Source organism: Bufo gargarizans, unplaced genomic scaffold, assembly GCF_014858855.1.
Source record: "Bufo gargarizans isolate SCDJY-AF-19 unplaced genomic scaffold, ASM1485885v1 fragScaff_scaffold_695_pilon, whole genome shotgun sequence".
NCBI classification, from domain to species: Eukaryota; Metazoa; Chordata; class Amphibia; order Anura; family Bufonidae; genus Bufo; species Bufo gargarizans.
Genome location: NW_025334168.1, coordinates 50,649 through 122,737, shown reverse-complemented (window position 1 = coordinate 122,737; position 72,089 = coordinate 50,649). Strand labels below are relative to the sequence as shown.

Here is a 72,089-nt window from a genome sequence, read left to right as displayed (position 1 = left end):
CTCGGATGCGGACAGAAACAACGGTCGTGTGCATGTAGCCTTATGGTGGATACTGTTGATATCTTTTAACTACATGCAGAAACATTCAAATAAATAAATGAAATATACCCATGCGAAGCCAGGTACTACTGCTAGTCTATGATATATATAAAAATGTATTTCTGTATGTTGTCTAAGTGTCTGTTCTTTATGTGCCGCCAACTGACTGGACCGATCTGAACCAAATTTGGCATTTAGGTACATAGGGTGTCTGGGAAGGTTTTAGACAGGTCTCAGCTGTCTAGGATATACCGTTCTTGAGATATTCCCAGAAAATGGTGTTGTGGAGGTCTTATAATAAGGGGGTGTGGCACTGTGGGAGGTCACTGTTAAGGGGACGGGCCACTGTGGAGGTCACTGTTAATTGGGCATACAGCTGTGGGGGGTCACTGCTAAGGGGGTGGGCTGCTGTGTAGGTCAATGTTTAGGGGCCGGGGCCCTGTTGAAGTCACTGTTAAGGGGTAGATTGCTGTGTAGGGTTACTGTAAAGAGTGTGGCCACTGTGGAGATCAGTGTTATGAGGGCAGGATACTTTGAAGCTTAATGTTAATGGGGGTGGGGTGCTGTGGAAGTCACTGTTAAGACATACCGGTCACAATTAAGGTGGCAAGGTACTGTGGAGGTCATTGTTAAGGGGACAAGGTGCTATAGAGGTCACTGTTAAGGGGGCGGAGTTCTGTGGTGTTGGAGCGGGGTGCTGTAGAGTTACTTTTAAGGAGGTGGGGAATTGTGCAGTGACTGTTTTGAGTGGTGGACCGCTGTGTAGGTCAGTGTAAAGGGAGCAGGGCACTGTGGAAGTCACACTTAATGGGGTTGGGTTCTGTGGAGGACACTGTTAAGCTGACAGGCCACTGTGGAGGTCACTGTTAAGGGGGTGTCATACTTTGGAGGTCACTATTAAAGGGGTGAGGCGCTGTGGATGTCATTGTTAAGGGAACGGGCCTCTGTGGAGGTTACTGTTAAATGGACGAGCTTCTGTGGAGGTCAAAGTTAAGGGGGTGGGCTGCTGTGGTGGGCACTATTAAGGGGGAAGGGTGCTGTAGAGATCACTGTTATGGGGAACACTGTGGATATCTTTCAACCTTACACACAAACATTAAATGAAATCTACCTGGAACAATTGCAGATATTCCCAGGCCTGGGGTACTGCACTTTGGCATTAAAAAGTTGTGTGTATGAACTTGCCATTACTAACTAACTGATTTATGCAAAGATGATTGTATTTATTTTATTTTTTTCATTTAAGATAAAAATACAATATTGTTTGTTTCTTACAACTCTAAAGCCATATCTTGCTATCACATGCCTTTGGAAACAAGATACTAAGACTGCTTGCACTTCTCAGGGAAACATGACACACTGACCTACTTTCCATGGCCTACTGAAATTCATTCTCCTGTCTGGCAGCTTGATCTGCTCCAGTGGATTAACTGCACCGCGTCACTGTCTGTGGGTGTGCCTGCTCCTGAAAACAACAGATTTCATTGGCAGCTTAGGAAGATATTAAATACTATACTCCAGACTTGGGAAACAGGGAATTTTGCTTTAAATAATATGTTCTAAAAACACTTTGGTTATCAGTTACATGTGAGGGGGTAGTACCTTGCAAAGATGTCACCGCTTTTTGAATAAATATATTTTTTTCTCATGTAGAGGTACAACAGACATAAACGTTACTGTCACTTTAAGTGGTACGATATGATTGGCTGTTGCCACATCCCTAGACCCCCAGAAGGTCAGGTTCCAAACAATATGACTGCTGGCTTTTGACCAAACATTCTGTGCTACTGTGGGTCGCTAAGAGTCTACCCCTTGCACAGCATACCCTGCCTAGGCATTTCTGCAAGGTCTGCACCAGCCACTTTGTTGCTACCCTTCCAGGCTTGAAATTACCTGTTGACCACCCATGGCTGCGTACATACGAACATGTATGTCTCCCTACACTTTGCACTAATAGAATATGGACCCTGATCTCTGAAACCAAGCCTTTACAGAACAGCTTTGTTTATTAATTGACTTCTGAAGGCAATTGGTCACACTGGATTTTATTTAGGGGTATCAAGGTACAGTGGGCTGAATACAAATGCACATCACACTTTCCAGATTTTTATTCTCACTTCACACATACTTGCTACTTTGTTTTGGTCTATCACATACAATCCCTATAGCATTCCCTAGTACATTTAAATTTGTGGGTGTTAAAGATGTGTGAATTTTACTGTTAAAGATGTGTGAATTTTATTCTATCTAGGACTGTAATGAGTTAAACTTTTTCTTCTCCAAGTGCCTCCCTCCCACCCCTCTCTTTGTCTCAAGCAGGAGAGGAAGGGGGGCAAAGTGCTGCGGGCAGTATCTGATTTCCCACCTTTCTGCAGGTGTCCCATGGAGTGTGGTGGAATGTGTAAACCAATCACATGACTTGATGATATATGTTGTTCACTGCCTATAGACAAGCACCTCTTTGAAGTGTCACATATGACGTATGCAGTAGTAGTGTTAGACTGTCCACCATTACAAAATGGAGAACCTTAGATGTTTACAATTAGCTTAACATTCCAAGGTGGTACCCACTGCGCAGATGTTGAGTGTTATCTCTGTTTCTCTTATCTCTTTTTCCCTTTGACCAATTAAACAATGGTTTGTGTCTCAGTGAGGACTGCCCTCTTCTGAAGATATATATATGTCTACCTCATGTAATAAAGTCAGAGAGAGTAAGATTGCTTTGACCAACTTCTGTGTCAGTGTTCAATCTTTCTACCATGCGTGGATATTAACCCCCTGAGGGTACATTGATTCGGAACACCAGAGTGTATCTTAAATGCCCTAATTTAAGTGTGGCTGTAACATGGGTGTAACATGAGAAAATGTGGAAACGTTCAAGGGATATGAATACTTTTTCAAGGCACTGTACGTGATTACTACACCAGTATGTTTTTTTTTTTTTTAATGCAGGCATTTATTCAAACCATCATATAGGTGATGTACCCCAAGGTTCAGTGCTGAACCCTCTATTATTTAATTTATATATTAACGATATCGAGGACGAGATTAATAGCACCATTTCTATTTTTGCAGATAATACTAAGCTATGTAGAACTGTACAATCTATGGAAGATGTCCATATACTACACGCTGACTTGAACACTCTGAGTGATTGGGCATCAACTTGGCAAATGAGGTTCAATGTGGTCAAATGTAAAGTTATGCATCTTGTTAGTAATAAGATCTGTGCTTCATATGTCCTAGGTGATGTAGCACTGGGAGAGTCACTTCTAGAGAAGGATTTGGGTGTCCTTGTGGATGGTAGATTAAATTATAGCATGCAATGTCAATCAGCTGCATCTAAGGCCACCAGGATATTGTCATGCATTAAACGAGGCATGGACTCGCAGGGCAGGGATGAAATATTAACACTTTACAAAGCGTTGGTGTGGCCTCATCTGGAATATACAGTTCAGTTCTGGGCACCAGTCCATAGAAAGGATGCACAATAGCTGGAAAAAGTACAGAGGAGAGCAACTAAACTGATAAGGGGCATGGAGGGTTTTAGTTATGAAGAAAGATTAAAATAATTGAATTGATTTAGTCTTGAGAAGAGACGTCTAAGGGGGACATGATTAACCTACACAAATATATAAATGGGCAATAAAAAAAATACGGTGAAAAACTGTTCCATGTAAAATGCGCCCAAAAGACAAGGGGGCACTGCCTCCGACTGGAGAAGAAAAAGTTCAGTCTCTGGAAGCGTCAAAGCTTCTTTACTGTAAGAACTGTGAATCTGTGGCATAGACTTCCTCAGGACGTGATCACAGCGGGAACAGTGGACATTTTTAAAAAGGGTTTAGATGAATTCTTAAACGTAAACAACATTAATGCTTATGAAAACGTGTAGAAATCTGAGTCTCACTTCCTTCTGGGATTTGAATCCCCACCTATCACTATCCCTTGTTTGAACTTGATGGACTTATGTCTTTTTTCAAACATATTAACTATGTAACTATGTAACTTCTTAGGAAAAAGGAAAGCACCCCTTCACTGATAGCCTTTTCTTGGGCTGCAAGGAGGAGGAGCAAGAGGAATGCTGTGATCCTTGGCTCCACGGCACGGTGTCAGAATCCAGAGCCACCCTCATGTCATCCTGCTCTGAGAGGAGGAGTGAGCCATCCAATCCACAGTCTGATTCTTTTTCTCTGATAATGTTGTGCCTTTCTGATGCAAGACAACTGCAGCATACTACTACTACTACTACTTCTGGCCGGATAGCTGGTGCTTCTACTTTCCACATTCTGGCTCTGGGTCTTTCGTTTGGAACACCTCTGTAGCCTGATATTTTTGGGCTGAAATGTACACAGTCTCACAAAGTATGGAACGGTTTGCAAATCTTCTTTCTGGAAATTAAAGACAGGGAGGTGCAATACGATGCCCTTCACTTTCCACAAACACACTACTACCGACAGCTGACGTTAGATACTGCAGTATATGATCCACTGACAGATTTGTGCCCAATGTCTTTTGCTCGTTAAAATATTCATATAAAAAAAAATTCTCCCAGTGTAAAACACTAGTTGAAAAAACTACTATGCAATAGTTTCTCCCCCCCCCCCCCCCCCACTACACCAACAATTGATTTAGGCCTAATACCACATTATCACTCACAGATAATGGTATGCACTACCCTGCGCGTTGTAAGACATGTAATCACCTTTGTAGCACTGTGACATCTGCTTGATACAATTGATCTCAGGACATTATATCTGTTGGACACTTGCTGGATACAATTGATCTCAGCATATCATATCTGCTGGACACTTGCTGGATACTATTGATTGTGGACAGCGTCATTGATTGTGGACAATAATATAGGATTGGAACCAGTAGCCACCAGGCGGTTCTATTGCGGTTTTACTGTGACTGAGTGTGTATTATATTGGTTTGTACCTATTCATAGATGAACTATATTTTATTTATGTTTTAGGGGTATGTTCTTAAACATTTTAATATATTAAAGTGTATCATCACTATACTGCCTAGTGTTTCCTTTTGGAGTGTGCCCCCCCCCCCCCCCATACCTGTTGTTTGGACGCAAAATCCAGAAACACTACATCCACAGCCACCCCTCTGTCCAGGGTACTACTCACCTCCTCATAAAAACAAATTAGGTTAGTCTGACAACTTCTGTCCTTGGTAAACCCATGTTGGTTATCACTTAAAATATTATTTACAGTCACATACTCCTGTATATAGTCCCTTATGAGTCCTTCAAACATTTTCCCCACAACAGAAGTTAAACTAACTGGTCTATAATTACCTGTGAAGTACCTTGATCCTTTTTTGAATATGGGCACCACGTTTGCCTTGCGCCAATCACTTGCCACGCTACCAGTACCTAGAGAATCTTTAAAATTATAAACAAGGGCACAGCAGTGACTGAACTAAGCTCTTTAAGCACTCTAGGGTGTAATCCATCTGGACCCGGAGCCTTGTTCACATTTACCCTATTTAACTTGTCTTGGATCATATCTACAGTTAGCCAAGTGAGTATATCACTGGATGTACTAACAGCCCCGGCACCACAGATATCAGCTTCTTTCTCTTCTTTTGTATATACAGGGCTAAAAAAAGAAACATTTAGTAACTCTGCCTTTTCCTTATCTTCAGTGACTACCCCCCCCCCCCCCACCCTTTACCATTATTTAGTGGACCTACCTGCTCAGACCTAGGTATTTTAGCATTTATATATTTAAATAATTTTTAGGGATTTGTCTTGCTCTCTTTTGCTACCTGCTATTTGTTTTGTATTTTTGCTAATTTTATCTCCTTTTTACTGATTTTATTAAGTCCTTTATTAAGCCCTTTGTAAGTTGATGGAGAAGTGGATATCATTCTTGATCAGCTAAGATGGCCCCCATATCCTCCAGCTCTCAGGCACCGCCTTATTCACTTAAGCTGGGACACAAGCACAAAGACTTCACCTTATCCAAGAGGACCCTCCTCCCTGATGTGTCCCATATGACATCTGCTGTACTGATGCTGATGTGAAGCCATTACAGGATGGCGCTTGCAACTAGATGTTTACATAGTTTGCATACCAAAGTTAGTAAAACAATGCACAATGCTCAAATGCCAAGTGTTATCTTTTTTCTTATTTTTGTATTCTAGCCAATGGAACAATACCACGAGCCTCAGGGGGATGCCCCCTCTGATGTACTTATAAACTGCTTGAGTTCCTATAATAGAGAAATGCTTTAACCCTTGCCTGGTGTCAGTGTTATTTCTTCCATGCATGTAAAATTCTAGGATTACTACTAATTTCGAGTAGTAGAGCAAACGTAATTGAGGGCATCTTTAACAAAGTGGCAAGAAAATCCCAACACGCCCTACGGCAGACAGTCAAGAGAGTCTCCCTAATAATGACTTCTGTAAGAGAAGTTATCATTTGGGCTGCCTGAGGAGGAGGTTCAGGAGGACACAGGAGAACACATACATAGCTGTGTTGATGGTGATGGTAATAGTGGTGGTACCCTTAGCCATGGCATTGATGTTGGGGGCAGCAACAACGGCATTTTGAGCAAATACAGAGCAGAGAAGGGGGCCCAGGAGCCCACCATGATACCTCACAGTCTGATAAAAGTGTGAAGTAAAGGACCTGCACTCGCAATGATAACATGTTCTTCAATCTTTCTTTATTTTCGCCGTACAGAGGACTAGATAAACGACCCGTTTCGACTCACATACTGAGTCTTTGTCAAGTCAAGGATAAAAGTGTCAGGGAGGGTGACTCCAATGATGATTGTGTGCTGGACAGGACCTAGGAGCCGGATCGGGGTGCTGAGGAGGAGGCAACATCAGTGGAAAAAGGTGGTGGCAGCAGCAAGAACACAGGCCACGTACCTCACAAAAAACAGCCAGGGCCATGTTTGCCTGGGGAACTGGCGATGCTGCTTACACTGTGGGTGGGTTAGGCCCAAAAGCTGCCAGCGCTAAGCCCAGCTTAACTGCCTGTTGCCTGTGCAAGCAACTACCATATGCCATTTTTTCTCCACAAGGCGGGCACAAAAATCCACAGCTATGTGCAAGATGTGCAGGATTAAAATAAGCCATGGCCGTTCAAACACAATTATAGGTACCAGTGGTTTATGGCAGCACATGAGGTGGCATCACCAGATCCTTTGGGAAAATACAACTGGCCAGCATTTCCAATCTGTCTGTCCTCCTTCTCCTGGTCCTCTTTGTGGAACCCAATCCACATCTCCAAGCAATACGGTATCTTTGTCATCTCCTTCTCCTCCTTGTCCTCGGCTCCATTGTGAGAAATCTATTATGGAAAGTTTGGCCATGAAAAACTTTTCTCCACCAGCAATTAGCTTGTCCGCTGCCATTGTATTAGTGCCTTGTACTCTCAAGTGGTGGAGAACGCAGCCACTCTTTACGATTCTCACTGTGTGGCAAACTGCACTCCATGGAGGACACCTGGAGCAGCTTTTAAGGGCAGCAACAGTACATGTCTTTCATGGCCCACTGGGTCAATGTTTTTTGTGGTAGTGGAGAGGCAGCCCCTCAGCAACATGGCCAGGTCCCTTTGACCTCCCCCCGTGATATCATTGAGCTGGCTCCCATAGCAAGCACTTATCCGCTTTCTCTTCCATGGAAGTGCTCCCATCCCCAACAGCAGCAGGGTACACCATTGCTCCTACTCACCCTCCTTCCTATCACCTATGTAAAGTCATGTGTTACCATGCAGTGTTGGAGCTGATCGGCCTGGGTGAGAGCAGCTACACAGGTGAGTAGTTGCTAAAGTACTGTACATCATGCAGCAAACATTTCCCCAACTGGGCAAGGAGGTCAGTGACAATGGCCGTAACATACTGACCTCCCTGAACCTGGGGAAAAAACACATGCTCCTTACATGGCCTTTTAAAAAGCTGCACTGGCCTGCACAAGTTGCTGGCACTGTTCAGGAGACTGTCCCTCTTTTCAGTCATTTTCTATCGTCAATCGCATGCATTATCCCCGGATGCCTGCTGTTTAAAACAGTAGGCACCTGGTGGCTGTGGCTCCCACTCCATTCTCAAGAGGGCACCATCTTTAAAGTATATATGCTAAGGCAGTCGGGAATGGGTTAAAAGGGAGAATTTTTCTAGGCTTCTTTGAATCTCAAGTGGCATGCTCATCTCTAATCAAATGCTGTTATTATTCTCAGTTGCACTGGCACTCAACAACAGATAATTTTCATGATTTAACTTTTTCTGATACTATATTTAACTTTAGAAAACACCTCATTTTTAGAAGGAAAACTAAAACAGGGGACAAATTTTGAGTCGACAAAAAGTATGACTATGCCATGAGTAGGACATTTCAAATGAACTATAATTGGAATACACGCAATATATATATTTTTTTAAAGCCTTAGTGAACAGCCTGTTTTGTGCCTTACTGACCAAGTGTTTTTCTTCCTTTTTGTATCGTCGCCTTTAGGGATGAGCGAACACTTAGAAGTTCGGGTTTGCCGGGTTCGGCCAAACTTTGGCTTAAAGTTTGGGTTCGGGACCCGAACTTGACCACGAACCCCATTGAAGTCAATAGGAACCCTAACTTTGGGGACTAAAATGCCTGTAAAATAGTCATAGTAAGGACTAGAGGGCTACAAAAGAAAGCAAAATGGGGTAAGAGCAGGACAATTGCCCTGCAAAGAAATTTGGATAGGGAAATGACATAAAATAACATAGAATAGAAAAAAATATTAAAATAATAATCTTGAACTAGGAGGCGGAAATCAAAGTGGAGAAGGAGGTTGAGGAGGAGGAGGAGGTGGCGGTGTAAGTAGAAGCGGTGGTTGAGGAGGAGATAGCCAACAATAAATTTGAGAAGACCCCAAAACATTTGGAAATAGAAAAGAGAATGCAAATAGAAAGTGCGCTGGAGTATATCAATGGCTGGGTGCGGCCGAGATAAGTATCTATTCAGCACAAGGTACAGACAAGTTCTGTGGGATCCATGCCTGGTTCATTTTAATGAACATGGGCTTGTCCACATTGGCTGTGGACAGGCGTCTGCGCTTGTCTGTGATTCCCCCGCCTGCCGTGCTAAACACACGTTCAGACAATACAATGGCCACACGGCAGGCCAGCACCTCCAAGGCGTACAGGGCAAGCTCAGGCCATGTGTCCAATTTGGAGACCCAGAAGTTGAATGGGGCAGACCCTTCAGTCAGTACGTGTAGGCGTGTGCACACGTACTTTTCCAACATGTTGCTGAAATGCTGCCTCCTGCTAATACGTTCTGTATCAGCTGGTGGTACTGGTTGTTGTGGCGTGCTGACAAAGCTTTTCCACATTTTGGCCATGCTAACTCTCCCTTCTGAGGTGCTGGCGGTGCCCCAGCTGCGTTGGCAACTTCTTCCTCCTCCTCTGCCTTTGCCTTGTGTTTTCACTAAGACCCCGCTGTCAGGTGGGAATGCCAGTGAAAGAAGTGGAATGTTATGCAATGGCCAAGTCAATAACCTGACCTGAATCCGATTGAGCATGCATTTCACTTGCTGAAGACAAAACTACATGAAGACTTCCGGTTCCGGCGCTCGCATGTGAGGCAGCAGGAGAGGAGAGCTCCGTGCCAGTGAACCGACCACAGGATCGCTAGCCTTGACAAAGGGGTGTAATCCCCGCTCACCTGCTGTATACCTCCTCCGGAGTGGATGGAGAAATATCTGACCAGGAGCGGCACAAGTGTTGGAAGCCCGGCACTCCGTAAACACGCAAAGGCCGCAGCGGAGGACGACAAGATGGCGGGCGCTGCAGACCGTTTCATGCGCTCCGCCAGGTCCTCGTCCCAACCCCCTCCCGCCACCTTGAAGGTCACCGAGCAAGAGTCCGATCCGGAGACACTCGACCAGGAGCCTGAGGTATTAAGAGGTTTGGGGGTTGGATGTAAAGCCCTGGCAGTCGAGGTCGCTAAACTTTTGGCCCCGGACATCAAAGCGGCGCTGGAGGCTGCGGTGGAGACCACGCTAACTCAGCTTCAGGCGGATGTCTCTAAGAATTCGTCCCAGATTTTGGAGATGGCGGACAAAATTAACTCGCTAGAGACTGATTTAAGCCAGGCTCAGATAGAGCTACAGGCGGTGCTAAGATCTACGGCTGGTATGCGGGACAAACTGGAAGATTTAGAAAATCGATCTCGGCGCAGTAATGTGCGGATTATTGGACTACCGGAGTCTGTACCTGCTAGTCAGCTGGTCTCGATCTGCTCGGTGGACATTCCTAAAGCCCTAGGGATCCGCAGCCCTTGCGTAGTGGAGCGGGCGCATCGGGTGGGCCCAATGCGGCTGGAGCAAAATGGCGACCGCAGTAACGATCAACCTGTGAGGCCCCGTCCCGTTATTGTCAAATACCTGAATTACGCAGAGAAAGCGGATATCTTGGGACATTTCAAGAAAAGAGGAAAGCCGATCGATGTTAGAGGCTATAAAGTTCTGCTGTTTGGTGATTACAGTGCGGAAGTTTCGAGAAGAAGGAGGGCTTTCTCGGTGATATGCTCAAGTCTTGTAAGAAAGAAACGAAAGTTTGCTCTAATATACCCGGCGTTATTGAAAGTTTTTAAAGAGGATGGTTCGTCTGAGACTTTTGAGACACCAGAGGAGGCCGAGAAGTGCATGGACATGTTACCTTTACAAGACAATGCAGACAGATCTCCGGCACGGATCGCATCATCAGGAAGAACCACGTCGCCACAGAGGGACAGACCCGCCTCACAAAGGCCGCGATCACCGCGCCGGCGAGGGAATGGGAATAGAGGTTATGAGGATCGACGTGCCAGAAGGGACTAAAGTGATAACTATCGGGTCTGAGGGGCTTTTTGATTCTACGCGAGATGGTAGCTATGTTCAGTAGCTGTAGCATGTGCTGCGGTTGGTCTATTTGAAGTTTAACTAATGGATTATGTCATATTGGATTTCCGTGACCCTCATGGACGCGTTTTAGTTGGCTTTGGAGTTGACTCGTCTTCGTGGGTGTCTCGGAAATACAAACGGAGTGTATACATAAGGGCTGAGTAGAGGACCTATATTATGTTTGCTCAGCAAAGGTTCTAAAGGGGGACGGAGGAAGTTATTATATATTCTGGTAAATAGGAATATATGAGATAAAGAGATAGCGAAGTCTCTAAATAGGCGAGAAAAAAGTGAAGTCAGAAATTCATAAGTTCGCGTTCACCTTTGGTGATACAGTAGTTATTGGGTTTTCTGTTCAGTAGGGAAGGGAGGGAGTTGGGATCTTATAGCACTACAGATAATCTGAATATAAGTGGCAAGAGTACTAGGGAGGTGTCAATATGGTCAATATAGTTACATGGAATGTTAAAGGTCTACGCTCTCCACATAAGAGAATGATGGTTCTGCGGCATCTGAAAAAATTGCATGCTGATATTGCCCTGCTGCAAGAGACGCATCTGGAGGCGACAGATTTCCAGAGAATGCAGAAACTATGGGTGGGAGAAGTGGTAGGATCCCCATCGGAGGGAAAGAAGGCAGGAGTACTTATACTGCTGCATAAAAAATTGCAGTATAAAATTCTGGCACAGGAGGCAGATGGTAGTGGACGACTAGTCAACCTGACTGTTGAAACCCCTGCAGGGATACTGTCAATCTATAATGTCTATGCCCCCAATGCACACGCAGGTCCTTTTATTGGGAATTTAGAAAGACAGATCTTGCAAGACCCCAATAGCTTAGTGCTGGTAGGTGGGGACTTGAACATGGTACATTCGGTCCTGGAGGATAGAAAGCGGACAAAGGTTGGCACAAAAGATAAACAGAATGTGCTTTCCATACTGCCAAATATGATGGAAGTCACTAAATTAACGGATATCTGGAGGCACTGCAACCCCTCGGAGCGGGCATATACTCACTTCTCTCACTCTCAATGTGCTTGGTCGAGGATTGATTACTTCTTAGGCTCCAGTCTACTGACTTCCAAAGTATGTGAGGTGAAGATTGAAGAAATGGTGATTTCTGATCACTCGCCGGTATCATTGAGACTGAGAGAGGTTAGTGCAAAGGGGCAGGATATTCTGTGGAGGTTGTCGGGATATTTAGCCATGGATGAAACCTTTAAGGCCAAACTATTAGGGTGGTGGTGGGAATATAAAGACACGAATGGGCAACACCAGGACAATCCCCCCCTTTTTTGGGACACGGCTAAGGCTGTATTACGGGGAAAGATCATTTCCTACACTTTAGCCCAAAAGAGGGATTTGCGCTCCAAATTGTTAGAAGCCACAAACAATTTAAGGTCGCTATACACGGAGTTTCAACAAAATCCCACAGAGACCAATAAAACTAAGTGGGTCACGGCCAAACATAATTACGACCATTATGCAGAAAAAGTGGAAAGGGTCCATGCTGACCACTCTTCGGCTTATTTTTTTAAATTTGGTAATAAGTCGGGTAGATTACTGGCTAGGCTTGCACAAGGGAGAAGAACACAGATACCGCCTCCCAAATTACGAACAGAGAAGGGGGACATATCTAGTGACCCTAAGGTCACACTGGAGATTTTTAAACGATATTATGAGCAGTTATATGCCCAAGACCCTTGCAATATTCCGGAAGGTCGCGCCTTCCTAGACTCAGTCTCTTTGCCGTCTGTTGAGGAGTCGGATTTGTTGATGTTGAATGGTCCGATTACGGAACAAGAAATTAGCCTAGTGATAAAATCCCTACATAATGGGAAGGCCCCGGGACCCGATGGTTTCCCAGCGGAATTTTATAAATCTATGGGCCCGGAGATAGTCCCCAGCCTGCTGAAACTATTTGACTCTATTATTCAAACTCGCACGGTGATGCCCTCAGGAAATTTGGCACATATTAAATTGATACCCAAACCAGATAAGGACCCCACTCTTCCGGGTTCCTATAGACCCATATCTTTGATAAATCAGGATTTGAAAATCCTAGCAAAACTAATGGCGAACAGACTGGCTAACATTTTGCCAAAAATAATTGGATCACATCAAGTAGGGTTTGTTAAAGGTCGGTCAGCCACAATTAACATACGAACTGTTCTGGCAGTGCAGGACGGGCTCCTCAGGAGGCGGCAGACAGGTGAGATGGGAAGAGAAGCTCTCTTGGCTTTAGATGCCGAAAAAGCCTTCGACAATGTGAATTGGCAATGGCTAGATTTAGTATTGGATAAAATAGGAATTCAGGGGCCTTTCCGGGCCTTTGTTCATGCGATTTATACCTCACCGCAGGCAAGGATTTGTGTTCCTGGCTGGTTGTCGGCTCAATTCCAGTTGCAGAAGGGCACGAGACAGGGATGCCCGCTTTCCCCACTTTTGTTCAACATTGCTCTGGAACCACTGGCCAGATACTTGTTGAGTTCCGGGGTGTATGCAGGAATAAAGGTGGGGAATAAGGAGATTAAACTGACATGCTTCGCGGATGATATGCTTTTGTTTTTGCATGATCCCACTACAGACCTGCCTAAGGTCCTAGAGGCCCTTGATAGAGTGCAAACTTTTATGGGGTATAAAATCAATGTGGCTAAGTGTCAGTTGTTGCACATTGGGAGAGGAATAGGAGTGAGGTTTGATGATGGTCTGATTACTATAGCGCGAGACCATATAAAGTATCTGGGTATTAAAATAGGCAAGTCCCCAACTAAACTGTACAAGTTGAATTACGACCCCTTGATAACTAAGATTATTCAAGAATTAAAGAAATGGCAAGAACTCCCACTCACATTATTAGGGAGAGCGAGCCTTATTAAAATGACGAGTTTTGCCAGGCTCTTATACCCGTTGCAGACGGTGCCGCTTTTATTGAAACACACGGATGTGCACAAATTGCAATCCGCGTTTGTAACTTTCCTCTGGAAGGGGAAAAGACCCCGTATTGCGTACAGAAAACTTTGCCTTTTAAAATGGGAAGGGGGTTTGCAACTGCCTGATATCTGGGGTTATAACTTGGCGGCACTATGGCGGTATGTACAGGATTGGGTGGGGGGAACCTCACATTACGCTGATAGGGCTTTGGAACAGGAGCTGGTGTCGCCACTTGACCTACGTGCTCTACTACACACAAAACTTCCATTACTCCCACAGGAAGTCAAACAGGCTTTGATAGTGAGGGATACTATAATGGCGTGGAAGCATGTCAGAAAATTATATAAACTACCAATCTACAGCTCATCCTACATGCCACTGTGGTCTCTCCCATCTTTTCCGCAGGGAAGCTCTAATAGATTATTCCAGGGGTGGCGTAGGAAAAATGTGAGGACCCTGGGCGATCTTTTGACGGCCAATGGACTAAAGTTATTGTCTTGGGAGGAAGTGCGAGCCAAACATTCCATATTACCAAATCAGTATTTACAATATTTGCAGATACAGACATTTTGCGCAGCCCAGTCGAGAACTCTTGGTACTGAAACCTCTGTTATTAGGTTTGCTAGTTTGATGAACCAAGGGGACACTATGGATAATATCTCCACGCTATATCGGAGATTGATGAATGTCAAACTCGAAGGGGTTGCGCAGACAGTTTTTAAGGAATGGGAGAAACAGATATCGGATGATAAACTTACCTTTAAGATACGGGAGGGGATGGACAAGGTTAGAGGTGCTATTAGTAGCGAGCACTGGAGAGAATCCCAATTCAGGATAATCCATAGGGCTACATATGCCTATAACTTATCTTATGAGAGTGCACCAGCACATTACTTGAGAAACTGCCCCAAATGTGACCTGTACAAGGCTGATCTTCTACACGGGATTTGGGGGTGCTCTAAACTTAGAGCGTATTGGGAGCAAATCTGCGGATATGTCCATGACGTCTGGAAGGTCGAAGTCAAAGATACACCTCAACAATGTGTCTTTCAATTCATTCCCAGGGTCCAAGAGGAAGTGGACTCACCCATAGTGGGCACCAAGGGGCCTCATGTAATATTACTTGCAGCAAAGAAGTGCATTCTGAGGAAGTGGCTTCAACCCCAGGTGCCCACTTTGGAGGAAGTCATAGGCACAGTGAAAGTGCTCCTGTATATGGATAGATTGGATGCGGAGCGCAACAAGGAAGTTTCCATCAAATCCTTTGTCCATAAATGGAGGCCGTTTATTGAGAAGTCGTCAATGTACGAAAAGAAGGAAGTTATTAAGCCATTTGTGGACACGACCTGGTACATGAAAGCGAGATTGGCAGGTAGTTTGGGTGATCTATTGATATGACTCAGGATAGATACCTTAGATTATCGGTAGTGCTATTCTACATTTTGGTTGGTTAATTGAGAGGAGGGGATATAGTTGTCGAGACCACATAAGTCTGAATCTGATGGTGAAATCTATGTCAACAGGTCGCTCGGGTCTCGGTTGGTTTTTGTTTTCTTGGGGGGGAGGGGAGGGGGGTTGGGAGGGTTGAAAATTGAAAATGAGATCTAGGCCGATCCCTCTTTGGTATGCTGTGATCAATGTACACCTTGCATTTTGTGACATATATATTTGTCATTTCTTTTGTATGATGTATACCATGGAATGTATTGTGATTTTTCTTCTGTACATTTCTGCCAAATGCCAGATCTGAATAAAAATTTTATTACAAAAAAAAAAAACTACATGAAGAACGTCCAAAGAAGGATAAATACTCAATACCTAAAAATACTAAGGAAGAAAAAAAAGTATCGGTATTCTTTTGCAGAGTGAGGGATGAAGAAAGCAGAGGTGGCTCTTCCATTAGGCCACTTAGGCCGCCGCAGTGGGGGTAGCGGCAGGGCACAGGGAGATGAGCGCTTCCATTGTCGAAGCGCTCATCTCTATAGTCATCTGTATCGCCGTTCTCAGGACAGCGATGACTGTGTTGCGGCGGGGCAGGGGAGGGAGAGGCGTCTCCTTTCCCTGTTCCTCTGATAGGCTGCGGGCCTTGTGCCGGCAGCATATCAGAGGCAGGTTCAGGCGGAGCAATGACATCATCGCACTGCCTGAGCCGTACAGCGCGGGGCATAGGCCGGAAGAGACCTGCACCGCATCGCTGCCATAAGGAGGTAAGTATAGAGAAGGGGAAGAGGCACTTGTTACTGGCACATGATTTGGGGGGCATAGGCACTTGTTACTGCCACATGATTTGGGGTGGAGAGGTACTTGTTACTGGCACATGATTTGGGGGGGAGAGGCACTTGTTACTGGCACATGATTTGGGGGGAAGGCACTTGTTATTGGCACATGATTTTGGGCGGGAGAGGCACTTGTTACTGGCACATGATTGGGGGTAAAGGCACTTGTTACTGGAACATGATTGGGGGGCATCTATGGGGGCACTTTTTACTGGCACATTATCAGGGGGCATTATGGGAACACTTACTAGCACATTATATAGGGGCACTTCTTACTGGCACATTATTGGGGGTCATTTTTTACTGGCACATTATTGGGGGGCACTATGGGGGCACTTTTTACTGGCTTATTATGGCGTGGCACTATGGAGAAGGGGTGAAGGATCACAATAGGGGCATCTACTAGGGGCCCTAAATACTGTCAAATCTTATGGGGGCTTCTACTGGGGGCCCTATATACTAGCACACATTATGGGTCACTATGGAGAAGTGTGGGGGAAAGGAGCACTATGGGGGCATCTACTGGAGGCCCTATATACTGGCATTGATTATGAGGGGGCACTATGGGGAAGTGGGGGAGAAGAGCACTATGGGGGCATTATATAGAGGCATTTAATACTGGCACCCATTTTGGTGCCACTATTGGGAAGGGGGGAGAGAAGCATTATGGGGGCATCTATGTGGAGCAGTCTATAGGGGCATTTTATACTGGCACATTATGAAGGGCACTATGGGGGCTGGGGAGGAGCACTTGGGGGGCATCTTTTCTGGGGGCACTATATAGGAGGGGTAAGAGCAATATCGGGGCATCTTCTGGGGGCACTATATAGGAATATTTTTTTACTGGCACAAATGATAGGGTCACTACGGGCACCTTAGCACAAATGGGGGCACTAAGAATGTTACGACACTCACCGCCAGGTAGATGACGCCGCTGGTTAGTGAATAAGCCCCTTTCTCCAGGAATGCAGTTTTTAATCCAGCCGATCATCAAACCCCCGAATGGAGCATATGACCGTGGCAACTCCCGATCAGCAATTCAGTCGAACTCCTTCCACAGCTAGCAATATACGAAAGCGCTGTCCCAATAATAAATCCCTCCATAAACGAGACCAAGCTCTGTCTTGAAAGTCAAACAGGGAATGTTTTATTGAGGGCTACCCGCCCATTTTTATGCAGGTCCCCATCTGGTGGACACGCCCCTAGGGGAGCAGAATGGAGACTGTGACACAGGACAGACATGCAGCACTACAGAGACAATACATCCCCACAATGCATTATGGTTTTCTCCTCTCTGCCCCGGCGACACCCGAGGAATAATCCAATTATCTCTCAAGACAGAGGGAAATCACCAATACACATGTAGGGACAACAGAACAGACATCACCATTTAAACATACAATGTCACAACCCTTTTCAATACACAGACATTTAGCATCCCACAATGGCATGAATTAGACCAGGAGTTCAAGTTGGTTCAAGTCCTTTGGGAACAATGAGGCCATTTAGGTTAACTAGCAGCACACTTTTCTCCTGGGTGGCCTTCCGTTCAGTAGTTCCAATCGGTATGTGGGGAAACACACGAACAGGGGCATACGGACAGGAAATCCAGCGAAATGAAGGCAAACAGACGACCAGCAATATAGGTCTATACAGATGGATCTGTCACACGGCTCCTCCCTTGTGGGACACTCCGGCAGACCCGGCTTGACCCTTTAGAGGGTCAACTTGGGGATGACCGGACTAGGAGGTAGCAAGAACGTCGGTTTGCCGGGACAATCCATCTGCATTCCCATTCTGCTTACCGGGTCGGTAGCTGATGGTGAAGTTATACGGTTGTAAAGCTAAACTCCACCGCAGCAGTCTCCCATTGTCTCCTGAGACCCGGTTAAGCCAGACAAGGGGATTGTGGTCCGTCACAAGGGAAAATTCCTGTCCATACAAATAAGGGCTTAACTTTTTCAATGCCCAGACCAGGGCCAAGCATTCCTTCTCCACTGCCGCATAACTCACTTCTCGGGGTAACAGCTTTCTACTGAGATATGCGACAGGGTGCTCTCCTCCATCTTCCCCGACCTGGCTCAGCACAGCCCCCAGTCCATACATGGAAGCATCTGTATGGACGAGAAAACGTTTGTTAGGGACTGGGGCAGCCAGGACAGGGGCATTTACAAGAGCCTGTTTGAGTGCTTGAAATGCAGCTTCACAAGCCGGAGACCACAGGACCTGCTTAGGGAAATTTTTCTTGGTCAGGTCAGTCAGGGGCTTAGCAATAGTGCTGTAGTCTGGGACAAAGCGTCTGTAATACCCTGCTGTCCCTAGGAAGGCTAACACCTGGGTCTTAGTGATAGGTGTGGGCCAGTTAGCTACTGCCTCTATCTTAGCCGGCTCTGGTCTCTGGCTCCCACACCCCACTCTGTGACCCAGGTATTGCACTTCAGCCATGCCTAGATGGCACTTCTCTGGCTTCAATGTCAGGCCAGCAGCCCGAATTTTGTCCAAAACTACCCCTACATGTACTAGGTGTTCCTCCCAGGACCCACTGTAGATCGCAATGTCATCCAGGTATGCACAAGCAAATTCCTGGAATCCATCGAGAAGTCTATCCATCATACGCTGAAAGGTAGCCGGGGCATTTTTCATCCCAAATGGCATGACCTTAAATTGGTACAAGCCAAATGGGGTGACGAAGGCCGACTTGGGGATAGCATCCTCGGCCAGGGGGATCTGCCAATAACCTTTACACAGGTCTATGGTGGTCAGATAGCGTCCCCTGGCAATACGATCTAATAATTCGTCTACCCGGGGCATCGGGTAGGCGTCAGTGGTGGTCCGCTCGTTGAGCCGCCTGTGGTCTACACAGAACCGGGTGGTCCCATCTTTATTAGGCACCAGGACTACAGGCGAAGCCCAAGGGCTATCGGAGTGTTCGATGACCCCAAGCTGGGTCATCTCCTGTATCTCCTTCCGCATTCCTTCTCGGACTGCTTCAGGGATACGGTACGGGGGCTGTCGTAGAGGGTTCTGTCCAGGGGTCTCTACCTTATGTACAGCTAGGGTAGTGTAGCCAGGCTCTTGGGAGAACGTCGCCTGCTTCTCCCACAGAAGCTGTCTTGCCTGTCCCTTCTCTGTGGGGCTTAATCTATCCCATAACTGTACAATACTAGTAAGGTCAGTCTGGGAGTCCCTCTCTAACAAATCGGGTAAGGGTAAACTCTCTGTATCGTCTGCAGCAGGGGCACATACTGCAGCGACATCCTCCGGTCTCTCCTGATACTCCTTTAGCATATTCACATGAAAGAATCGCTGGATCCTTTCATCTGAACAGCTGGCTATAAGGTAGGTAGTATCACACACCTGAGCTACCACCTTATACGGGCCCTGCCAAGATGCTTGCATCTTGTTCGCCTTCACAGGTTTGAGCACTAGCACTTTCTGCCCAACCTGGAAGACTCGCTGCCGGGCACCCCGATTGTACCCCTCCCCTGGGCCACCTGGAGATTCTCTCTTACCATCAGGGACAGTTTCTCCATGCGGTCCCGGAGTTCCAGGACATACGGTACTATGGGGGTCCCTTCCTGCTCTGTCTCTCCCTCCCAGTGGCTTCTAATGAGATCTAGGGGTCCGCGGACCCTCCTCCCATAGAGCAACTCAAAGGGGGAGAACCCAGTAGATTCCTGGGGCACCTCTCTGTAAGAAAACAACAGATGAGGCAGGAATCACTCCCAGTCTCTGCAAGTGTCAGAAAAGGTCCTCAACATCTGTTTGAGGGTGCCATTAAATCGCTCGCAGAGGCCGTTAGTCTGTGGATGGTACGGGGAACTAAGTATCGGTTTAATGCCGCACACCCTCCACAGTTGCTGGGTGAGCACAGCGGTAAATTGGGTTCCCTGGTCAGAGAGAATCTCCTTAGGGAACCCGACCCTAGTAAAAATCCTAACCAGGGCATCAGCAACTGTCTCTGCCACTATATTAGACAGCGCTACTGCCTCTGGATAGCGAGTGGCATAGTCCACCACGGTGAGAATATACTTCTTACCGGATGGACTAGCCCTGGCCAGTGGACCCACAATGTCAACGGCTATGCGGGCAAAGGGCTCCCCAATGATAGGCATAGACATAAGCCTAGCTCTTGGGTGGTCCCCCCGCTTTCCTACCCGTTGACAAGTGTCACACGTACTACAATGCATCCGCACAGCCTGATTAAAATTTGGCCAAAAGAAGTTCTGCATGATCCTATAGGCTGTGCGGCGGGACCCTAGATGTCCGGCTAATGGAACGTCATGCCCTATCCGCAGAATCTCCTGCCGGTATTTTGCGGGCACCACCAGCTGTCGATTCGGCGGATGGGCAACACTTTTCTGGGACGGTTTAGGGATCCTATATAACCTGTCCCCCACCCATTCATACCGCTCCCCATCTACTCCTTCCTCTCCAGTATCTGCTCTGTCTCTATACTTCTGGAGAGTCGGATCTGCCTGAGTTTCCCTCCCAAACTCCTCTGGGGAATCCCAGCTAGCAAAGGTCTGTCCTAGGGTAACAGTCGGGGAATCGGGTCTTACCTGGGTCTCGGCGGCAGGTGGGCTGGTTCCAGCAACACGGGTCTGGGCCCGGGTAGTCACTGGGTGGACATCAGCAGGTCCCATTGGAGCATAAGCAGAAACCAAAGGGGCCAGGTCATTCCCGAGCAAGACATCAGCAGGCAAGTCTTTCATAACCCCCACATTCACATGTCCAGAGCCCACTCCCCAATCCAAATGAACCCGGGCAACAGGTAGACGGAACACGGCGCCTCCTGCTACCCTCACTGCCACAGTATTTCCAGTGTGTTGGTGTTCCGAAACAAGGTTCTTTTGGAGCAGGGTCATAGTGGCCCCAGTGTCTCTCAGACCAGTGACCACTTTGCCATTTAGTCTAACGGTCTGCCTGTGCTGCTGCCGGTTATCCTGCTGGGCTGCTTGTACTGGATCCGCCTCATGTAGTATACCCCAAAATTCCTCCTGCGCAAGACAGTGAGCGGAAGGCTGGGGTGGCTGCTGATTTCCGCCGGCTGGTTTTCTCCACGACTGCGCTGGGTTGGTATTGTTCAATGGGCACTCCGGTCTCTTGTGCCCCAACTGTTTGCACCCATAGCACCGGATAGGCTGAGAGTAATCCCGGGCGTTGAACCGAGCTGGCTGAACATAATTGTTCGCTGGTGGTATTGTGGGGGTGCGTTGCGCTGGGGGGTGATACACAGTAGTGGTTGGAGGTGCTGCCGGTTTGTACTCCACTCGGGTAGGGACCTTGGCTGCTGTCTGGTCTAGCCTTCGTGCATCTGTGTATTCATCGACCAGACGAGCAGCTTCAGGTAAGGTAGCAGGTTTGCGGTCCCTAACCCACTCTCTGACTCCTGCAGGTAACCGATCAAAGCAGTGCTCCAACAAAAATACTTGCAGCACCTCTTCCCCAGTTACCGCTTGGCACCCTGCCATCCAGTGGGCTGTGGTGCGGTGTACCCTGCATGCCCACTCCACATAAGAATCGTCAGCCTGCTTGTTAGTGTCCCGGAATCGCCGCCGATACGCCTCAGGGGTGACAGCATATCTGGCCAAAAGGGCATCTTTTACTGCCCGGTAACGTGTAAGTTCCTCCTCTGGGATGGCCCGAAAAGCCTCACTGGCCCGGCCGGATAATTTCCCAGAGAGGATAGTGACCCATTCCTCTGCGGGTACCTGGTGTAAGGCACACTGCCTTTCAAAATCGTCCAGGAACCCGTCAATCTCTCCCTCCGCTTCCACAAAATGTCTAAATGCAGCAAAAGGTACCTTTCTCTTTCCATTGTTATTATGGGGTACCTCTGCTGCTGCAGCTCCTCTTCCCTGGAGCGTCTGTTGTGCTGCTACTGCTGCTTGCACCTGGACCACAATATCTGCTGCAGGGTTGGAGCCAAAGTGTGCCAGCCTTATCTGGACTGCCCGGTTAAATTGTACCTCCTCGGGTGTTAAATCCAGTATGCCAGGGACATTAGCTCTCTCCGTTCCCTGTGCTGCATCCATCTCCAATAATATAGAAATAATCTCTCTCTTCTTGAGATTACTCGCTGATCGTCCTCTGCGTTCCAATATATCTTTAAGGGTAGCACGCCTTAATTCCTCATACTGCATTTCCACCCTGGGATTTGTAGCTGGCCTTCTGGGCGGTAGGATTCATCCCGTTGCTTGCCACCAATTGTTACGACACTCACCGCCAGGTAGATGACGCCGCTGGTTAGTGAATAAGCCCCTTTCTCCAGGAATGCAGTTTTTAATCCAGCCGATCATCAAACCCCCGAATGGAGCATTTTAGGGGGACACTATGGTTACACTATTAGTGTCAGGAGCACTATTTGCTGGGTGCATTGTGTTCCAATAATTATTGAAGGGGGTGCTATCTGTGTGTAACTAGTATTTTCAGGGGGTTTATCTGTTTCTACAGTATAGTTTTGGGGGCACAGTGTTTCAGTATTGGGGGTGAATGATGGGATGTTGAGAAGGTGGGAGGAAAAGTAGGAAACTAAGATGTCTGTCAAACTCTGCAGAGATGAGAGATGGTTGAAAGAAATCATCATGAATGGAGAAGATGAAGAAAGAGAACATCTACATCAAAGGAGACATCACTGGATGTAAGAGCTACGTCGCGCTGTATTAGGCTGCCTTCACATATGCGTTAGTGATTCTGGCAGGCTGTTCCAGTTGAGAACAGCCTGCCGGAATTTACTGCATCCGGCACTGCTTTAACTTTGATTTCTTTCAACATATTTTTTGTTATGTGGCTAAAAAAAAATTTGCTTCGGGAAGGGGGGAGCTTGGGGGGTGATACCATTTGCTACTGCACCGGGTGACACCAGCCCTAGCAACGCCACTGGGCCTCGCAATTGCTCCCACCCGACACTGCAGCAAGTACAATTATTGGCTTCCGCGACCGGCGGGTGGCCTAAGTGGACTAATGGAAGAGCCGCAGCAGGACCCGCGTCCACTCTGAGCGCCCCTCTCTGCCTCTTTAAGAGAGCAGTGGCTGCTGTTGCTTGGAACGTGTCGCCGCACAGGCACGTCTTCTGAACGTTGCCAACCCCGACGCAGAGTGCTGCGCAGCCATGCAGGGGAGAAGAGGAAGGAGCAAGGGAACTCACCTCAGTCCGTGTGTGGCTGCCGCCCACAGACAGACAGTGGTGCTCAACCAGTGAATATAAGACCAAAAGAGCATTTATTTTCCCTTAAAACAATGCTGACAAATGTATTGCACATTTAATAGACAGACTAAGGATACTATACCAAGTGTTTTTATTTGTAGTTGATCTTTATTATCGCTTGCATATCTTGTGTTCGTGGGGGCCTCATGTTCAAGTTTTGCCTAAGGTCTCACAAAGTCTAGAGCCGCCTCTGGAAGAAAGCAATGGCACATCAATGGTTGCACCAGTGTGCATTTCAAATCCTAAAAGGAGGAACAAGAAGGTATACGCCTATGCGCTACTGGATGCCCAGAGTGATGTCACCTTCATTGATCAAGAAATCTGCAAGAAATTACAAGTGGCTACAGAACCAGTGACGCTCAAACTCACCACAATGACGTGGAGAGACAAATTAGTGAACAGTCAAAGGGTAAAAAAAATGAGAGTTTGAGGACTTCATTCAAACTGCACATTAGATCTACCTCCAGCTTATACAAAAGACAATATACCTCTAGATCGAGATTGCATACCTACAGTGGGATGCGAAAGTTTGGGCAACCTTGTTAATCATCGTTATTTTCCTGTATAAATCGTTGGTTGTTACGATAAAAAATGTCAATTAAATATATCATATAGGAGACACACACAGTGATAATTGAGAAGTGAAATAAGGTTTATTGGGTTTACAGAAAGTGTGCTATAATTGTTTAAACAAAATTAGGCAGGTGCATAAATTTGGGCACTGTTGTCATTTTATTGATTCCAAAACCTTTAGAACTAATTATTGGAACTGAAATTGGCTTGGTAAGCTCAGTGACCCCTGACCGACATACACAGGTGAATCCAATTATGAGAGATTATTTAAGGGGGTCATTTGTAAGTTTCCACCCTCTTTTAATTTTCTCTGAAGAGTAGCAACATGGGAGTCTTAAAACAACTCTCAAATGACCTGAAGACAAAGATTGTTCACCATCATGGTTTAGGGAAAGGATACAGAAAGCTGTCTCAGAGATTTCAGCTGTCTGTTTCCACAGTTAGGAACATATTGAGGAAATGGAAGACCACAGGCTCAGTTCAAGTTAAGGCTCGAAGTGGCAGACCAAGAAAAATCTCGGATAGACAGAAGCGACGAATTGTGAGAACAGTCAGAGTCAACCCACAGACCAGCACCAAAGACCTACAACATCATTTTGCTACAGAAGCAGTCACTGTGCATCGTTCAACCATTCGGCGCACTTTACACAAGGAGATGCTGTATGCAAGAGTGATGCAGAGGAAGCCTTTTCTCCACCCACAGCACAAAAAGTGCCGCTTGAGGTGGGCTAAAGCACATTTGGACAAGCCAGCTTCATTTTGGAATAAGGTGCTGTGGACTGATGAAACTAAAATTGAGTTATTTGGCCATAACAAGGGGCATTATTGCATGGAGGAAAAAGAACACAGCATTCCAAGAAAAACACTTGCTACCTACAGTAAAATATGCTGATGGAGCTGTGTGGCCAGTGCAGGGACTGGGAATATTGTCAAAGTTGAGGACGCATGGATTCCACTAAGTATCAGCAGATTCTGGAGACCAATGACCAGGAATCAGTGACAAAGCTGAAGTTGCGCCGGGGCTGGATCTTTCAACAAGACAATGACCCTAAACACTGCTCAAAATCCACTAAGGCATTTATGCAGAGGAACAAGTACAACGTTCTGGAATGGCCATCTCAGTCCCCAGACCTGAATATAATTGAAAATCTGTGGCGTGACTTAAAGAGAACTGTCCATGCTCGGAAGCCATCAAACCTGAATGAACTAAAGATGTTTTGTAAAGCGGAATGGTCCAAAATACCTTCAACCAGAATCCAGACTCTCATTGGAACCTACAGGAAGCCTTTAGAGGCTGTAATTTCTGCAAAAGGAGGGTCTACTAAATATTGATTTAATTTCTTTTTTGTGGTGCCCAAATTTATGCACCTGCCGAATTTTGTTTAAACAATTATAGCACACTTTCTGTAAATCCAATAAACTTCATTTCACTTCGCAAATATCACTGTGTGTGTCTCCTATATGATATATTTAACTGACATTTTTTATCGTAACAACCAACGATTTATACAGGAAAATCACAATGATTAACAAGGTTGCCCAAACTTTCGCATCCCACTGTATCTGTGAAACAGCCAATGAATGGGAGCACCTATATGTCATATCTCATGAAATGTCCCCACTAAAGGAGTTTGGTGTTGGACTGTTTATAGGCTACGATTGTCCCGAAGCCTTAGTACCACGAAAGGTAATCACAGGAGGAAAGAGTGAACCCTATGCTGTTCAAACTGTTCTAGGATTGGGTGTTGTTGGAGGAAAACAGCAGATCGCAAACTCAAGACAGGTGACAGGATTGTGTCATTGAATATCTGTTCAAGAGTTACCAACTGTAGAAGCAGCAAAAGTAATCAAGATCCTTGAATCTGACTTTGCAGATATAAGTTTTAAAGAAAACATAAAGTTCGTACACACTCTAGAAGAAAATATTCAGCAGAATCAACAAGGTCATCTTGAAATGCCCTTACCTTTTAAAGAACGACCTTGTCTGCCAAATAACAGAAATCTTAGCCTAGCAAGATTGAAATGTTTGAAGAAAAAGATGGGAAGGGATCCCAAATTCAAGCAGGATTATTTGAAATTCATGGAAGGCATCCTTAGAAACATAGAAACATAGAATGTTTCAGCAGATAAGAACCATTTGGCCCATCTAGTCTTCTTAATATACTGAATACTATGAATAGCCCGTGGCCCTATCTTATATGAAGGATGGCCTTATGCCTATCCCATGCATGCTTAAACTCCTTCACTGTATTTGCAGCTACCACTTCTGCAGGAAGGCTATTCTATGCATCCACTACTCTCTAAGTAAAGTAATACTTCCTGATAAAACTTTTAAACCTTTGCCCCTCTAATTTAAAACTATGTCCTCTTGTAGCAGTTTTTCTTCTTTTAAATATTCTCTCCTCTTTTACCTTGTTGATTCTCTTTATGTATTTAAACGTTTCTATCATATCCCCTCTGTCTCGTCTTTCTTCCAAGCTATACATGTTAAGGTCCTTTAATCTTTCCTGGTAAGTTTTATCCTGCAATCCATGTACTAGTTTAGTAGCTCTTCTCTGAACTCTCTCCAAAGTATCAATATCCTTCTGGAGATATGGTCTCCAGTACTGCGCACAATACTCCAAATGAGGTCTCACTAGTGCTCTGTAGAGCAGCATGAGCACCTTCCTCTTTCTACTGGTAATTCCTCTCCCTATACACCCAAGCATTCTGCTAGCATTTCCTGCTGCTCTATGACATTGTCTGCCTACCTTTAAGTCTTCTGAAATAATGACATCTAAATCCCTTTCCTCAGATACTGAGGTTAGGACTTGAAGAAGGACATGCAGATACAGTTAATAACCAACCTAAAGAAGTAGAAGTGTGGTACATCCCACATCAAGGTTTTTACCACTCAAAGAAACTAGATAAGATTAGAGTAGTATTTGATTGCTCAGCAAAGTACAAGGGTGTTGCATTGAATGATCATCTACTAAAACGCTCTGCATGGAGTACTCTATAGATTCAGAAAGTATCCCGTAGCGGTCATGTGTGACGTTGAAAAGATGTTCCACCAGTTTCATGTCAAAAATGAAGATAGAGACTTCCTGAGGTTTCTATGGTGGGAGGATTGAGATACAGATACAGAGTCAGCAGAATACAGAATGAAAGTACACTTGTTTGGAGCAGCATCATCTCCAGGTTGCGCCAATTATGGTATGAAGTACCTGGCTAGTCAGAATGAAAAGGATTGCCCATCAGCAGCAAATTTTCTGAAGTAAAACTTTTATGTAGATGATGGTCTCATAAGTCTAGAGTCCACAGAATCTGCAATCAAACTAGTGAAAGAAAGCCAAGAGTGATGCGCAAGAGGAAACCTGGGTCTTCACAAATTCATCTCAAACAACAGAGAGGTACTAGAATCCATCAGTAACTCTGAATGTGCAGCAACAATGAAGAATGTAGATCTCAATTATGATCATCTTCCAGTTCAGAAGGTACTTGGATTGGGATGGAATGTAGAGAACGACAAGTTCTTCTTTGATCTATTGAAGAGAAAGTTGCAACTAGATGAACCATTATTTCTGCAATGGCTTCTATATTTGATCCATTGGGATTCTTGGCCCAAGTAATACTGATAGCAAAAGAAATACTGCAAGAATTATGCAGACAGAAGTTTGGATGGGATGAGCCCATACCTGAAAATTTGAGGCCAAGGTGGGAGAATTGTATAAGAGACTTGCAAAACTTGAGAGAAGTTCTGATAGCCAGATGTTTTGTACCTCATGATTTCAGAAAGTACAAGAAAATAGAACTTCATCATTTTTCAGATGCCAGTAGTTATGGTTATGGTTAGTGCTCTTACATCAGAGTAATAGGAGAAGAAAAGATACACTGTTCCCTGGTTATGAGGAAGGCCAGAGTTGCACCTATCAGTATTCAGACAATAACAAGACTTGAACTGACAGCAGCCGTAGTTTCAGCATCAATCAGAACGTTTCTGAGAAAAGAATTGAATTGAAAATTGATTAAGAATATTTTTGGACAGACTCACAAGTTGTCCTAGGATATATAAACAACAAAGCTTGAAGATTCCATATCTTTGTCACCAGCAGAGTGGAGAAAATTCAGGAAATAACTAATCCGGAACATTGGCATCACATTGACACAAAGCATAACCCAGCAGATCATGCTTCAAGAGGCCTGAATGTAACAGAATTGAAAAATTCTAACTGGTTCACCGGTCCAGAGTTCCTTTGGGAAAAGGAAATCACACCCAGTAAAGGTTACACAGAATTGTCTATGGGTGATCCAGAAGTAAAAGTTGTGCAAACATTGAGCACTACTGCCAAGTGTCAAAATGACATACTTGAAAGACTAGCCAGATGTTCAAAATGGAATACAGTCATAAACGTAGTAGCTCGAATTCAACGTTTGGCAAAGGGAATCAGAAAGAAGGAATTGTTGAATGTAGAAGAAAGAATGAAAGCTGAAGAAACAGTTATAAGACTCATTGAACAGAGATTCTACAGTGAAGAGACTTAGACAAGGACCTAAAAGGATTCCAAACAACCACCCATTGTACAACCTTAATCTTGTTCTGCAGGATAGTATACTGAAGGTGGGAGGGAGACTAGAAAATGCATCGTTACCTAGCAGAGTGAAGCATCCAGCAATTCTATCCAAAAACTCTACCTTCACAAGATTGATTATTGATCACTACCACAACATATCCTTGCATCAAGGAAGAAGCTTTACCCAAATCTGTTTGAGAGAAGGTGGTTACTGGATTGTGAAAGGAAGCAAAGCTATAGTAAAGTATATAAGTAAATGTGTAGTCTGCAGAAAGGCATGCAGACTACAGAAGAACAAAGAATGGCAGGTTTACCAGCAGATCGTGTAAACCCATCACCACCATTTCTTTATAGCGGAATGGATTGTTTTGGCCCATTCATCACCAAACAGAACCACAAGGAGTACAAGGGATATGGACTTATATATACATGTCTAAGCTCCAGAGCAATTCACCAGGAAAGGTTAGAAGATATGTCAACTGACAAATTCATCAACGCCTTAAGATGTTTCATAGCCATTAGAGGTACCGTCAGAGAGCTTAGATCTGACCAAGGATCTAATTTTGTAGAAGCAAAGAATGAATTGAAGAAATCGATAAAAGAGATTGATAAAGTAAAAGTAACTGAGTATTTGTTAGAGAAACAGTGTGATTTTCATATGAATGCTCCACATGCAAGCCATACAGGAGAAGTTTGGGAAAGAAAAATCAGAACTGTGCGAAATGTGTTAATTTCAGTGTTGAAAAAGAACGCCGTTAGAATAGATGATGCTTCACTTAGGACCCTATTCTATGAAGTAATGTTTATTGCTAACAGTCATCCACTTACAGTTGATAACATCAACAATCCAACAAGTTTGGACCTTTTAACTCCTAACCATCTAATTCATCTTAAGTCTGATTATATACAGCCACCCCCTGGCAAGTTCACCAAAGAGGATTGATATGACAGAAGGAGATGGCAAAGAGTTCAATATCTATCAGAACAGTTTTGGAATAGATGGAGGAAAGAGTACTTAGCCAATCTTATGCTAAGAAGTAAATGGCAAACACCCAGAAGAAATGTCCAAGTTGGTGACATAGTGTTAGTGAAGTCAATAGAAATTGGCCAAAGTTCTAGAAGTTCAAAAGGATGAAGACAAACTAGTAAGAGTGTTGTTACAAATAGGAGACTTAAAACTTGCCAAAAAAGGAAAACATCTCACTATTCCACTCAAGTTCCTATACAGAAGTTAGTTGTTCTACTTGAGAGTTATAAAAGACACTTGGAAGTTGAGAACCTGATGGAAAATTCCTCAAATTCATGTTCAAGTCCTACCACTTAGCAATAGAAGTATAGGTAATTTTGGTGGGAGTGTAGCTGTCCAGCTAGGACCTGTCCTAGGTTGCTAGTATAGCTTATATGTGTATACAGCTAGATCTGCCAATGGCCTTAATACAGTTCCTATGTTTATGTGTTAAAGACAAAAGCAGAATTATTTACTGTGACATCATGTTTTGGATGTCATATAACTGTTATATTTTGTGTTCACAGAAGCAGAAAAAGATAATATGTCTTTAAGATCCATTTTGTAATGTAAGGTAAGCTCAGTAACACAGCAGAAACAACAGAAAGCATAGTGTTAATCTGTTGTTGGTGGGCATAAGTCTAGACCAATAACAGCCGGCTTCTCACACAGCAAGAGTCTAGACCAATCACAGCCAGCTTCTCACACTGCAAGAGTTTTCACCAATCACAGCCAGCCTCACACACAGCCTGTGTGGGGAATTCCCCTAGCTGGAATCATTACTCACCAGAGAGAGGAGCTGAACAGACACATAGTTCCAGTCAGAGTCCAGTTTTATGGGAACAAGAGGCCAAAATAGGTATTTAAAACAGTTATATAATGTTCCTACTTTTAGTATAGTGATTAGAACTGTATATTGAACCAGTTATATGTGTGTTTTACTTACAGTTCCACCAAATACAAATTGCAAGATATAAATTGCAAACATAAAATTGCAAATTGCATACTACAAAATTCACAATCCAAATTCAAATTCCATATTGCAATCCAAATTGCATACAACCATGCCAGATCATACTCAACCAATCTGCAAATAGTCACTGCTAACTGCATACTGCAAGTAGAACTATTAGTTAGACCTCAGATATACCTCTCAGGGTACTTTCACACTAGCGTTTTTCTTTTCCGGTACTGAGTTCCGTCAAAAGGGCTCAATGCCGTAAAAGAACTGATCAGTTTTATCCCCATGCATTCTGAATGGAGAGAAATCCATTCAGGATGCATCAGGATGTCTTCAGTTCAGTCATTTTGACTGATCAGGCAAAAGATAAAACCGCAGCATGCTACGGTTTTATGTCCGGGCAAAAAAATTGAAGACTTGCCTGAATGCCGGATCCGGGATTTTTTTCCATAGAAATGTATCAGTGCCGGATCCAGCATTCAAAATACAGAAAAAAAGGTGTAAAAAAATGAATAAATGCCGAAACTGTTTTGCCGGATGACACCGGAAAGATGGATCCGGCATTTCAATGCATTTTTCTGACTGATCAGGCATTTTTAAGACTGATCAGGATCCTGATCAGTCTTACAAATGCCATCAGTTGGTATACGTTTTGCCGGATCCGGCAGGCAGTTCCGACATCAGAACTGCTTGCCGGATCACTCTGCCGCAAGTTTGAAAGTAGTCTCAGAGAGATCATAAAGTGATTAAATAACTTAAAGTGACAGTACAGATACTGAAGAGAGAAATATATCCACCATTTTATGTTGAATGACAAGATTGAACAGTTGAACCACCATCTTATGCATACCGCCATTTTGTGATATCTTTTTAACACGTGTTTGTACATGGACTATCTGCTGCGGAGACGGCAGTGTTCTATATGAAGAAAAGTTTAAGTTAATAAAGAAGTTATTTGAAGCATTTGGTGTGCTCTTTAAACCTACTGTTTCCATAGAACGGCGCTAGAGGAATTACAGATTAATATACAGTCTGGTTAGACTAAAAGTCAGAGATATCAAAATTCTTCTAATGCCACAGCGCAAAAGGCACCTAGTATGAAGAAATGGCAGCGATGAGCACCGCACATATTGCCCCTCTTTGCGATTTTCAAAAGTTTGGAGGTATGCAGCCACAATATAAAAATATTCTAGTTAGTAAATCGGATTCCCAAGCAGGAGACCCCTCTATATAGGTGTACGTATCAGACAGGTTATTTGAAAATACAGTAGGTTTTCAATAGGCAACAAAGCATTGCTGTTAATATAGATTGAACTTACAGAGACTGCAACTCCTGTGCTGGAGCTTTGCCAGGTCTCCTCCTTCCTAAAGACCTCATCAGACACAGTGACCTACTTTTCAGAGAGAAACACAGAGGCAGGGGAGGGGGCAGAACAGAAGTAGGAGTTGAGTAGTCATCAAGTCACAAACAGTCTGATCTCATGTTCTGCTGAGACATACTGCTATACCCATAGAGCCTGGTTAAATATATTGTAGGTAAGCTGTCTTTATTATTAATTCTGTCTTGTATCTGTATTGTTCTGTTCAAATGCAATATCTACAATGTTTGATCCGTCAAATCCTCAAGGATCAGCTTCCTATTCCACAGGCTCACTCCCTCACTATCTCTCTCTCTCCCTCTTGCTCTACCTCCTTCCATTCCTGTATGAGTGCATTCAATGCAAATGTGTATACTTTTATGTTCTTGTTTAATAAGTATAACATAACATCCTCCATGTGCACATTCTAGCCTTCTATGCTTTAGTCGAGTCCATGTTACTCAATCTTTCTTATATGAACACACGTTCATTAACTCAATTATTCTAGACAATACAGTAAAGTATGTGCTCATGATATATCACTTTAGATGTATCAGAACTTCTATGTGTATACAGAAGGCATACTGCATGCTTAATTCGCATATTCTAACTAGAAATTAAAGTCACCGTGTCATGTACTTGTGGGTCACATGCAGTATGACGCACGTAGGGAAGGTAGATGGATTAAAACAGGATACCTTTACAAGTATCTGGAACATGGTGGCTTCAGGCTAAGCGGGCAAAGGGGATTTATAGGACAATTCCACAGAGGAAAACATGGTGCAAAATTACAACCTGGTTAAAACTACAAATGAATCTTAGGCTTGTACATGTTATTTATATCTCTGTCAAGTTCAAGAAGTAGCAGACATTTAAGTTGTCAGTTTCAGAAGACTGAAGCTCTCCATAGATATACATATAGCATGCACCACTGTCCATAATTTGGTAATAAAATTATAACTTCATTGATGGGATAATTTACAGAGCAAAGCATCTTATACCCGACTGATGGTCATGGCATTTACTATTAACTGGCAACAATTTTCAATGTACATGAAACATACAGTATAGAGTATGTAATACATAGATAGATAGAGACATCTGTATTTCCTACAATTTATTGGTGCCCAATTTTATCTTCCAGAATACGCCTTAGGTCTGTTACCGAAAGAGGGTTAAAACTTTGCTTACCGGTAAGTGTGTAAGTCTTAAACACTGTAGTGTTGTATATTACTGGACTCTGTGTCACAGTTTAGAAATGTATTTGCTGGATTTAACTTTGAATAGATTAAGTAGTACTGATTTTTTTTAATTTTTTTTTTATTTGGTGTCAGGAATAGATGTACTTGATTTTGAACCACGAATGCTGTCAGTTTGCTGGGATGAAACAGAAATATAATTGCTAATTAGTGTCAAAAACCCTTGATCTATGTTCCCTCTGTATATATTTATTTTATTTATTTTCTGTTGCTCATATAGCTCCAACATATTCTGCTGTGCAGTATAGAGAATATCATAACCCATACAAGTCCCTGACCCCAATGGGACTCAAAATCTAATGTTCTCTGTGTTACACACACAGTAGAAATAATTTTATGGGAAGTCAATTAACCTATAAGTATGGTTTTGTAGTGTCAGGGTTAACCAGAGTAACAGGATATATAATCCATGTTGTTTTCCTTGGTCAGCTTTGAAGCCACTGAGCCACCCATGTAGCATTAGATTGTTAAAAAATAATATTATAATATTAAAAGTCCAGAAAAATGAACGGCACTCCAATAGGTTATGAGAAAATAACTCCTTTAATCACCTGCACGCGGGACTATAATTGGGGTAAGAAGCCTATTCCCTTAAGGACGTGCACCCAGACTTGCTTATTAGCCAGTGCCGCCATTTTTTCGTTGATATATATATACAGTACAGACCAAAAGTTTGGACACACCTTCTCATTCAAAGAGTTTTCTTTATTTTCATGACTATGAAAATTGTAAATTCACACTGAAGGCATCAAAACTATGAATTAACACATGTGGAATTATATACTCAAAAAAGTATGAAACAACTGATAATATGTCATATTCTAGGTTCTTCAAAGTAGCCACCTTTTGCTTTGATTACTGCTTTGCACACTCTTGGCATTCTCTTGATGAGCTTCAAGAGGTAGTCACCTGAAATGGTTTTCACTTCACAGGTGTGCCCTGTCAGGTTTAATAAGTGGGATTTCTTGCCTTATAAATGGGGTTGGAGCCATCAGTTGCGTTGTGGAGAAGTCAGGTGGATACACAGCTGATAGTCCTACTGAATAGACTGTTAGAATTTGTATTATGGCAAGAAAAAAACAGCTAAGTAAAGAAAAATGAGTGGCCATCATTACTTTAAGAAATTTCAGTCAGTCCAAAAAATTGGGAAAACTTTGAAAGTGTCCCCAAGTGCAGTCACAAAAACCATCAAGCACTACAAAGAAACTGGCTCACATGCGAACCGCCCCAGGAAAGGAAGACCAAAAGTCACCTCTGCTGCGGAGGATAAGTTCCTCCGAGTCACCAGCCTCAGAAATCGCAGGTTAACAGCAGCTCAGATTAGAGAGCAGGTCAATGCCACACAGAGTTCTAGCAGCAGACACATCTCTAGAACAACTGTTAAGAGGAGACTGTGTGAATCAGGCCTTCATGGTAGAATATCTGCTAGGAAACCACTACTAAGGACAGGCAACAAGCAGAAGAGACTTGTTTGGGCTAAAGAACACAAGAAATGGGCATTAGACCAGTGGAAATCTGTGCTTTGTTCTGATGAGTCCAAATTTGAGATCTTTGGTTCCAACCACCATTTCTTTGTGCGACGCAGAAAAGGTGAACGGATGGACTCTACATGCCTGGTTCCCATCGCAAAGTATGGAGGAGGAGGTGTGATGGTGTGGGGGTGCTTTGCTGGTGACACTGTTGGGGATTTATTCAAAATTGAAGGCATACTGAACCAGCATGGCTACCACAGCATCTTGCAGCGGCATGCTATTCCATCCAGTTTGCGTTTAGTTGGACCATCATTTATTTTTCAACAGGACAATGACCCCAAACACACCTCCAGGCTGTGTAAGCGCTATTTGACCATGAAGGAGAGTGATGGGGTGCTGCGCCAGATGACCTGGCCTCCACAGTCACTGGACCTGAACCCAATCGAGATGGTTTGGGGTGAGCTGGACCGCAGAGTGAAGGGAAAAGGGCCAACAAGTGCTAAGTATCTCTGGGAACTCCTTCAAGACTGTTGGAAGACCATTTCAGGTGACTACCTCTTGAAGCTCATCAAGAGAATGCCAAGAGTGTGCAAAGCAGTAATCAAAGCAAAAGGTGGCTACTTTGAAGAACCTAGAATATGACATATTTTCCGTTGTTTCATACTTTTTTGATAAGTATATAATTTCACATGTGTTAATTCATAGTTTTGATGCCTTCAGTGTGAATCTACAATTTTCATAGTCATGAAAATAAAGAAAACTCTTTGAATGAGAAGGTGTATCCATCCTTTTGGTCTGTTCTGTATATATTTATATATATATATATATATATATATATATATATATATATATATCATAACTATTGAGGAGTTATATGAATGGCTTCTCTTGATGACTCCCTGCTGGTTTATGATCTCACTTTTTTTTTCTGAGATTGGGCAGAGAGAGTAGAGGATTGTTGGACTGATAGTCTCCATATGGGCTGAGTTAGTAATGGACCTATCTGACTCCAGTCACCAACTGAATTGGCTGGATGGCAGGAGAAATCAGATAACATTACTTGTAGGCCATGTAGTTGACCAAATTGAATAAAGGATGATTTTGCCTAAGGGAAAAGTATAAAATACCAGCTAGATATTAATGGTGGGAGAGCATGGGGTGTTTAGACATACTACGACATCATACTACAGCTCTAAGAACTGAATGCCAAGCCATACTAGTTACACATCTTTTAGACCCGTTAGTTTAGCGTTGTTAATGAAGTCCCTTTTATTTTACTTTTTCCTATGTATTGTACTTTTGTAACTGCAATTTGTAAGCAATGTTGCTAAGTCATAGTAAACTATTAGATTTTGTGGTGTTGTCCAGTTGATGGAAACTGGTTGTATTTAGCATTGTATTATACTATATGTATAACAGTGTGTTAGCTTGGCTACAGAACACCTAAGTTTGGTCCCTTCTGCACTTGATGTGCACTGGGTGGGAATACTTCCAGCACAGGTAGGTGTCCCAAGTAGGTAAGTGTGGGGTCCCAATGAGTAGAATACTGTAGTAGACTTTGGACAACCTTGGGTAGTATTTGGAAAGCCTTCTGTACAATAAGCATAAGCCAAGCCTTGGGGTAGTGACAGAAGTGAGGCACCCAGTCTAGTGTGCCATGATAATATTTACTAGCAAGAGGATACCTTTACTCTGTGGTATCTTATTTGTCTTTTTTAATTTCATACCGCCAATCTACTCTCCAGTTCTGCATCAGTTCTCTGCTCTAAACATATAGAATTAATCTTACATCAAAAGAATGACTAAATGTCTAAGTAATAAATACCACACTTTTTTTAAGAGTCTGGCTGGACCCACAATGGGGTTCATACATACCTGGCCTCCGCCGCTGGATTTTGGCTGCATCCACCTTGTCATGTCCTGAATCTCTGGGAATAAACGTCATGTGACTGCTGCAGCCAATCACTGCTGCTGCTGGGATCTGTCACCCATGCAGCGCATGACCCATTGACGTACTACACGGATGACAGGTCGTCACTGTTGCCAGTGATTGGTTGCAGCAGTCATGTGATGTCCTTCAATAGGATGTTGATTCCCAGAGACCAAGGACCCACGGAGGCAACCGTGCAGTGAAGCAGCTGGAATACAAAGTCTGGGACCTAATAAGTATGAACTCCACCGCGGGACCAGCCACTCTGAAGAAGTCTGTTAAAAATGTTAAGCTTAAGATAATCCCTTTAAGGGACCATATTAGAGGTAAAAAGAAACGTTTTTAAATTTTTTCAAACATTCTTCCATCAGTCCAATTAAGGCTATGTTCTCATGACAGTGAAGAAAATCATCCGTGAAATGGTTAAACAGTTTTTCATGGCTGTTTTTTTATGGATGCATTTCTGAAAAACAGCCATTAAAAACAGCTGTTGGGCAGTGAAAACTGACAGAATAGGACAGGCCCTATTTTTGTATTCACAGTGCATTAAAAAACTGACGTGAATATACCCATATACATGTCATTGTTTTGAAAACGGGCAGGTGATGGACGTTAAAAAATGGCAATTGCACAGCTGTTTTTCGCTGTTGTGTGAATAAGATCTAAGATTTTGGGTCCTAATCAGAGGAAAACTGCTCTGTAGCAGTAGTTCCTGCTCAAGTTGACATGGCTTTGTTCATGCATTACATAGCCAGCTATTAAAGCTAGTTTCATATTTGTGGTACAGCATTCCGGCAGGAAGTTCCAGCAGAGAACAGCCTGCTAGAGTTCTCCGAATCCTGCATTGCCAGATGTTACCAGAATGCCCACCAGCCCCATTAACTATTATTGAGTCTGGCAGAGATGTGGCCGCTACCCAACAAATGTGTTGCGATTTGTCCAGAAAAAAAACCTTGCCAGCTGATTTGCGGGAGTCCACATCAGAACAGCCTGTTGGAAGCCTAATTTGAATGACCAGCATGTAATGGTACAATAAGTGACTCTTCTAGAGTTAATTTGGGAATGTTGGAATATTTAACGTTCTTCAGTGACCCCGGTCTGTAAACCTGTGTGGTCCACTGACTACGCTTTAGATGTTTCCATTTCAAAATAACTTGACAGGAGCAAAGATTTTACCTCAGCCCATCAGTAAAACCTATTTTTACTGTTAATATTTGTCTATAGATGACATCATTGTCTGATGTTGGATATTTTCAGTGTCTGAAAAGATGCAGCAGATAAGGCTACTTTCACACTTGCGTTCGGAGCGGATCCGTCTGGTATTTGTACAGACGGATCCGCTCCTATATTGCAAATGATGGTATCCGTTCAGACAGAACCATCTGCATTATATTTTACTAAAAAAGTCTAAGTACAATTTGTATTCAGACGGATCCGTCCAGACTTTACATTGAAAGTCAATGGGGGTCGGATCCGTTTGAAAAATGCACCATATTGTGTCACCTTCAAACGGATCCGCCCCCATTGACTTCCATTGTAACTCTGGACGGATCCGTTTGCCTCCGCACAGCCAGGCGGACACCCGAACGCTGCAAGCAGCATTCGGGTGTCCGCCTGCTGAGTGGAGCGGAGGACAGACGGTGCCAGACTGATGCATTCTGAGCGGATCCGCATCCACTCAGAATGCATTAGGGCTGGACGGATCCGTTCGGGGCTGCTTGTGAGAGCCTTCAAACGGAACTCACAGGCGGAACCCCGAACGCAAGTGTTAAAGTAGCGCCACATGAGGAGAACCTGTTTAAGAACTTGTGGGTTGTTGTCTCCAGTGGCAAAAGTTTGGCACATTGAAGGGTATTCAATAAATGTTTTAACTATTTATTAAGAATTTCAAGACAAATTACATTACTTTTCTAATAGTGTCTTTCCTTTGTGATGCATTTTTCCCAGAGCCATGCCAAATTTTTAACACCATCAACAAAAAAGATTTTTGGTTGAGCATGTGACTACTGATGCACTGCTGCTTTCACATTGTTATCACATGAAAATCTTCTTCCCTTAAAGTTTCTTTCAGCGGTGCAAAAAGGTAGAAATCAGATGATGCTAAATCCAGATGGCCATTTTCAAATATTTCAATCCACTCATGGATGACTCTACGAGAGAGAACTTTAGCCCAATACTGAACACACATGGGGACATAATTGCATTACAAATTTTAGGGTGCTTTTTGTCCTAATATTTTTCTCCCATAATTTTTATTGGAAAAAATGCAATTCTGTGAAATAAATGTGAGTTCAAAATGATCACATAACCTCCTAAATTAATTCCTTGAAGGGTGTAGTTTCGAAAAAGGGGTCCTTTGGCGGTACTTGTTTTAGCACCCCAAGCCTCTGCAAACCTGAAACAATGCAAGAAAAATATATTCAGAAAAGGCCCCAATAAGAGGCCCCAATAAACTACAGAATCAGGGTGATAAAAAATGAGTTTTATTTCTCCCCAAAATTTACATTTTTAAATGTCTCTACCTCTCATGCATTCATTGCTGTGAAACACCTAAGGAAGGGGTAACAAACTTTTGAAATGCAATTTTGAATACCATGAGGGGTGCCACCATCAAATTTTAGCAACAGTTATTGCTACTAAGCAACTACTGTACTATACTTTGCTAACTATACCATACATCTATGTAACAGAGTAGAATATAGCGCTGTCATAGACAGCAGTCACACAGTAGGAAAATAAAATGCTGTAAAGAGTTTTATATAGCACATAAATTAGTTATAAGTCCATCTGATTAAGCACAAAGTACAAAGAGGAAATAAGATATCAATCTTCATATTGGAATCACAGATATTAATGCATCACGATCTGCCTCACGAACAAGTGGAGTTTTATGTGCTGTGTCTTCTGTGTGGTAATCAGGCCAAGGTCGTGATTTTTGGAGGTCTGCAGCTCCTAGATGCACAATGCCCGACTCGGCTTTAATTTGCACAGTCGGAACTCATGTAGAGAAGCTTTTTTCTATTCAAGATGAAAATAGCTTAAAGTCCTACTTATACAAGCACCAGAAATAGCTTTTTATCATAGTCCTATTTTGTATTGAGCCTTCTAATTCATTCACAAATAGTAAGCAATAATGTTATCTGAATGCAGATATTTTTATGAATCATAGAGCGGCAATAATGTCTAATCTATGTATCAGAGGCCTCCATTTTTACTAAAAATGTAGGCCCTAGAATTATTTTTTTTGTGATGCACTCATGGAAACTCTATTAATCCGGGACTGATTGTCTAAAATTACTGGTAATCTGACATTTATCTAGATAAAAAGAAAGGAGTGTTGTAAGTACTTGTCTGTAAGTCTGAATTTTCCTTTTTCTTCATATAATTTCTGTTCTATTTTTGTAAACCGTGTTTATGAAAAGTGCATTTTCTTTTTTTCCCCTGGAGTAGGGGCATCTTATGAGCAATGCTTCCTGGGAAATGGTAGGCAAATTGCCTGTTCTCCAGAATAATGAAACTGTCTCTTTAGTGCCACCTACGGTACATGAAGCTATCCTATAAGTCAATGTTCAACCCATTAGAAAGCCTTGAAATATGACTTGGAATAGCAGCTAAATCAGAGATCCTGTAGACAGGACTGTTTTGTAGTTTTCGCTACCTATAGGTGCCATTAGAGAGACAGTTGTACTTTTAAATTCAAGGCTCCCTGTGGCTATATAGTTGATGTACGAGGCAACTTTTTCCAAATTTAGTACCTTATTGACCAAAAATATGCTGCCACCTATTTTGACACATTGTGGTGCATGAAAATGAAAAAACTTGAATGTTCTCAGTAGAGTAGCCAAGAGTGACTATTGAGTGACCATCTTCCCAATAAGCTAGTTCATCAATTTTCAACTTCTAAGTACTTATTACGTACCATGAAGTCCACGGGTGAGTGCAGATGGAGGAGTTTCCACGGGGCCCTAGGGCTAAAGACTGTCCAAAGGTCCATCTGCCACACCAGAAGAACCATGTTTATAAATGGCACATGGTAGATAGGGATACCAGTATACAAACGAGCAAATAACCGGCTTACCATTCATCACCATGTCCCTGTACTCATGCAAAAGTTCAATCCAGAGTTCGTATTACACACACATGGAAGTAAAGGTTTTATTACAGAGTATGGTAGATACATTAAAAGTCCAGTATTTATTGAATCACAAATATAAAATCCATAATGGAACACTGCAAAATTAGCTTACGCGTTTCGACAGCATGCCTTAATTAATGAATGCTAGGCAGTGAAAAAACCCACCTCCATAAAAACACATAGAAAATAAAAAAAGAATAAAAGAGAAAAGATTCCCAGCTTTGTTACATATCTGATACAAAAAAAGAACTGGCCCCCATTGACTCACAATGGTGTTAGTGTCGGATCTGTCATGGCTATTTTAGAGATAACACAACCAGATCCATTTAAAACGGATGCAGCCAGTTGTATTATCCTGACATCCAGCAAAAACACAGACGTGAAATTAGCCTTAGTTATAAAAATATTGCAAACAGTAAAGTTTGGTTGAAGCAAGATTATGATTCATTCCTATTATGGTTTTTGGCCCTTTTACACTGCTTGATGGAGCAGATAATTGTCAGGAAGGAAGCGTTCGTTCCCGATAATCACCTGCTCATCAATGGAGTTCAACACTGCATTTACATGCAGTGATCCCCTCCATAGTATGAGGAGGACTGATCACTTATGCTATCCCTCATTGCCATACAGAATCATTATTTAGACAGTACTTCCCACAAACGATAATTTAGGAGACCGCACCAACGAACCGTTTATCTGGTAATCAGTGTCCCCTTTAAGCAGGCAAATTATTGCTAGCAAGCGTTCATAAAAACAATCGTTAGCAATAAACTGCTCAAATATTTGGAAGTGTAAAGGGGCCTATAGGTCAGGGATCTAAAGGTGTCCAGATACCTTCCATAGCTGTTAGGTAAACACTTGTTCAACCAACTGCCATCTCTTGCTCAGTTTGAGAGTGAATGTGTTTTCAATGGGGCGAGAGAAAAAAGTCACAGCCAGACACCTCTTACAGTGACTTCTCTCCTGGAAGTACAAAAGGATTTGGCAATAAAATTCAACACACCCAGTTTTTCAAGAAGATTTGGGAGCTCCCCATACACATTAGATCATTGGCTGGTCCTGCTGAAAATGGAGGGTTCCTTCCCGACAGTCGTCTGCTCGTTTAGTGAAGGAGGCCGCGCATTTACATTCAGCGATCTACTTCCCTGTATGAGGATGGGGGATCGCTATAGCAATCCCTCCTCCTCATACAGAATCATGGCTTCTGAGCAGTAGATCGCTGTTTAGACAGCATGATCTGTTGCTCAGAAGCCATGATCGGTGGTGGATTTAAAAGGCCAGATGATCAGGAACGACTGTTCGCAGGAACGGTCATTCCCGATAATCTGAACGATTATTGGTGCGTCTAAATGGACCTTTAGGGTTCAGCCAACAATAATATAATGTGTAGTGCGGGCCTTTAAGGTTTATTAATTGTCTGATTTCAACTTTGTAGCAAATATTTGGGTTGGGTCGCAATTAGCTTTGTTGAAGGACTTATGTGCAACTCCCTAATATCTTTGGAGTGAACCAAATCTGAAAACCAGGCTATATTTCAAAACTGCAGTAACTGATATCACTCAGGGTATGGCCACACGGTCAGGATTCCTGATGCAGTTTTGGAGGACAAAAAAAAAGGAAAAAAAAATATAGATATAACTTCTTTTTGTCGAGTTCCTTCCTGTCTTTGGCTTCCAAAACTGCAACAGGAGACCTGACTGTGTGGCCATACCGTAACACTCCTGTGGCAGAATGGACACAGATTCACATAGCCATATTCTAAAATCTAGTGTAAAGCCTACCCAGGATAGTGAAGGCTACATGTAGTAGCATGCATATTAATGCACATAATTCTAAAATGAGTTCATATGGATGTCTGACCATGCAGTGTATATATGCACATTAATTATGACCAGGGATTTTCTATGGATCGTCAACTCATTTGTGCCATGGACAATATCCAGCATTTATTGGTAACATTGAGAGCGCATACACAGAATGAGTATTTATTGTTGGTTAATCAATAAAAATGTTCCTTTTTTTTTAAACTTGGTGTTTTAACATTTTTGTTTGTCAGTGTCTGACTTTTCTCCTATCGTTCATGGATATTTGTAGTAATACAATGTGTGGTCTTTGTTAAATGTGAGTGTCCTACTCTTAATATATTCTGATGGGCTTGTTTTTGTGGTATTCTACTGAGGTAGGAGGTCAAGGTGGACGGATGCTGGTGAATGCCCCATGGCAGCGGCTACCTCAGTTCATTCATCAAGTACAAGCTATAACTTGGAAGCATTTTTTAGGTAAGAAATTTGTTTCCCAAAATGGAAATACACTTCTTACTCTAGGAAAACAGGTGTGATTGAGTCTACAGTGCCATCATTGATTATTCTACTTTAACGTGAACACCACTTACAGTAGTTGTTTTCTTTTATTTATGTAAGTTTAAAGAAGTTGTCCAAGTTATATTTATTGATGACCTATCCTCAGGATAGGTCATCAATATCAGATCGACGGGGGTCGGACACCCGGCACCCCACACAGATCAGCTTCTATACAGCGATCCGTACCATTGAAATGAATGGGACGGCTTGGGTGTAATTACACCTGCTCACCACTGCAGATGCAACGGCTAGAAGTTAAACAGTGAAGGGGAGGCAGCGCTGGCATGGCGCGGGCCTTCTCTTCAAACAGCTGATCGGCGGGGGTGCCGGGTGTCGGACCCCAGCCGATCTGATATTGATGACCTATCCTGAGGATAGGTCATCAATAAATATAACTTGGACAACCCCTTTAAAATTCTGTGGGGATTCAGCTATGTTTTTACCTAAATCCCTAGAAAAGACAGAAGCTGCAGACACCAGTAGGAGGAGCACAAGTGCTTGTTGCAGACTGTATTATTAGTGGGTTCAATGTACAAATAGTATGCTCCTACACTTCCTCTAGTGGTGTTGCTAAGTAGTTAACCATTTAAGGCTCTTGTATGGAATTGGATCTCTGTATCAGAGAAACAGACCTACAGAAGCTCGAGAGATATTAAGACATTAATTAGCAGAGAGATTTGGATATGAAAATCACATGATGTCAAAATTGAACATTAAATTTAGGTTAAATTGAAAGTTAAATATCATCTTGGGAATTAAATTATTTGCACATGGTTTCCCTTTATGAGCATATTCAATATTCTCATTCATATATCCCTTGTGCTATTTACGGTACATACAAACCAAAGAGAACACAAAAGAATCATACTAAAGTGAACACATCAAAATTAGATTGCAGCAGGTCAAGCCTAAATAGTATAGCTTTGCACAGTTAGCCACAAGTGGCTTCCAAAATCTGAAAAATTCTGCTGTAGATATGAGTGACCATATCTACTTTTGTACTGGTTTCACATCCACTTCTGGTGCACTACTAATGGTTGCAAGAACCATCTGTTCAGAGATATGAACCAGATGTCTGAATGTCGGCCCTGTGAGCCCATCGGTTTGCCCAATTTAATGAATTGTGCTTGATTTGCGTTCACACAACAGTAGTGGTCTGCGTCAATCCAGCCCTCTGTAGTATGTGAACAGGTGCACTCAAGCCTTTTGCTCACACCCAGGTAGTTAGTGTCCCTTGATTTGTGCTCACAGGGCCGACATTCAGACATCTGGTTCATATCTCTGAACAGGTGGTTCTTGATCCTGGTCGGGTCCAATGAGTAGATGTTTATCAATGGATTTGTTTGTTAATTTAGTCTAGGGCCATCTAAACTGGGTGATTGAGCAGAGCACCTCGTCCGTGCCACGGTACACACTTTTGGTTGTGTCAGATTACTACAGCCGGTAGGCGTGGTGTTGCAACCATTAGTAGTGCACCAGAAGTGGATTTCTTGGTGACCTTATCCACACCTGAGCGGTACCACTGATCGCGGCTTTCCATGTGATACCTTGATCCGCCTCAGGATCCGTGGATAGATTTGGTCACTTAAAATTTTTTATATAGTTAGTAGGTTTCCTTTCCTCACACGTTTTTTGCAAATTTAATAAAGTATTAGTTTTATCTAATCCCGATAGCGTTCCGTACTACAGTGATTTACATCTATGAGGTTAGGTAGAGTGATGTTAAATTTATTGTCAAAAAAGTTAAGAAAAATATTTTAAGTTTAAATCAGCCCCTTTCCCAATTTTACATATAAAGATATATAAACAAAAAAATAAATAAACTGCATCTAAAAATGTCAGATTTTTTGGTCACCTTATTCCTGCTAAAAAAGGAAATAACAGTTTTTTTTTTTTAAGTAAACCTATATACAGAATAAGCATGTCATGTCATTTTTAGTGCACATTGAATGCCAAAAAAAAACCTTGTTGGTATTGTGGGGTTTTTGAGTATAACCCGATAAAGATTTTATTTATAATAACAGACATGGTAAATTAAATGGTGCCATTAAAAAAGACAACATATCACACAAAAAATAAGCCCTCATATGGCTGTATGAATAGAAAATGTAAAAAGTTATGGCGATTGGAACATGGACAGGAAAAAATAAAAATGATCCCAGTACTTAAAGGCTATGGACACCTTTGGAGGCAAATTTTTTATGATGCATTTTACTCATTTTAGGCTAAAAATATATTTTTTTTAATTGATCTTTATTGAGCCAGTTTGTCACAAAGGGTTAACTGTTTGTCTAGTACAGTACTTTTTACTTTCACTTTGTGCCAGTCATCTAATAGCCCTTATCTCTGATTTACTAAGAGGTCATAAACACTTTTTTAAGCCATCAGTAAGATAAGAACTGAGCTATAATGAGTGCTTATAATGTCAGAAAGCAGTGATAAGGAGCCCATCAGATTAGCTGGCTGACAGTGCAGAGAGAAAATTCAGATCCCTATATTACAGCATCTCAGCCCTGTACAAAAAAAGGGCTCCAAATTATTTATTTATTTTTATCTCAAAATGAGTACAATGCAATAATAATAATTAAAAAAAATGCCCCCACAGGTGTACATGGGCGTTAAGGGGTAAATTAATACAACAGCATAGATTCTATAGAATCTGCCATGTACATTGACTGCATGAAATTTACTCCCTCTCCCAAAGATGTATGTAGAAGTGTGAAGCACCATACTAGTAATTAAAATGGGACTACCCTCCAGGTGTTTTGTTCAGAGACAATTCTTGTTCACCCTTTCCTTGGCTGTGACCATTGAATCCACTTTTTTGCTAACATTCTGTGGCCTACAGAGAATGGGAGTCCTTTTCAACCTGGTCATTTGTTTTGAAGAGAAGACTAACCCGAACGCCAAAAGAGATTCTTGGGTTTTCTTTATGGTGCATATGGTCTTACTAGTGTATTTTAGATGAACATATTGTTATCTTGGACTTGGCCTTAAAGTTCTGAAAGATGATTTTGTTTTAGGGAAATGAGTTTAATTTAAAACAAGTCAAAGGCTGTCGTGAGTGGGTAGTTTTCTAGTGTCCATTGTGGAGGAGGATGGTAAAATACCTGAACTTCCATGCAAGAACATATGTTGCCAACCGGTGTCCAATGGGAAGAATAGGTAGGAGAAGTGTCTAGTGAAAAGTAGCTGCAGTCCAGTGAGGCGATTGGGATGGCCTCATGACCAATAAGGGGCTAGGAAGGTCTGATGTGGAGAGGTGGGAGATTATGTAGGCACCGGATGTCTAGTGGAGAAATGTAGGTACATTATGTTCTCCAACTGGAGATAGAAGGACCAGCATACAGTGGTTGGAGATAAGTAAATACTTAAGGGGTAATTTATTAAGACCAGCATTTTAGATGCCGGTCTTAATGCCCCTTGCACTGGTGCATGATGAGCCTAAGTTATATAGAGGATCCGGTATCCACCGCCAGCCTAAAGTGGGGAAGGTGAGCAAGTGACCTGTTGTCAAATAGAGAGAATAGGCAGATAGCCATAAGTAAGCAAGTACCAATTGTACTAGGTAATAGTGTGCAGTGGATGGTAGATAGGTTGCACACATACACATATATTATATTTCACCTAGATTTGTAACCTCATCTATGTAAGGCAACCTGGTAGAAGGGCCTGGATTGAGTTGGGGAAAGAAGGGTGAGGTCCCATTCCACTGACTCCACTCATCGGGGCCCTCTGTGCTGTCGCTAGATATGCCTAATTTAAGGCGAGGCATGCACCTCATCATAAATTAGATGCATCTGTGGCAGTCTGTGCGTCTGGAGTAAAAACTGCACCAGCCTTTGGCTATCATAATTTTATAGCTAACATTTTCGCCTGTTTCGAGATGCAAATGTAAGTAAATTTGCCGGAACCGGAGTCACAGCCCCGACACAGCCCTCAACATGCCCTTGTCACGCCCAACTGGCATATAAGGGGCAAAGCCGGCCTTGCGTCAAAATTGTGTTGTGCGGCCAAACATAAAAGGAAACTTGCGACACCTTTTATGTTTAAAAGTCCGTTAGTAAATGTGCCCCATCAATTTGAACTGGCACATTAGGAGAACCTGGGTGAGACCTATAAGAATGGTCTGAGCCTCTCAGTTAGGGCTCATACACACGAATGTGTGCGCCCAGTGCCCATGCTGCGAACCCATTCTTTCCTCTCTTACCAAGACCCTCTTCCCCAGATTACTTAGTTTAGAGGGGTGGCCAGCTGTAGAAAAAGTCCTCTTCCATTTAAGAAGCAGAATTTCTTTTGTTCCCGCCTCCAGATCTGTGCCTCCACAAGATCACGTCTTGATCGTCTGTTTTCACTTTCTCATTAAGTAGGATTAAGTGCAGATTGGAGGGTGTTTTTTAGCACAAGGCCACAACTTAAGAAAATGTGAAAAAGGGAAAGGGACTATCCGAATGATAAGATAATCAGTCAGATAAGTGGGTACCAGTATGATAGGTTAGATAAGCTTACAATTTAATAAGCAGAGAGGTATGGAGAAGTTTGAACTGACAGGCAGGAAAAGGAAAACAGAAGCTATAACTCTATATGTCTTAAACATGCATGAACATATACACGGCTTGGAGGATTGTTGATTGGTTTGATCTTTTTTTCTACTGGTGACAGCAGAAAACAGTGGCTGATGTACTGGAGTAAAAAGTCAAGTGAAGCCATACAAGCATGTTACAAATCTATTATGTTCCATAATTCTCACTTTTATTATGTTTTTCTTCTCGCCAGAATGAAGCGAGGTAGACTGACTGTTACTATTGACAGCCAAGTTGTTGAAGGACCAAAAAGAATAAAGAAACAAAAAAAGTATACTCTGTCGCCTAAACTTCAGAAATCTCAAATGCAGTCCTGCATGCTGGACTGGGGAAGTCTGCCGCACCATGTAGTCTTGCATATATTTCAGTACCTCCCACTGGTTGACAGGGCCCGTGCATCCTCTGTTTGTCGTCGGTGGAATGAAGTTTTCCATATCCCTGAGCTATGGAGAAAATTTGAATTTGAACTAAACCAGCCGGCTACGTCATACTTGAAGTCTACTCACCCTGATCTTATCCAGCAAATCATTAAAAAACATGCGAACCATCTTCAGTATGTCAGTTTCAAGGTATTGTGAATGTAATAATTGAAACCTAAATGTATTCAACCATATTTGTCAGTGAAAGAAAATGTCTGATATTGAAGTTATATTGTGATATCAGCTGTTTGAAGGGACCATGACACTAGGATGAGCACTGCTGCCTCTTCATTGTATGCCAAGATACTGCTTTTTCTCTATGTACCTGCTGTACCTGCCTACATGTCCAAATATACATTTAGTTTTTAACATCTAAATAGGTCAAATGTTCTGTGTTGATTGATTGAATCCTATATACTTCATATCGGTATGTAATTCCCTACATACAAGTAGAGGTAAATGGTAAAATTCTGGTTTACTGCATATTGTTTATACAGTGAACTCAATAATATTTTATTATGCAATGTACGTATTTTCAGTGAGTAAGTACAGGTAGGTTGTATCGTCCAGATCGAAAGAGGACTAATGTACAGTAGTTGGAGGTAGGTACTTAAAGGGGAATTTTTTCAAGCTCTGCAGGGCAAAATTCTGGCTTTAAAAAGTGCAGTGGTCGCCATAGCTGCAATTGTGTGCAAATGGTGATAACGCCGATCACATCTAGATGCCATGGACATTTGCGACCACTGCATCTGAGGCGGCTTTCTCTGTGCTTCCAGGGCCTACAGGCTCCCCTGAGTGGAAATCAAGGGGGCAGCTCGTTGTCTGCAATAGCCTATGTATCTCTGAGGAAACCCATACTGTTACACCTGTAGTTCTTATGGAGGCCTGCAGGGGACAATGATAATTTATTGCAATGTAAGGCAGAAGCAATCTGAAGATTGCATGTCCAGGTCCCCTAGGGGATCAAAATAAAATGTTTAAAAGGTTTTTAAAAAATAGAAATAATATATATATAAAAATACAAATCACCCCCTTTCCCTATAATAAAAATAAAATGAAATAAACAATAAACATCACAGGCATCACCACATCCCAAAATGCATTGATGAATAAAAAGTAATCAAAAGTCATACATATTCCAAAATGGTATAAATAAAAATTACTGATCACCTCACAAAAAATTTGTGCCCATAATTTTTTTTCAAAAGATTTTATTTTTTTCAGTATTAAAACAAAACAGAAATTCCAATTCCACCTCTTTTAAAGTTTTTGCAGCTTCCCACTTCATTGTATGCAATATTAAATGGTGCAATTAGAAAGTACAGCTTGTCCCACAAAAACAAGCCCTCATACAGCTATTGTATGTGAATAGAGAAATAAAAAGGCTATGTCTCCGGGAGAGCAAGGAGTGAAAAACAAAAACGCAGGAATGGAATAATCGTCCAGGACTGAAAGGGTTAAGAGAACTATAACCACAATGTATTCTATTGAGTATTTTCTGTATTTTTCAGGTTGATAGCTGCACAGAATCAGCAGAAGCCGCTTGTGACATTCTCTCTCAGCTCGTGAACTGTTCCATTAAAACTCTTGGGTTAATATCCACAGCAAAGCCCAGTTTCATGAATGTTTCCAAGGTAAAAATAACGGGATGCACACTGGTTTCAGTGTAAGTGCGGATGGCAGTTCTGTGTATTCAGAGATAATAATAGTGAGAGCATGGTTACCACAGCAACAGCTTTGTGAAGGACATTTGTGTAGAAACATCTACGTCTAACATCTGAAGAGGAGAAAGAATAATCAACATGTGAGCAAAGCACATTTTTTGAGGTTCATATTGCCTTCTTTTTACAAAATTAGCACACAACCACCCCAATAAAGCACCCCCTTAAAAGAGTCAGCAACATTGGCCTAAATACATTGCCACCCATAGTGCCCCATGACAGCACTAACCTTATAATACAATAAGTCTAAAGGGCCCCATACACATTTGACTATGGTCAGATAAAGTCACCAATTTTGGCTGAACCATACAACAATCTATTGTGAATGGGGAGCTCCAAATCCTTTTGTTCTGGAAAATAATCCCCTACCAGAAGTGCCTGACAGCAGCTTTCTCCTCTCTGCCTATTGAAAACACATACAAGATTGAATGAACCATGTATGTGTAAGGGGAGTGGAAAGACAGCTTGTTTGGACCGCAGCTATAGAAGGTGTATGGGCACCTTTACTCTCCACGCACTTGCTCTGCTTATCTTCTCAAATAGCATAGTCGCCAACAGTCCTAAATTTGTAGGGACTAGCCTTAATTTCCAGAGACAGTTCCAGAAAATTCGGGCTGTCCTGACCTGAAAATGGGCTGGACAGATGTAAGCCTACATGGACCTAATTTACCAAGTTGGCAAGTATGTACTTGCATTATTTTACACAAAGGCAGCCAACTATCTGCTGCTCATGGACATAGCTATAGTGGAAGAAAGGGAATCAGCTGCTATGGGGCCGGCCCAAACTCAGAAGGGGCCCACCCAGGAGGAGAACTAAAATATTTTATTGCCAGGGCCCCATCAACAGTATTATACACTATATACAATAACATGAAATACAGTATATACATGTAGGATATAGATGGAGTGGCTGCCGGGCCTGATCTGAGAGAGTGATCTTGACTAACCACTGGAGTGGGGATTGCGTGGGAGGAAGAGGTTGTGAAAAAGTTGCTGTGTGGCCCAGGCTGTTTTAGGTAAGGCTTCTGTTACTATATAGTCAGAGATGTGGCATCCTGGGGCAGTGTTTGCAATCCAGAAATGTCCTGCTGAAATTAATACACTTGAACAGTATTTGAAATGAAAGAACTACCCATTTAATAAGCTTCTGCTATGACTGAGGACTGAGCGTCTGTGATCTGATTCTCCACTAGTTCCCATAATGATTAACAATCTTAGACATACGGCTTCTCCAAGAGAGCCCTTGGCATCATACTGCAGATTCATGGATAAGCAACTCTGGTGTAATGGTTATTGCAAAGAAGCACATTGTAAGAGATTTCAAGCTTGGATATTTCCAACTAGTACAAAGTCAATTAGGCATGTTACTGAGCACCCGGATGAAGAACTGATTAAGTAGGTGGCAACAGTGTGAAAACGGAACATTTGCTAGCTCCCTTACAGATTACAGCTGATAGTGTTAGCAGCAGGAGACTTGTAAAACCTGCAGATAAACCCCTTGTTATAAGATATGTATGCTCTCTAGTTAAAAATGATGTCTTCTCTGTTTCAGTCTCACTTCGTATCTGCACTCACTGTAGTCTTTGTCAACTCAAAGTCGTTGTCTTCAATAAAGATTGATGATACTCCTGTGGATGACCCTTCGTTGAAAGTTTTAGTTGCAAACAACAGTGACACCTTGAAGTTATTGAAAATGAGCAGCTGTCCTCATGTATCACCTGCTGGTAAGATAAAGTAGCCTATACTACTCGTGAATATTAATCACCAATACTGGGTCCTACATAATTTTTGTCATTGTAGCTAAATCACTTTCATATCATTTCTTATCCTCATTCCATCTCGGCTGGTAGCTTTCTGCAGTTCTCATTGTACCTGCTCTCATCATGTTTTAGACGTACGTTCTAGTTGAAACTAGACAATGCCTTAGAACCAATATGATATAAATTCAGTGCACACGCAAATGTGGATCAAAATAATATCCTTTTTTAATTTTTGGCAAGATATTTGTACATAATTTCTATTGAAAAAAAGGGAGAACATTCATAATTTCAAGAATCATTTCTCAGTATGATGATGATGATGACGTTTCAGTCATAGTGAGCTTTTTCAAGTCTCATCAGTAGGTATACATGTATTGGGAAGTGCTGAGACATCCCCATACATGTACACTAATGAGACTTGAAAAAGGTCACCATGAACGAAATGTCATCATGATGTTGAGAAATGATTCTTGAAATTATGAATGTTCTCCCTCTCAAACTTAGATTCAGCCATTCAACATGGGCATTTCTCTGGTAAAACACCTGTACTGGCTGTCTAGTAGCCCCTCTTTCAGTATTGTGTGGCATTACATGTCATGTACTACCCCCTGTCTGTGTACGGATGAGCTGCTCCTTTGGTGTCAGGGAAGGGAGGCTCCATTTTATATTTCAGTAATCCGTGTTGTCTAAAATGCGTATAAAGCGCGGGTTCCAGGAAAGACAGCCTAACATGAAGTCAGCCATGTGTGCAAGAGTTCCAACAGGCAAGACTTTGCTGTCGTCATCAGGAGAATCACTCTCAATCTCCTCATCTTTTTCTGCCCTCCCACGCAGAACAGATGGAATTAAACTTCCATGGGTACTACCCTCTGTAGCGGAGGCAACCGTCTCCTGCTCCTCCTCTTCATCGTCCAATTCGCGCTGAGAAGACGAACTGAGGGTGGTCTGGCTATCACCCTGTGTAATGCCTTCCCCCATTTCCACCTCTTACACATGCAAAGTGTCGTCCTTAATTGTGAGCAGTGATCCTTTGAGTAGACACAGAAGTGGGATGGTTACATTGATAATAGCGTTATAGCCGCTCACCATTCCTCAAAGTTTCTTAAAACCTCACAGAGGTCAGACATCCATGCCCACTAGTCGCCTGTGAAGAGCGGAAGCTGACTGGAAAGGCGACGACCATGTTGCAGCTGGTATTCCAATACTGCCCTCTGCTGCTTACAAAGCCTGGCCAACATGTGGAACGTTGAGTTCCAGCGCGTGCTCATGTCGCACAACAGCTGGTGAGCTGGCAATTTCAAGTGCTGCTGCAGCGTTGACAGATGACTTGCGTAAATGTGCACACACGTGGCACACCTTCACCAGTAGCTCAGGCAAATTGGGGTAGGTTTTAAACCACTAAGTTTAAGATATGGGCTAGGCATGGGATTTGTGTCAGCTTGCCGAGCTCCAAAGCCTCCAAAGTTACAGCCATTATCAGACACAACCATGTGGTGAGAGCCACAGCTCAGTCTGGTCTCTTATCCCCTGCCACAGCTCTGCAGCGGTGTGCTGTTTGTCCCCTAAGCATATCAGCTTCAGCACAGCCTGTTGCCGCTTCCTCACTGCAGTGCTACACAGCTTGCAGCTACTGACTGATGGCTGACTGATGCTGCACGCAGATAATTCAGAGGTGGAAGTGGAGGTTGGAGCCACTAACGTAGGTGCAGGCGGAAACCCTGATCGATGTAGGGCCCGCAATCCTGGCATTGGTAGCAACTGTGCCATCCCAGGGTACGACTCGCTCCCGGCCTCCACCACATTCACCCAATGTGCTGTCAAGGAAATGTAGTGTCCCTGGCCAAAAGCACTTGTCCATGTGTCTGTGGTTAAGTGGACCTTCACAGTAACTGCGTTGGTCAGAGCATGTGTGATGTTACGGACAGGGGCGTAACTAGAAGTGACTGGGCCCCACAGCAAATATTTGTAAGGGCCCCTCCAGCGCGCTTCGCATCTCCCTCCTCCTGTGTAAACCCCACTCCTTTGGCACAGTGTAGCGGTATACTGTATATTGTGGGGCACAGTGTAGCAGTATACTGTACATTGTGGGGCACAATATAGAGGTATACTGTACATTGTGGGGCACAGTGTAGGCTATATGTGTATAACATAAACATATTTCATATGAACACTTACAATTTCTTGACTTGGCCCTTGGGGGTCTCGGTCGCCACTTCCACACTTTGGCCGGGGGCTCGGCGGAGCTGATGTTGTGTTTTATCCTAATGAGAAAGATTTTATAATAAGGATTTGGAGAAGGGGCAGAGGGATAGCAGAGCAGGGAGAGGCTGGTGCTGCTACTAGGGGGTCATGCCATGGGGGAGTAATAAAGCCCACCATAATGCCCCCCCAGTAGTAATAATTCTCCTTATAATGTGACAGTGCAAAAATACCCCCTTGTAATGCCCCCAGTTGAGCTAATGTCCCCATAGTGCCCCCATAATGTGCCAGTATAAAATACCCCTATATAGTGCCACCAGTAAATTCCCCCATAGTGCTCCTCTCCCCCCTTCCTGCTAGTGCCCCCCATAATGTAGCAGTATAAAATGCCCCATATATAGTGCCCCAGTAGATGCCCCTCAGTGTCCGGCCTCTGATAGGCTGCCGGCCTAGTGTCCCCCATAATGCCCCCCAATAATGTGCCAGTAAGTGTCCCCATAGATGCCCCCCCATCATGTGCCAGTATCAAGTGCCTCTCCCCCCCCCCACATGTCCCAGTATCATAGTGCTATCTCCCCCCATGTGCCAGTATCAAGTGCCTCTCTCCTTCCCACCCCCCATGTGCCAGTATCATAGTGCCAAACCCCCCCATGTGCCAGTATCAAGTGCCCCTCTCTTCCCCCCATGTCCCATTATCATAGTGCCATCTCCCCCCCAAAAAAGTGCCAGTATTAAGTGCCTCTCCCCCCATGTGCCAGTATCATAGTGCCAACCCCCCCCCCCCCACATGCCAGTATCAAGTGCCTCTCTCCTCCCCCCCATGTCCCAGTATCATAGTGCCATCTCCCCCCCCCCACAAAAAAGTGCCAATATCAAGTGCCTCTCTCCCTCCCCCTCCCCATGTGCCAGTATCAGGTTCCTCTCTCCCCCCCCCCATGTGCCAGTATCAAGTGCCAACCCCCCCTCCCCCCCAGGTGCCAGTATCAGGTGCCTCTCCCCCCCCATGTCCCAGTATCATAGTGCCATCTCCCCCCCACAAAAAAAGTGCCAGTATCAAGTGCCTCTCTCCCTCCCCCCCACCCCATATGCCAGTATCAGGTGCCAACCCCTCTTCCCCCCCATGTGCCAGTATCAGGTGCCTCTTCCCCCCCCATGTGCCAGTATCAGGTGCCAACCCCCCATCCCCCCCCAGGTGCCAGTATCAGGTGCCACTCCCCCCCATATGCCAGTATCAGGTGCCACTCTCCCTCCCCCCCATGCCAGTATCAGGTGCCACTCTCCCCCCCCCCTATGCCAGTATCAGGTGCCAACCCCCCTCCCCCCCCAGGTGCCAGTATCAGGTGCCAACCCCCCTCCCCCATGGCAGTAACAGTCGGGTATTAAAAAAATAATAATAAACACTTCTACTTACCTCCATGTCAGCGATGCGATGCAGCCTCTTCCTGTGTCCCGCCTTGTATTGGGTCCCGCCCTGTATGTCCATATATGGAGTCAGTGCTTGTATTTCAGAAAAGATTCGGCTGGGATTCGAACCCACGACCTTCTGCTTCAGAGGCAAAGCAGCTAACCACTAGACCATACCAGCTGCCTTGCTGCTGACTAAAAAAATATGAGACTTCTACTGTTATAGCTGGCTAAGTGTACATCTATACACATGACAGCTGCTCATATATAAAGATATAGCAGAGCTGAATGTGCTGAGACAGCTGTCATATACAGATATAGCAGTATCTCAGATATATCTCTATATGACAGCTGTTCCAGCACACTCAGCTCTGCTATATCTCTATATATGATAGCTGCCCCAGCAAACCCAGCTCTGCTACATCTATGCATATGACAGCTGCCCAAACACACCCAGCACTGCTATATCTCTATATGACAGCTGTCCCAGCACACTCAGCTCTGCTATATCTCTATATATGACAGCTGCTCCAGCACACCCAGCTCTGCTACATCTATATATCTCTAAGTATTGCTATACAGTAGATAGATATATAGAGATATAGCAGAGCTGAGTGTGCTGGGGCAGCTGTCATGTGTATAGATGTAGCAGAGCTGGCTGTGTTTCGGCAGCTGTCATGTGTATAGATGTAGTAGAGCTGGGTTTGCTGGGGCAGCTGTCATATATAGAGATATAGCAGAGCTGAGTGTGCTGGTGCAGCTGTCATGTGTATAGATGTAGCAGAGCTGGATACACTGCTAGATTGGAGGTTGTGGGTTCGAATCCCAGACCAGGAGACTTTAGCAGACAGTAAAATTAGATCACACTGGCGGCTGCTGTGAAGGGGCCCTGAACACGATATTTAACTAACTTGAAAATAAACTGTCACACACGCTGCCGGGGCGCCGGGGCGCCAGGCCGCCCGGGCCCCGAAGCAGCTGCTTCCCCTGCTTCGCCGGTAGTTACGCCACTGGTTACGGAACACATGTTGGTGTAAGGCGGGCGCGGCACATCTTGAAAAATAGTGGACTGCGTAATGCCACTGACATCAGGCTGCGGAAGGCCTCAGTGTCCACAAGCTTAAATGGTAACATTTCTATGGCCAGAAATTTGGAAAGCTATGCATTTTGTCATTTAGTGCTATGGCCTCTGGGTGGGTGGCTGGGTATTTGCGCTTGCATTCAAAGGCCTGGGGTAAGGACATTTGGACGCTGCACTGGGACACTGAAGTGGATGTGGTCGCTGATGGTGCTTACGAAGGTCCAGGTGCAGGGCAGGAGGCACCCGGGCCTGCGCCTTCGACAGGGGATTGGCCAGCACGTAACATGAGGGAAGAGGAGGCAGTGGTGTGACTTGCAGACACAGATTGTGGACGCAGGCATTCAGCCTACTTATTACGGTGCTTGGATGCCATGTGGCAGATCATGCTGGTGGTGAGGTTGCTAGTGTTCACGTCCCAGCTCATTTTGGTACGGCACAGGTTGAAAACTACTATTCTTTTGTCGTCCGCATGTTCCTCAAAACAGGGCCATACTGTGGAACACCTACCTCTTGGCAAGGGAGATTTCCACAAGGGGGTGCTCCGTGGAACAGTTGCGGGCCTATTTGGTGTGACATGCCTTCTCCCTTTTGCCACGCCACTGCCTCTTCCTGCCTGTTGCAGTGCTGCAGATCCCACCCCCTCTGTACTGCTGTCCTTGCTCGGCTTTCCACCTTCTCAGGTTGGGTCAGTAACTTCATCGTTCACCACCTCCACTTCCTCACTCTGCTCATCCTCCTGACTTGTTGACCTAACCACAACCTCAGTGATAGACAACTGTGTCTCATGCTCTTCATCAACCTCTTGAGACACGAATTGCCGTGGACTTATTGGCAACTGTGTCTCATTATCATCCACCTCATTAAACAGTAGTTGCCGTTCCCCACCGTCATCTTCTTGTGACTGTGGATGCTCAAGAGTTTGGGAATCAGGGCACAAGATCTGTCCCACTTCAAGCGTGCTTGGCAAGAGGGCCAAATCAAGGAATGGCGATGAAAATAGGTCCTCGGAATATCTGAGTGTGGGATTACTTGTTTAGCCAGACTCTCCATGGTAGGAGGGAGGAGTATAAAGACTGAACTTGGTGGAAGACAGGGTGGTGCTTAACCAACTGAAAGCATTATCTGCTGCAATCCAACCAACTACTTGGCCGCACTGGTCTGACTTCAAGTGGTGTCCTGTGCCGCCCTGCAACTGGGACATGAAGCTAGGTATCTTGGATGATTGTTTTTCTTGTGCTCTGGCAGCAGGCACAGTTTCAACACGCCCATGGCCACAGCCTCTGCGTGCACGATCAGCATCACGGCCACTTACCCATACCTTACTGCTTGCTTGCTGCTAGGATTTGGAAGTGTATGCGCAAAAAAATTTAAAAAGGCATTTGGGATGTGGAAACGTCACACAGAAGATATCCCGCAGATAATGTCAATGCTGTCACGAGCGGCTTATAAAAAATTACAGGGAATGTCACAGGTATTTGGGACGAGGAAACATTATACAGGAAAGGTACCACTAGTAATGTCACTGTCCAAAACGTCTACGTAAAAAGTACACTGTATGTCACAGATACATTTTTTTTCAGCGCACACATTACACTGCAGATGTGGCCCTGGTAATGTCACTGTCAGAAGCGGACACCGTCTATTGAAAAAATACACTGTATGTCACAGATATTTTTTGGATGCACACACTTTACACAGGAGATGTGGCGCAGCTAATGTCACTGTCCGTAGCGGACACCGTCTACGGAAAAAGTACACTGGATGTCACAGATATTTTTTGGATGAGCACACTTTACACTGGAGATGAACTTCTTTATGGCTATTGCCACAGGTTACGACCACCCTGCAATCCAACAGCGGTGGTTGTGGTTACACACTATAGGAAAAGGCGCCAGCCTATGTGTACTCCCATTGTCCTTGGCAGCGCCTTTTCCTATAGTGTGCAAGCATGACCACCACAGATGGATTGTAGGGTGGCCGTAACCCCTGGAAACGTAACATAGTAACATAGTTTACAAAGCCCAAAAAAGACATTTGTCCAACCAGTTCGGCCTGTCATCCTGGCAGTTGATCCAGAGGAAGGCAAAAAAAAAAAAATAGTGAGGTAAAAGCCAATTTTCCCCACTTTAGGGGATGAAAATTCCTTCCTGACTCCAATCAGGCAATCAGAATAACTCCCTGGATCAACAACCCCTCTTTAGTAGCTATAGCCTGTAATATTATTACACTCCAGAAATACATCCAGGCCCCTCTTCCTTTATTGTACTCACCATCACCACCTCCTCCGGCAGAGAGTTCCATAGTCTCACTGCTCTTACCGTAAAGAATCCTCTTCTATGTTTGTGTAGAAATCTTCTTTCCTCCAGATGCAGTTGATGTCCCCTCATCGCAGTCACATAAATAGATGATGGGAGAGATCTCTGTACAGACCCCTGGTATACCATATTTTTTGCCCCATAAGACATACTTTTCCCCCCAAAACGTTAGTGCATCTTATGGGGCAAATACAGGAAAAAAGAATAAAAATATCATACGATTTGCTTGTGGCCGCCGGACAACTTGTGTTACATGGCTGCCGCTGCAGTGATGGAAGGAAAGGGCTGGCCGCGCTGCGGCTGCTGGGAGACCGGCTTCCCCTGCAGATGGTGTCGGAGGCAGGGATCGGCAGCTGTAGATGGTTGGATGCAGGGGCTGGTCACCTCTGCGGGTGCTCTCTGGTAGGGACCAGCTGGTCCCTACCACCCAGTACTTGCTGCGGCCTGTCGGTCCCTACCACATAGGACCCACAGAGGCGACCAGCCCCTGCATCCCACCATCTGCAGCAGCAGAGGATGCGTTGTGAGGAGGAGGAAAGTTGATAGGAGTACCTGTTCCTGTGTATGTGCCCTGAGAACTGTGCCCTGCCAGGAAGTCATCCATAAGGTACCCCTATGACCCCACCCCTAATAAAGTGACCCCCTTATTAAAGTGTTAATGGATCCCCCCCTTTCCTGATAAGTGTGTCAGCAGCAGATCCCTCCCCATAACATTGTGTCAGCAGCAGATTACAGTACCCCCATAAACTTGTGTCAGAGGTAGATCCCCCCATAACATTGTGTCAGCAGCAGATTACCCCTCATAAACTTGTGTCAACGCCAGATCCTCCCCATAAGTGTTTAAGCGGCAGATTTCCCCCCCATAACATTATGTCAACAGCAGATTACCCCCATAAACTTGTATCAGCGGCAGATCCCCCCCATAAATGTGTCAGCAGCAGATTACCCCCCATAACATTGTGTCAGCAGCAGATTACCCCTATAAACTTGTGTCAGCGGCAGATCCCCTCCATAGGTGTGTCAGCGACAGATCCCCCCCATAAGTTTGTCAGCAGCAGATTACCCCCATAAACTAGTGTCAGCAGCAGTTCCCCCCATAAGTTTGTCAGCAGCAGATTACCCCCATAAACATGTGTCAGCGACAGATCCCCCCCCCCATTACATTGTGTCAGTAGTAAATTACCGTACCCCCAGAAACTTGTGTCAGTGGCAGATCCCCCCAGAAGTGTGTCAGCAGCAGATCCCCCCAGAAGTGTGTCAGCAGCAGATCACCCCCATATGTTTGTCGTCAGCAGCAGATCCCGCCATAACAGTATGTCAGCAGCAGATTACCCCCATAAACTTCTGTCAGCAGCAGATCCCCCCATAAGTTTGTCAGCAGCAGATTACCCCCATAAACATGTGTCAGCGACAGAGCCCCCCCCCATAACATTGCGTCAGTAGTAAATTACCGTACCCCCAGAAACTTGTGTCAGTGGCAGATCCCCCCAGAAGTGTGTCAGCAGCAGATCCCCCCAGAAGTGTGTCAGCAGCAGATCCCCCAATAACATTGTGTCAGCAGCAGATTACCCCCATAAACTTCTGTCAGCAGCAGATGCCCCCCATAAGTTTTTGAGCAGCAGATTACCCCCCATAAACTAGTGTCAGAGGCAGATCCCCCCATAAGTTTGTCATCCACTGATGTTCTTAGCTACAGTCGCCCCATAATTGTAGTGCTGAGAGTTCTTCCATTACGAATTCTGTTGCAGAAAATTACGGTAGTCTCCTGCTGCATACTGTACATTTCTGAACGATGTCAAAGCAGAAAAGGCTTTCTTATAAAATTCATTTTAAACTGGAGGTGATAAAATACACCAAAGAGCATGGAAACAGGGCAGCGGAGAGACATTTTGGGCCACCTCCATCTGAAAAGATGATTCTTGAATGGAGGAAACAAGAGGATCAGTTGGAAAAAGCGGAGAAAAGTAAACACACTTTTCATGGGTGTGCTGCAAAGTGGCCACAGCTAGACGTGGACATGAAAAAGTGGATCACACATCAACGGAACAATGGCCTCTCTTAAAGTGTTTATACGGGAGGAATGGAACAGTGGATGCCAGCTGGGAACCATGACCTGACTCCCACTGGACGGATAAATAGGCCCACCATCACCCACGTCTGTGAGTGGGTGAAAACATCATGGCAGGCACGTCGTCAGATCGTTCAAAAAGTGTGGCATCAGCAAAGCCTTGAAGGCAGCGATACCAGTGATACTGAGGCACAGAGCGTGATTAACTTGGACAGTAGTGATAAGGAGTTTTTTGGGTTCCCTAATGGATAGAGGAGTAGTGTACGTGGACATTTAAGTCAGAAATGATGGTGGTCAATGCTGTTGGTTATTACTGTTAATGTTTACAGTGTTAAAATATTGTTCTGCTATTTTATTAAAAATTTTAACACACCTTTTGCGGTATTTTTTCCTATTTTCACCTTCTAACCCCTATCTCTTATAGGGCGAAAAATATGGGTATTTATGCATAGTTATTAGATCTCCCCTCAGTTGTCTTTTTTTCTCAAATTAATAACCCTAATTTTGATAATCTTTCAGGGTACTGTAGTCCATCCATTCCAGTTATTACTTTAGTTGCCCTACTCTGAACCCTCTCCAGCTCTGCTATGTCTGCCTTGTTCACAGGAGCCCAGAACTGTACACAGTTCCATGTGTGGTCTGACTAGTGATTTGCAAAGTGGCAGGACTATGTTTTCATTACGGGCATCTATACCACTTTTGATGCAACCCATTATATTATTGAGCTTGACAGCAGCTGCCTGACACTGGTTTCTACAGCTTAGTTTTCTGTTAACTAAAATTCCTAGGTCCTTTTCCGTGTCAGTGTTTCCCAATATTTTACCATTTAGTATGTACAGGTGACTTGCATTATTCCTTCCCATGTGCATAACCTTACAATTGTCAGTGCTAAACCTCATCTGCCACTTCTCTGCCCAAGCCTCCAATCTATCCAGATCCATCTGTAGCAGTATTCTGTCCTCTTCTATGTTAATTACTTTACACAGTTTAGTGTCATCTGCAAAATGTGATGTAAAAATGAATCAAGCCAGCAAAGGACGCAATACATTAGTAAGTGTCTACATGATAAATGCCATTTGCTGAAGTGAGACAATCCCTGCAAGAAAAATATCAGTGCTTGTGTGTGTGGTAGGATTAGGGAACAGAACACAAAGACAAAAAGACATCAAGCACTAGATGATCTACCAATGCCTAGATTAGGAGCTGTAAAAATGTCTACAATGTTCTCAACCCATGACATGTGTATCCCGAGGGTACCTACATTGTCCCAATGCTGTGCCCTGCATATACAACACAACAGTATAAGATCATATCCCTGGGAGTACTTTTGAGGTGTTTTATTTACATGGCGGGTACTTGGTCAGAAGTATTGAGCAATGCTGGTCTAAAACACTAATTCTTCTTTTATCCATATTAGGAATATTGTGTGTGGCTGATCAGTGTCACGGACTTCGAGAACTTGCTCTGAATTACCATCTTTTGAGCGATGAATTACTCTTGGCCCTTTCCACTGAAAAACATGTTCGCCTTGAACATCTTCGCATTGATGTAGTCAGTGAAAATCCAGGACAAACACAATTTCACACCATAAAGAAACAAAGCTGGGATGCCCTTATCAAGCATTCTCCAAAAGTCAATATCGTCATGTACTTTTTCCTGTATGAAGAGGAATTTGATGCGTTTTTCCGAGAGGAGACGCCCGTTACTCATCTGTACTTTGGCAGGGCCGTGAGCAAGGCAATGCTAGGTCGTATAGGCATGAACTGTCCTCGATTGATTGAGCTGGTGGTTTGTGCAAATGGACTTCAGCCTTTGGATGATGAGCTCATTCGAATAGCTGACCGTTGCAAGAACTTGACTGCCATTGGCCTTGGAGAGTGTGAAGTGTCTTGCAGTGCATTTGTTGAATTTGTAAAGATGTGTGGAAGGAGACTGACACAGCTGTCTATTATGGAGGAAGTACTTATCCCAGACAACAAGTACAGCCTGGAGCAAATTCATTTTGAAGTTTCAAAGCACCTAGGAAGAATGTGGTTTCCAGATATGATGCCAACTTGGTAGACAAAGGAATTCTATGACTTTTCTTACTTTTGCTTGCTATGCAATTCTAAGTTACATAGATAAAAAGTCAAACAAAATCATTTCAAAAACATTATTATGTATCCCCCCAACATTAAATATGAAGCAGGTTTATAAGAGAGTATTGGTGTAAAATTACACAGCTGCTCTGCATAGCTTTATTGTTATTGTGCCTGGAGAAATATGGATGCAATCAGTTTATTACTCATACTTCTAGTAAGCTCTGAGAATCATTTAATAGATATGTAGCAATATAGATATCTTTTATTATACTATGCCAAAATTCATTTCATAGAGGAAAGTGTAGCCTGAAGCTTCAAAGCAAGCCACCACCCAAAGGCCACTCATATATTGCACTACTGTATATGATGACATCATGTTCAATATGATCTGATATAATAGCACTATTGCTGTTTTTTACTGCTTAGTGAGCCTACAGAATACCCATAATGGGTACTTATCAAAATGTTTTCAGCTCCTATTGCTGTAATACTGTTGAAAAGCACAAATTCAGTATAGTAAAGCAAAAAAAGAAAACACTACTAAGCAAAAAGACAAATGAGCATAGTATGAAACACATCATGATAATTCAACGTAGTCCTTGTAAAAAAAATATACATGTTGCTCATTTTAAGTCACAATTCATTTTTATGTTTAAAACATAAAAAAATTATAAATAGTCTGCAATCTCTATGTTGTTAACAAAAATTAGTTAAAGGGCATCCGTCAGCAGATTTGTTTATGAAACTGGATGACCCATTACATGTGCGCCTGGCACCTGAAGGTATCTTTGTTGGTCCCATGTTCATAAGTTCCCACATTGCTGAGAAAAATGAAATTTTGGTATATGCAAATGAGCCTCTAGGAGCAATGAGGTGTTGCTGTTACACCTAGAGGCTCAGCTGAACAGCAACTGCTGCGCCCTCTGCACTTTGTTAAATGGGGCCAAGCAGTGTAAATATCATAACACCTGGTCTTGTCAAAGAGGAGAAAGGCATGGCAGTTGCAGAGAGAGCTGAGCCTTTAGTAGTAATGGCAATGCCTCCTGTACTTCTAGAGGCTAATTTGCATATATTAAAAAAATGTAAACATTATTTTTCTCAGCCACACAGGTACAGTTGACCAACAAATGCCGTCAGCTGCCAATTTTCATTAGTTACGTGACCTAGGTGCGGTTTAGTCGCATTCAAGTAAATGGGACTAAGCTGCAATACCAAGCACAGCCAATATTCAATGGACGGTGTTGTGATTGGTAAGTGACGAGGAGGCTACGGCACTCACCAGAATGCCATGGCCTCCTCAAACAGCTGAGGGGAGTGTTAGATCCCCGTCAATCTTATATTGATGACCTTTCCTGAGGATATCAAAAATCTTGAAAAATCCCTTTAAAGACTGTGATCTATGCAGCTCTGCTTGGAAATGCTTAAAATAACACTTAAGGTCTATTCATATTGGTCCTCGCATAGAAAATTGCAACATGCACTACTTTGGTTCAATTGTTTGGAAGACTTCCCCATTGAAGAAATTAGATCCAAAAGAAAGGCAGAAGGCACATAGATGCCACATTTGTGATTCATTTAAAATAAATAATTTTCAGAATACAGATAAGTTTTACAACGCACTTCAGAATCAAAGTGCATTTACATGGCCTGAGAATCGGGCAGATAATCAGGAACGACCGATCCCGACAATCTGGACATGTAAATGTGCCACCGATCACCTGATGAACGATTGAAACACTTGTTAATCGGTTGATCCTGACGTTCATGCAGGCACCACCAATCATGGCTTCTGGGCAGCAGATTGTGTTGTCTAAACAGTGACATCTGAAGTTACATTCTAGAACAGGTTTCTGACTATGTAACAGAACAGCACCCATGTTTTATTTACCACAGTGACTAACCTCTATCAAATTAGCATGCTTTGTTAATTATCAGGTATTTATACATTTTTTCCTGTGATGACTGGCTGGAGGAGTGAAGCTAAGGCTGGTTCCAATTCACCATTTTGTTATCCGTTTTTCTGATCCGACAAGACAGTGAGGAGGAGGGAGGCATAGCTAAAATCCTAAAACACTGAGAGATTTCTTTATTTCCCAGTTTTAATTGCAATATAAGACTATATAATTACAATAGAATCAAAGCAAAGGAAATAAAGAGAAAAAGCACTGGGACATGTTTTCACTTTCTTTGAGTATCTGCATGGAAAGTACTCCCTCTGGAAATTTCCATAGCTCTCCGTAGGCTTAGCTGTAGCTTACCTAGGGAGCATCACAGTCGTTGAGGGTTAGTCACTCGAGACAAAAGCTGAAATTTAGCTTAACACTGACTATTTTACAGTTAAACTTGAGGTACACTTTAATATAAATTAATAAGAAGTTTGCTTATAGGCCCCTAATATAAAAGAGGTGTATACAATGGAAGCACTTCTTTATATGTGTACAGACCAAAAGTTTGGACACACCTTCTCATTCAGAGTTTTCTTTATTTTCATGACTATGAAAATTGTAGATTCACACTGAAGGCATCAAAACTATGAATTAACACATGTGGAATTATATACATAACAAAAAAGTGTGAAACAACTGAAAATATGTCAAATTCTAGGTTCTTCAAAGTAGCCACCTTTTGCTTTGATTACTGCTTTGCACACTCTTGGCATTCTCTTGATGAGCTTCAAGAGGTAGTCACCTGAAATGGTTTTCACTTCACAGGTGTGCCCTGTCAGGTTTAATAAGTGGGATTTCTTGCCTTATAAATGGGGTTGGGACCATCAGTTGCGTTGTGGAGAAGTTAGGTGGATACACAGCTGATAGTCCTACTGAATAGACTGTTAGCTGATTTTTTCTTGCCATAATACAAATTCTAAGTAAAGAAAAACGAGTGGCCATCATTACTTTAAGAAATGGAGGTCAGTCAGTCCGAAAAATTGGGAAAACTTTGAAAGTGTCCCCAAGTGCAGTCACAAAAACCATCAAGCGCTACAAAGAAACTGGCTCACATGCGGACTGCTGCGGAGGATAAGTTCATCCGAGTCACCAGCCTCAGAAATCGCAGGTTAACAGCAGCTCAGATTAGAGACCAGGTCAATGCCACACAGAGTTCTAGCAGCAGACACATCTCTAGAACAACTGTTAAGAGGATACTGTGTGAATCAGGCCTTCATGGTAGAATATCTGCTAGGAAACCACTGCTAAGGACAGGCAACAAGCAGAAGAGACTTGTTTGGGCTGGACATTAGACCAGTGGAAATCTGTGTTTTGGTCTGATGAGTCCAAATTTGAGATCTTTGGTTCCAACCACCATGTCTTTGTGCGACGCAGAAAAGGTGAACGGATGGACTCTACATGCCTGGTTCCCACTGTGAAGCATGGAGGAGGTGTGATGGTGCTTTGCTGGTGACACTGTTGGGGATTTATTCAAAATTGAAGGCATACTGAACCACCATGGCTACCACAGCATCTTGCAGCGGCATGCTATTCCATCCGGTTTGCGTTTAGTTGGACCATCATTTATTTTTCAACAGGACAATGACCCCAAACACACCTCCAGGCTGTGTAAGGGCTACTTGACCATGAAGGAGAATGATGGGATGCTGCGCAAGATGACCTGGCCTCCACAGTCACCGGACCTGAACCCAATCGAGATGGTTTGGGGTGAGCTGGACCGTAGAGTGAAGGCAAAAGCGCCAACAAGTGCTAAGCATCTCTGGGAACCTGACTTCTCCACAGCGCAACTGATGGTCCCAACCCCATTTATAAGGCAAGAAATCCCACTTATTAAACCTGACAGGGCACACCTGTGAAGTGAAAACCATTTCAGGTGACTACCTCTTGAAGCTCATCAAGAGAATGCCAAGAGTGTGCAAAGCAGTAATCAAAGCAAAAGGTGGCTACTTTGAAGAACCTAGAATACGACATATTTTCAGTTTTTTCACACTTTTTTATGTATATAATTCCACATGTGTTAATTCATAGTTTTGATGCCTTCAGTGTGAATCTACAATTTTCATAGTCATGAAAATAAAGAAAACTCTTTGAATGAGAAGGTGTATCCAAACTTTTGGTCTGTACTGTATATATATATATATATATATATATATAATTTGCAGTTTATGAAATTTTGCTTAGCAGAATTTCAAAATCTTTGCATTTTATTCTGCATCGTATTTGTTTTTTGTGCTTTAAATGTTTAATGTAAATTGTAAATAGATTTAGATATTTGTGGATTATATTAAAGGGGAACTAAAGCCAGAATACAAATCACCAACAAAACATAACATAATTTCCTTATGTGTCTTTATTTGCTCTTGTTTCAACAGATATCACAATTGCAAACCATGAAAAATACAATATAAAAGCAATGCATTGTTCTATCAGGCTGCAGCCATGTCTACTACCCCCCCCCCCCCCCCCCCCCCCCCCCCCCCCCCCCCCTAAAACAAGAAGATTAGGAGGAGGGGGCTACATAACTTTTGTCACACACAAATTTGGTTGGAAGAAATCTCCTAGTTAGTAATAGTATAAAAAAGATTTGGTTACCATCATGTGGAACTGCAATAGACTACAGAATACTAAACCTACCAAGATAACTGCCCCTTCCATTCAATTATATACAAATACTAGCAGAAGGACCCAGCTTTGCACAAGTATATTTCATCTAATTAATGTAATGTTTGTGTGTGTAGTTAAAAGATATCGATAGTATCCCCCATAACAGTGTCTTTTTATAGTACCCCGCCCCCTTAACAGTGAACTCCAAAGCCTCTCACCACTTAACACTAACCCCCCACAGTGCCCCACCTCCTTGAAAAAATGGGACCTCCTCAGCAGCCCATCTCCTTAACTTTGACCTTCACAGCAACCGTCCCTTTAACAGTGACTGCCACAGTACCCCTTTCCCTTAACAGTAACCTACAAAGTACCGCACTCCCTTAACAGTAACCTCACAGTACCCTGCCCCTTTAACAGTGAACTCCACAGTGCCCGCACCTTTAACACTGACCTCAACAGCAGCTGCTATTTTAATAGTGGCCCCTGACCCCTTAACAGTGACCTCCACAGCAGCTGCCTCTTTAATAGTGGCCCCTGCCCCCTTAACAGTGACCTTCACAACGCCCTGTCCCTTTAAGGCTAGGGCTTCACGACGACATGTGTCGCATGACATTTTGTCACACCAATGTCTCGTACCAATTTTTATAATGATAATCCATGCTCCGACTGCGACACGACAGCCGCAAAAAATCCATCCAAGATGGATTTTTCTTTGACTGTCACGTCACAGTTGCAGCATGTCGCAGTGTAGTTGTACCCGATGTGTCGTGAGACACATGTTGTCGTGTAGCCCTAGCCTAAAGCTGACCTACAGCAGTGAGGAAAAATAGCTGGGTTGTAATGGAAACCTGGAGCAAAACTGTGTGTATGTGGAGACTAAGGGCCTGCGAGCTTCTATTGGCTGATAAGGGACATGTGACTGTGTGTATGGTAGTTGGGATATAAAGAGAAAGACTTGCAGGCTTGTATTGGCTAATGCAGATCCTTTTTGGGAATATCTCAGGAACGATATGGTATAAAACCTTCCCGGACACCTGATGTATCTGTGTGCCAAATTTGGTGAAGATCGGTCCAGCCGTTTGGTCGCGCATAAAGAACAGAGACAGAAACTCATATTTATATATATACTAGTAGAAGGACCCGGCTTCCACGGCTATATTTCATTTTATGTTTCCACGTGTCGTAAAAAGATATCAACAGTTTCCCCTATAACAGTGACCTGTAGAGTACCCGCTCCTTTAACAATGACCTCCACAGTGCCCGCTCCTTTAACATTGACCACCACAGTGCCCGCCCGTTTAACAGTGATTTCCCCTTTAGCATTGACCACCCCTTTAACAGTGACATTCATAGTGGCCATCCCTTTAACAGTGACCTTCACAGTTCCTGCATCTTTAACAGTGACTTCCATGGTGCCCGCCCTTTAACAGAGACCTCCACAGTGCACTCCCCTTTAACAGTGACTTTCACAGTGATTGCCCCTTTAACAGTGACCGCCCCTTTAACAGTGACTTTCACAGATACCGCCCCTTTAACAATGGCCACACCTTTAACAGTGACTTTCACAGTGACCGCCCCTTTAACAGTGACCGCCCCTTTAACAGTGACTTTCACAGTGACTGCCCCTTTACAGTAACCACCCCTTTAACAGTGACCGCCCCTTTAACAATGGCCACCCCTTTAACATTGACTTACAGTGACTGCCCCTTTAACAGTGACTTTCACAGTGACCGCCCCTTTAACTGTGACTTTCACAGTGACCGCCCCTTTATTAGTGACTTTCACAGTGACCACCCCTTTAACAGTGACTTTCACAGTGGCTGCCCCTTTAACAGTGACCACCCCTTTAACAGGGACCTTCATAGAGCTCACTTCTTTAATAACAGTGACCTCCACAGTGCCCGCCCATTTAATAAGTGACTTCCAGTGTGCCCGCCCCTTTAATAAACGTGACCTCCACTGTGCCTGCCCCTTTAAAAACCATGACCTTTACTGTGCCTGCCCCTTTAAAAGCAGTGACCTCCACAGTACCCGCCCCTTTAAGCAGTAAAGAAAAATGGCTGGGTTGTAATGGAAACCTGGAGTAAAACTGTGTTTATGGCAGTTGAGATTTGAAGAGAAAGACTTGCAGGCTTGTATTGGCTAATGTGGGTAATTTTTTGGGAATATCTCAGGGACGGTAAGTCCTAGAGAGCTGAGACCCCGTCTATAACCTTCCCGGATACCTGATGTTCCTGTGTGCCAAATTTGGTGAAGATCGGTCCAATCGTTTGGTCGCGCATAAAGAACAGACAGACAGAAACGCATTTATATATATATATATATATATATATATATATATATATATATGAGATAACCCAGTCAAGAGTTTGTAGCAACAGTTGATGAGAGAAAATGCCTGTTTTAAAGCAAACCTTTTCCATCTGTCAAAAATCTGATCTTCCTCCCTAGCGACAGTCATTTATATATTTATCTTATACACTTATATAGCACTTACATATTCCGCAGCACTTTACAGGCATGACCATTAAGTTGTCCCCAATGAGGCTCACAATCTATAGTCCCTATCAGTATGTCTTTGGAGTGTGGGAGAAAACCCACCAAACACGGGGAGAACATACAAACTCCATGCAGATGGTTATGAGTCAAGCATGTAAGGCTAGGTTCATATTTATTTTGGGTGCAGATTTTAATGGGGAATCTGTATGTTAAACTACATGGCACGTTTTAGTCCGCTTGCAGTTTTAAAAACTATGCAGTGGAAAACATGAATTGTTCTATTCTTGTGTGAATTCCAGAATTTCCATTGAAAACTGTTCAGGAATCAAAATCCTTACCGAAACCACACGAAAAACTGCATTAAGAAACACATCAGGGAAAAAAGTTGATGGAGAAAACTGATACATAAGTTTTTTTCAGCACTGAAAATCTGCCATGTGAAGCTATCATAAGGACATTACAGGAGGAGGTGTAAGAGAGGACTACAACTCCCAGCATGTCCATACTGTTATTATGGGTGCTCAGTGGACATTACAGGAGGAGGTATAAGAGGAGAAAACTAAAACTCCCAGCATGGCTAGGTTGTTATGTGAAATCAAAGGACATTACAAGGAGGAGATATAAGGAGAGGACTACAACTCCCAGAATGTCCAAATTGTTATTATGGGTGTTCAGTGCACATTATATAGAGAAGAGGTATGAGGAGAGAACTACAACTTTCATCATGTCCAGACTGTTAGTATGGAGCATCAGTGGTCATTACATGGAGAGGGCTATAAGAGAGAACTATAAGTCCCAGCATCTCTAGAATGTTATTATGGGCGACCAGAGGACATTATAGGGAGTGAGAAGGACATAGCTACTGCTCCTAGTATATGATAACTTGTAGAGGGAAACTACTAATCTATTACATACACAGAGCACAGGAGCCTAGTGTAGACACCAAGCCTTCTGTTTCCTGCGGGCTGCACCTCTGACACAGCCTGCTGGTGAATGTCAGTATAGCACTGACATTAAAATGCATTGAACTATACTATAGGAATAGTGCAATGTATTTAAATAGCAATCAAAATATTGTCCATTATGGTCACCTTGTCAGACTACAAAATGATTTTTAAAAAGTTATTAAAAGTATGAAAAGTATATAAAAGAAAAAAACACTTTTTCTCAATATATTTCACATTATTATCGCCACATCCATAATGACTGTCACTATGCAAATTATCACGTACAGTGAACCCTGTGTGTTTTTTGGACATTTCAAATGTGGCTGGGTTCAAGCCCTATCCTCCGTGCTTCACAGGGATCTGAGGTGAGAGCTGCAATCTTCTGTCTTTGTATATGCACTATGCGAACCAGCGTGCACTCCCTCCACCCATAATATACTAAAGTTCTTTTTGGCCTGAGATCCGGGTCCTGCTGTATTGTTTAAATATGTCTGCGGCGTTGCGATCCATGGAGCAATGTGAAGACCGCATGAAAAAGATGGATAATATATTCAATACAACAGGTACGCCCAAACAGGGTGAAATTGATTTAACTATCAAAATGACATCACTGGAAAAACCTTTGGTGAAAGAGTTAAGGACGTGGTGGGACTGCACTTCCCTAAAAAGATATTTGGACAAAAATATGGTGCCAAGAGGACTGCGGATAAAGAAAAAACCAACCACAACCTACTCTGACTCCTTTACAACACAATGGTACAACATTTTATCAGAATGCTCCATCAAATTAATGGAACTAATTGTTGCACATGAAGAAGCCACTTTAAAGGAAACTCACAATGAGATTAAAACACTTCAGGAAGATCTGAAACACCATGAATCAAGTGAAAGCTTCCAGAGCATGGATATCAAATTGAATGAAAATCTAAATAAGTTGGAGGACATGCTTATTGAACTTAAACAAAGCAAATTTAATCGTGACCTTCTTGACTACAGTACAAATACAATATACACCTGGTCAAATAATAGAACAGGAACTCCCCGATCCATACTCAAAAGAATAAATCGCTCCAAATCCAGAGGAAAGCGGAGCATAGGTGTGTCATTTAGTTCCACGGACATGGATTCTGTCGAGTCTAATTCAGACAATGCGGATAGTACTGCAGTTCAATTGGAAGGACTAGCATCAGGAGGCATTAGCCATAGTAATCAGGCAAAAAACGCAGGGCGGGGAGAAAACACCATAAAAAGCAGGCGGTATCCGAGCCGCAAGAAATAGCTGATGATATACAGGTGATTAACCTCTCCTCAAAGCCCATCTCCCCCACTCAGGAGAGGGTTTTGAGGAAGGGTTTTTCTTTCTCCCCATCCCGGAGTTTTGATTTATATCACACGATTATAGATGTAAATAAACTTGCCAGAAAAATGTTTTTTAAGGCCCCATGCACACGGCCGTGTTTCACAGCCGTGTGCGGGCCGTGGAACCGCGGCCTGGATCCCTCCTAAGAGCAG

At 43.4% G+C, this 72,089-nt stretch overlaps 1 protein-coding gene across 4 annotated transcripts; it reads left to right on the top strand.

The window, feature by feature from the left end:
• Positions 1–31,864: 31,864 nt before the first annotated feature.
• LOC122922769 (F-box/LRR-repeat protein 21-like) lies at positions 31,865–65,041 on the top strand. Of its 4 annotated transcripts, none has more exons than XM_044273490.1 (7): positions 31,865–31,972; positions 32,939–32,987; positions 42,774–42,869; positions 47,727–48,102; positions 49,464–49,586; positions 51,226–51,397; positions 61,918–65,041. In XM_044273490.1, exons 3-7 carry the CDS (start codon positions 42,808–42,810, stop codon positions 62,559–62,561), a joined length of 1,377 nt encoding a protein of 458 aa, XP_044129425.1. In that variant the 5' UTR covers positions 31,865–31,972; positions 32,939–32,987; positions 42,774–42,807; the 3' UTR covers positions 62,562–65,041. The 4 variants fall into 4 exon arrangements, with proteins under 4 accessions (XP_044129425.1, XP_044129427.1, XP_044129426.1 ...); XM_044273491.1 differs by having other exon boundaries at positions 31,892–31,968; XM_044273492.1 differs by lacking the exon at positions 42,774–42,869.
• The last annotated feature ends 7,048 nt before the right edge of the window (positions 65,042–72,089 follow it).

Coding starts and splice junctions, on each gene's coding strand:
- LOC122922769 (XM_044273490.1), top strand. CDS start 42,808: ATGGCAGCGGCTACCTCAGTTCATTCATCAAGTACAAGCTATAACTTG. Junction 48,103..49,463: donor TTCAGTATGTCAGTTTCAAG/GTATTGTGAATG, acceptor TGTATTTTTCAG/GTTGATAGCTGCACAGAATC. Junction 51,398..61,917: donor TCCTCATGTATCACCTGCTG/GTAAGATAAAGT, acceptor TATCCATATTAG/GAATATTGTGTGTGGCTGAT.